General features: G+C 41.2%; 1 long non-coding RNA gene across 1 annotated transcript; it reads right to left on the bottom strand.

Moving 5' to 3' along the window:
* Window positions 1–30,763: 30,763 nt before the first annotated feature.
* Window positions 30,764–40,121, bottom strand: LOC129708023 (uncharacterized). The gene is made up of 2 exons (XR_008725278.1): window positions 40,089–40,121; window positions 30,764–31,277 (listed from the first exon to the last, which is right to left on the bottom strand). It is a non-coding gene; the product is annotated as an uncharacterized LOC129708023 (long non-coding RNA).
* Window positions 40,122–72,089: the final 31,968 nt, after the last annotated feature.

Here is a 72,089-nt window from a genome sequence, read left to right on the forward strand (position 1 = left end):
TTTGTTTGTACATTGTACCTATATTTGCGCAAAAATGGTCCAATAACACCGCCATTTTTGCCCCACCTTACTCACCATTGTCCTGCAATGTAAATGAAACCAGTTTTGTTCACATTGATGGTACATTTTACAAGTTATTGACATTTAATATTTAAAATTATTAAAACAGCGCCTCCACTTGCCACCCGCACGTGCGCAGTGTGCCCGGTATCCATGCCTGCGCAGTTGGGGCCTTTCGCCATTTTCAGATTGCCATCTTTTTTTATCGAATGCACTTGCTTGACCTCACAACCCGGACCCAACCGCTCCACGGGTAAGTTTCCTTCTATTTTAATTTCTGGCCCCCAGATCCTGAGCTGGGGTTGGAGCTGGTGTGGGGTCCAGGGGCCGCGCCGGGGATCCAGGGCCTGGGCGCTGAGGCTTGGACTGGGTCTGGGAGCTGCGGCGCTGCTCCACGGGGAGGGAGAGGAGTGGGGCCCGGGGCAAGGACTAGGCCACAGCCTCGGCCTCTCCCTACCCCTTCCCAGGCTCCAGGCCACTTGGCCTGTCCCCCCCGACAGCCCCATCTCGTACAACTTCATCGCCGACGTGGGGGAGTAAACGAGGTCGGCGGTGGTTTACATTGAGGTGCTAGTGAGCTAAGGAGGGAGAATGGGGGGATTGAGGGAGAGAAGGGGGTAGGGAGGGAGAGGGAGGGGTAAGTGGGGATTGTGAGGAGGGGGGGGGGGGGTAGAGGGAGAGGAGGGGGGAGTGGGAGATGTAGGGAGTGGGGGATGGAGGGAGAGGAGGGCAGTAGTGGAGGTGAAGAGGGCGAGTGGGGGGGATAGGGGGGAGGTGAGCAGTGGGGGAGGAGATGGATAGACAGAGAGGAGGGGTAGGGAGGGGAGAGGGGTAATGCAGGGAGGGAGGGAGTGACTGGGTATGGAAAAGGAGAGGGAGGGAGTTGGGGAGGGGAGGAGGAGAGGGGAAAGAAGAGGGATGGCGAAGAGGAGGGGGAGAGAGTGCTGGGGGATGAGGGAGAATGGGGAGGATAGGGGTAGGAAGAGGATTGGCGAGGTAATGGAAATATTACACGCAAAGTTATTAACTTTAACTTAATTTCTGCCATTAGTGCAGGCAGGGCAGTCTTAACAGCATTATAGGCCCCCGGGCAAAGCAGTGCACTGGGGCCCCTACACTTCCAGTTTCTTTATGCCGAATCAAATATGCCGTCATGCACTTGTGATGTTCTTCTCCGTTTTCATGTTCTACAATAACATTCTACAATTCATAGATTAGCATGGGGCCCCTTTTCTCGTGTGGCCCCGGGCAACTGACCAGCAGGCCCATGTGTTAAGATGGCCCTGCCCATCAGCCGCACATGCGCAGTTTGGTGGAATATTGCCTTGGGGGAACGGGACCCAAAGGGTCCAGACTTGGTCTAGTAAACTTATAAAATCTATTTGGATTCTCCTTCATGTTACCTGTGTGAATTGAATGGGCATTTTCCATAATATAATCTTAGTCTATGTCTCGGATATCTTTGTGCCTATTCATAAAAATCCATTTAATGTTTTGAAAACTCAGAGAAGACCACATTGATGCGAAGACTTCCAGCAACTTGTCCTTACCCTGTTACAATGATGAGTTTTTAGCATAATGAAAGTGGTTTGGGATCTGTAAATTACTAAACTTTGGGTTAATGGAAAGAATCGTATGTTTACTTAAACTAACAAACGGATACACCTTCACTTTACAACAACATGAGAAGTCTATTTTAAACTTTCAGGCACAGGAACAATTAGCAGTGCTTTCATTTCCACACTCACTTAACGGGGAAATCTTCCGCTACAGATTGCGAGTTCAGGAAAACAAAGTTTTGCATCCACTGCTAGTAATTCAACACAAGCCAAAAACAACACAGAGGAGTTATATTTTTGATGTGTGAATGAATTGTATTTAATTCATACTCCTGGGGTGATGAAAAAAAAGTGTAATATACACAGCCTGAAAATAGTACGTTGCTTGGATTGTTTTAAAACGATCTCCTCCAGTTTACCAGTCCATATCCTTCCATCCTTTAATGTGTTGTTAACCCAGGGGAATTACATTCACAGCAGGATGTCTGCACAAAGGGCATACAGATAATTTCCAGCGGTGAAAATTATTTTTAGAAACAACAAAAACATTACGTTTTAAGGAAATAAAATGCTTTTCTTTAAACGGTTGTGTCAGTTTTATTTCTGTTGAATAAATAGCAACACATTTTTAATTGTGATAACCCATACCAATTTGGGAATAAAGCAAGTCTTCAGAAGGTATATTCTTTAGTATTTTTAACTCTTTGTTATGTTTAACATAGTCATCTCTAGAAGGGTCTCGACCTGAAACGTCATCCATTCCTTCTCTCCAGAGATGCTGCCTGTCCAGCTGAGTAACTCCAGCATTTTGTGCCTGTCTTTGGTTTAAACCAGCAACTGCAGTTTCTTCCTACATTTTGGGTAACTTTGTGGGGTGGGAGATTGCAACCTTCTCGTGGTCCGCCCTGTTTCAACAAATACAATCAACCTGACGTGTACAATCAAATAAGATCAAATAGAACAAGTTGTCCTACAACTTTAAGCTGTGCCCGCCATATGCAAGAGAGAGGTAACTTTGTTCTATGTTTACAAATAATCAGTTGAAAATTCACACTTCATCATTTATGAATTAGATATTCTTCATCCTATAAGTCGCACTTTCTTTACTTTGTAAATATCACTTTTTTTTCCTTGTATAAATTTGCCTTGTAATATTCCATCTGTCTTGAATTACTATGTTGAAGCTTTGCAAATTATGAATTATCCTCATCTTCATTTGTCATGGGATCACCTGCCTTTGTTTTCCTCAATGTCTGAGAGCATCTGTTAGAAGGCAGTAACAGCATAAATGGCCTTTTCTGCAATATTAAATGTACACATAGTATTGTCAGGGCAGAGTTCTTTACCATATGTAAGGATTAGGTTCCAGATAATGCTGCTAAATGATGGAATGATCGTTTCCATGCCTCGGTGTCGCTGACATTCCGCACACTCTTCACTCACTTTCAACAACCTTGGACAATGTCTGATATTTCTATTTGATCTTTCATGCACCAAATTACACCGCCCCTGCTTGCTTCATTATAATTCAATCTTAAGCAAATACTTTTTTTTGTTTTAGACATGTTTCTGATGACACATGGAATTTCTGAAATATTTTCAAAAGGTAAATTAAAAAATAATACTTTCCTATTTCAGTGATGCAGTGGAGGAAATCTATGTTTACAATTTGCTGACAATATGTAAGAACAAACACTAGTGCAAACCCTTGTTCTGACCCTAGTCTCAAGTAATCCACTAAGGTCAAAGGAAATGTTCTCCCATGTTAAACTATAGGCAGCAATATCATGACAGCTATTAATGCACAGTTATTTAAAATATGCAATCATCATTTTGATATTCTGGTTTCGATTATCACTCAAAAGCCAGCAGGTCCAGGCAATCAAGATAAAGACTTGGGACAAGCAGTGCAATAAGCAGTGGCGGACTGGGTCTAAAAATATTGGTTGCCAGGAGACAAAGGGGGCCCACTTCTTCAGGGGCCCACTTGATATAGGGGGCCCACTTCATCAGGGGCCCAATTGCCATTGGGCAAGCTGACACCCTGGCCAGTCCGCCACTGGCAATAAGTAATAATTGCTCATATGTCCTAATTAAGTCTTCTCCGTTCTGACTATTACTTTATATTAGATCAGCATTGTAATGAGTCACTTTGGTGGAGCACTAACTCCTCCTTTATTTAAATGCCGTAGATTTATTCAGTCATACAGCACAAAAACTGGCCTTTCAGCCCACAGAACTTACAACAACCATCAAGTAGCCATTACTTTAAATGTATTTTGTTCTCCCTCATTTCTCCCAAGATGCAAGTGTTCATCCATACACTACAATTTACTGTGCTCAATTAACCACTCACTTGCACTCTTTTGGTGTATGAGGGGTGACTGAGTCCCCATGCATTCACCGGGAGAATGTACAAACTACACACAGGCAGGTCAGGATTCATACAACATAAAACATAGAGCAGTACAGCACAGAACGGGTGCTGCAGCCCACAACGTCTGTGCCAAACATGAAGCCAAGACAGCCACAAGATGCTGGAGTAACTCAGCGAGTCAGGCCGCAACTCTGGAGAAAAACAAGGATGGGTGATGTTTCAAGTCAAGACCCTTCCATCTCTTGTCAACCTTTAGACTTGAGAGATGCACCACAGAACCAGGCCCTTTGGCCCACCGAGTCCACACCAGCCAATGATCAACTCCTTGCACCAACACAATGCTAGACACTAGGGACAATTTACAATCTTACCAAAGCCAAGTAACCTACAAACCTGTGCATCTTTGGTGTGTGGGAGGAAACCAGAGCACCCAGAGAAAAACCCACACAGTCACGGGGAGAACTTACGATATGATAGAATTTTTTGTACGACAAACCATGTACAGATAGCACCCGTAGTCAGGATCAAACCTGGGTCTCTGGCACTGTAAGGCAGCAGCTCTGCCGCTGTGCCACTGTGCCACCCTGGCATAATCCACATTACTCTAGTCCCTGCAGATCCAAGTGCCTATCCAAAAGCCTGTTAAATACCATTACCACATCTGCCTCAACCACTTCATTGTACCAATGAGACAGCAGGTCTACTCACTGCACCACTGTAAATTGTAAATCTGTAAATTGCCCCAAGTGTGTAGGGGGTGAATGCCAAATTGGAATAACTTTGAACCAGTGTGAATGAGTGATCGATGTTTGACATGGACTCGGTGGGCCGAAGGGCCAATTTATCACCATTCCTTGGCAAATCCATCAGTCTTTTCCAGTTACCATCCCATTTCCATTTTTTACTTGAAATTATCATAACCTCATGACTCCGACACATTTCTTCAAAATGCCTGCTGCTTTTCCACCCTGCTCCTTATAGCAAGGCTGCCTGGGTTAAAATCACAACTTCCAAGCTGAGTTTCAGTCTGGTCAGCTGTGCTGCTTTCTTCTCTCCAGTTCAGCTCTGTGGGACAATTCTCACACTCACCCCAATCATATACATTGAAACTCAGATAAAGCCTTCAGGTTTAGGTTTACATTTAAGTTTATTGTTGTCACATGTACCAAGGTACAGTGAAAAGTTTTGTTTTGCATTCTATCCAAACAGATCAGGTACACCACAAATAGATACAATCGGTTCAAACTCAAGCATAATAGATAGAGCCAAGGGGAAGATACAGAATGCAGAATATAGTTCTCAACGCTGTAGCACATCAGTACCACAGACAAATTCCAATGTCCACAAAAGGGTAGAGGTGAATCGGACAGTACCCTAGCTTATGGAATGATCGTTCAGAAGCCTGATAACAGAGGGAAAGTTGCTGTTCCTAAGTCTGGTGGTGCATAGTTAAGAAATTCTGCATCTTCTTCTGGATGAGAGCCAAGAGAAGAAGGAATGATTGGGTGGAACTAGTCTCTATCTTTGATTATGGCAGCATGAAATGTAGATACAGTCAATGGTGGGTAGTCTGGTCTGGGTGATGGACTATGTTACAGTTACAATTCTCAGCAATTTCTTGCAGTCTTGGGCAGAGCTGTTCAAAAACCAAGCTGTGATGCAACTCAACAGTACTCTTTCTGTAGAAGTTTGTAAGAGTCACTGGAGACATGCCGAATTTCCTCAGTCTCCTCAGGAAGTGGAGGCATTGGAGTGCCTTTATGGCTGTTACATCAATGTTGTTGGTCCATGACAGATTATTGCTAATATTGCGAACATTAATTCCAAGGAACTTGAAGCTCTCAACCATTTCCACTTCTGCAACCTTGATGCTTCCTGACGTTGATAACTAGCTCCTTCACCTTGCTGTGATTGAGGGAAAGCTTATTTTCCTGACATTATGTCACTAAGTTTCCTATCTCCTTCCTGTATTCCGTCTAATTATTTTCTCAATAATTCAGCCCACCTGGTGTCTGCAAACTTGTAGTTGGAGTTAGAGCCAAATTTGGCCGTACAGTCATACTTCTTCCCAGCCTTGTATTCCCATCCAAATTTCTGAGTTCAAAATTAGAAACTTTTTAGAAATACAACTGTCCCAGGAAACTTGGAGTTTGCTAAGGGGGCATATATTCATGCAATATTATATCACAATGCATTGATAGATTATCATTGATTTGGAATTTTACAAAATATCGTTAATTTTACTTCTTCTTCACACACCATTTTGTTTATTACATCCACTTAATTTATTAACATACTGTAAATAACAAGTCAGCAGCTGGTCTCAACGTGTAAATTGTTGGTATGCAGACTTGCAATGAAAGCTCTCTCTCTCTTTGGATGTAAATTTATAGTGTCTCATTACATACTGAGGAGAGTGCGCATATCAAATAAGAAATACTGATGATTTAGAATTCATAATCTGATAATATTCTGACCTGAGACAGAAGACAAAAATCACCAACCACCCCATCACCACCTGTGTAACTAAATTGTTATTGCACATCAAGTTTAATATCCTTGCTCTGCATTTTGGTTAGCTGTTTGGTCATCTTACACCTCATTAAACTGCAAATGCACAATTGCTGAAAAGCCACAGCCATTTCATGGTGAGACGTTTGTATAAATTGTGCAGATTGATTTATTGTGATCTCAGTTCAGGATAAATGCTCCCAGCTCCGGGGACCAAATTTGAACAAATGCTTATTGTGACTCTCCTGCTGGTTTCCACAGCAAAGTAAAATGTACCAAGCTAGTCATGTAAGAAGGCAGGGACAGCCAATTAGTTCCCACACAGCTATTTGCACAGCACTTGGCACAGTTGAGCAAAAAGCAATGAATTGTTTATAAAGTGCTGAAAACTGGAGGTCATTGGTATATTTCATGAGGAAGATTAGATTATTTCCATACAGAATAATGGAAATCAATGCTAACTGCATTTTGTTTTTGTAAAATATAATGCTCTTGCAACTCATAAACTGTAATATAAATCAGCATTATTATTTGAATAGTTTACATTACAAATGAATATAAAGAAGAAAATAATTGATCTGGGTTGAAAATGTTTTGGGTGAAGATCATTCAACTTATTATTCTTGTTCTTTTGTAAATATTTTATATCATTATTTTCTTTTATGATCCTTCTTTAGAACTCTGTAAATCATGCACATATTTGAAGTTACAGGCAGTGAATTCTATCTGCTCCCAGTTTCCACATATAGTGAACAAGCCACTAGTGCTGTAAAAGGATACGAGGCCCTTATGTGATGCTGATAAAATATCGAACACATTATTCTGCACACAGGCTTACGAACCTGTAGTACAAATCGGTAGTAAAGAAAGCAAACTCAATACTGCCATTTATTTCAAGAGGGCTTGTATACAAAAACAGGGATGTAATGCTGATGCTCTAGAAAGGAGCTGGTAAGGATGCATTTGGAATATTGTGAGCAATTTTTTACACCATATCCGAGGAAGGATGTGCTGACTCTGGAGAGGAGCCAGAGGAAGTTTACAAGAATGATCCCAGGAATGAGTAGGTTAACCTATGATGAGTGTTTGTCTGCACTGGGCCTGTACTCGCTGAAGTTCAGAAGAATGAGGGGGACCTCATTGAAACATAGAGAATAGTCAAAGGCTTGGATAGAGTGGATGTGGAGAGGATGGTTCCACTAGTGGGAGAGTCTAGGACCACAGGTCATAACCTTAGAATTAAAGGATGTTTTATTAGGAAGGAGGTGAGGAGAAATGTATTTAGTCAGAGGGTAGTGAATCTGTGGAAGTCTTTGCCACAGATGGCTGCGGAGACCAAGTCAGTGGATATTTTCAAGGCAGAGATAGATAGATTCTTGATAAATACGGGTGTCAGAGGTTATGGGGAGAAGGCAGGAGAGTTAGGAGGGAGAGATAGATCAGCCATAATTGAATGGTGGAGTAAACTTAATGGGCCAAATGGCCTAATTGTACTCATATTCCTTATGATTCCAAATCCAGAACAAGGGGTCACAGTTTAAGGATAAGGGGGAAATCTTTTAGTACCGAGATGAGGAAAACATTTTTCACACAGAGAGTGGTGAATCTCTGGAATTCTCTGCCACAGAAGGTAGTTGAGGCCAGTTCATTGGCTATATTTAAGAGGGAGTTAGTTGTGGCCCTTGCGGCTAAAGGGATCAAGGGGTATGGAGAGAAGGCAGGTAAGGGATACTGAGTTGGATGATCAGCCATGATCATATTGAATGGCGGTGCAGGCTCGAAGGGCCGAATGGCCTGCTCCTGCACCTATTTTCTATGTTTCTATGTTTCTATGATCTTATGACCTCATGAACCAAATAGGCTAAATTTAGCAATGCTGAAGGTAATATTAATGGCTTTGGATTATGGATAAGTAGGTGGACGGAATTCCTGGTCCTAGTTCGTGTTTAGCCACTTTTATTAGAAAAGGGATTGAATATCAGATAAAAACAATATTGACAATATTAACAATAATGAACTGCAGATGCTGGTATCTTGAGCAAAAACACAAAGTGCTGGAGTAACTCAACAGGTCAGGCAGCAATTCTGGAGGACATGGACAGGCGATGTTTCAGTTGAATTCAGCTAAGTAAGATAGAGCTCTCTAAGATAGCGGAGTCAAGGGATATGGGGAGAAGGCAGGAACAGGGTACTGATTGTGGATGATCAGCCATGATCACATTGAAAGGCAGTGCGGGCCCGAAGGGTCGAATTGCCTATTCCTGCACCTATTGTCTATTGTCTATTGTCTAAAATGATCTCACATTCAAATAGCTTGCTCACCCAGGCTGGAGACCCAGTTCGATCCTGACCTCAGGTGCTGTCAGAGTGGAGTTCTCCCTGTGATCACGTTGGTTTCCACCCATATCCCAAAGGCGTGCAGGTTTGTAGGATATTTGGCCTCTGTAAATTGCCCCAAGTGTGTTGGGGGTGAATGCCAAATTGGGATAACTTCGAACCAGTGTGAATGGGTGATCGATGTTTTGGCGTACACTCGGTGGACCGAAGGGCCTGCTTCCATGCTGTATCTTTCGAACAGCAAATAGCCGAAGCGACACATTTAAAGAGAAAAATAGAAAACTTATTGCTAACTAATATTGTGAGAATTGTAATTGATAGGAACATTGTATGAAAATAAATTAGTTTACCAGCAAGGGACTGACGTACAGAACAAACAAAAAAAATATGGTTTGCAAAGTTTCATGAAATTCTGATCAAATTTTGCAGCTCAGGGTCGTTCCAAGGAGACTGTATTTGATAATATTTGTAGATGTTGGTAGTATCAGTTTAAGGAGTTTGTATAACAAAATGGGATCCAACCTTGTTTTATATCCCCCTTATCTTCCGGCCTCAGAAGGAGAAGCTAAAAGATCAGGGTAAACAGTAACTTAGCGGGTGAGGCAGCATCTCTGGAGAGAAGGAATGGGCGACATTTTGGGCCGAGACCCTTCTTCAGACTGATGTCAGGGGAGGGGATGGGACAAAGATAGAATGTAGTTGGAGACAATAAGACTAGTGGGAGAACTGGGAAGGATAAGGGGATGGAGAGAGAAAACAAGGGCTATTTATAAATTAGAGAAGTCAATGTTCATACAGCTGGGGTGTAAACTACCCAAGCAAAATATGAGGTGCTGTTCCTCCAATTTGCGCTAGGCCTCACTCTGACAATGGAGAAGGCCCAGGACATCAGCGAGACCAATCCCAGGCTCGGCGATTGTTTCACTGAACACCTCCGCTCAGTCTGTCTTAACCTACCTGATCTCCCAGTGGCTCAGCACTTCAACTTACTCCAGCATTTTGTGTCTACCATTGATTTAAACCAGCATCTGCAGTTCTTTCTTACACAGCTAAAAGATCAGCATGTACATTAAAAAGCATCCGGAGTAGCAGGCCACACAACATTTGTTTGCTGTAAAGTCAATTAGTTCACAGATCAGCATCTCGTTAACAGACCAATGAATCCACGACAGTATACACTGGTGCAAGGTGTTGAGTCTGCACCAGCTGAATCTGGAAGGGAAGGTGGAAGAAACCCAGTTGAAATTTAAAAGAAAATCATGTCACATGCTTTTGTGGAAAGAGGTACATGTTACTTGGGAACGAGTAAATATTCAATGTGAATGAGCACCAGGCAGGTTGGACATGACATGAACACATGACTAGAGAGACTGCGGAGTTATAAAATCCCAAGAATTATATTGAACGTTTGGTGAGGGATTCAAAAATATGGTGTTCAAGGAATCAACAAGAACATTGCTGAAGGTTCAAATCTACTCCTGAAGTGAGTCCAAAAGTATTTGAACAATTGACATAGAACATGACTGAAGTGACCTTCAATGAGATTATATTTGACGTTATCTGTGATGCTCCACGGTCACCACAAAAATTATGAAGTAGGAAAGGAATATGAAACCAAGTTAATCCATCTACCAACATCTGCAGTTCCTTCCTACACATCATCCACTAAATTTATATCTTTATTCATTTTTGATGGAAAAGCAGTATGATAAAGATGGTGTCACTACCTGATGAATTTGTACGAGTATACGCATGTGTGCGCGTGTGTGTGTGATGTTGAGCATTGGTCATTTTTTATGCAGGGTTTCAACTCAAAACATCTACCATCTCTTTACCTCCACAGCAGCTGCTTAATCTGTAAGGTTGTGAGGCAGTTTAGTTTTTGCTCCAGATACTTGCATTTGCCCTCTCATGTCTCCACGAGAAGAATCTTGAAGAAACAAGGTAAGCTTGTTATGCACTTATAGTCATCTATTCTCACAGCATGGAAATTGGCCCTTCAGCCCAATTTGTTCATGCTAACTAAGTTGCCCCATCTAAGCTGGTCCCATTTACCTGTACTTCATCCATATTCTGCTAAACCTTTCCTATCCATGTACATGTCCAAATGTATTTTAAATGTTGTTATTGTTCCTGCTTCAACCACTTCTTATGGCAGCTCGTTCCAATTACCCACCACACTTAATGTGAAAAGATTGCCCCTCAGGTTCCTATTAAAAAATCCCCCTTTCACCTTATACGGAGTGGCGGCGCGGCTCTGGCTGCAGCGGCTCACCGGCAGTCCCGTTTGTTTGTGTTTTTGTGTTGTTTATTTTGTTTTGGTTAGTCTAGTTTTTGGTTTTTAGTTTGTGTTTTGGGGGGGGGGGGTTGAAACGGGGTTTGCAGTCTCTCCCTGCGGGGGAATGCGACTTTTTTGTCGTATTCCCCTTCTCTGCCTCCGTCTGCGCTGAGGCCTAATGGAGCTGATGACCTCGAGGCTCCGGAGGCAGAGTCCGTCAGGACTCGCCCTGAGCTTGCTCCCGTGAGGGTGGTCCGGCTCAGGGCTGGAACAGTGCTCCTGTGAGAGGTTGGGACGCTCCCGTGAGGGCGGCCAGCCCGAGGGTGGAACGAGGCTCCCGTCGGAGCGGCCGAGCTCGGGGAGGTGCGTCGCTCGCAGCCCGAGGGAGGTTCGGGGCCCATGTCGGGGCGGCCCGGCCTGAGGCTGAAGACTGTACGGTACTCACGTGAGGGTGGCTGGGACGGTGTTCTGGCGGTGGTGGCCCGAGTCCGGGGTTTGGCCGCGGGCCAACGGCTGCGTCTACAGGACTGGTGGGCGGCAGCTTCGACCACCCCGGGCCGCGGTGTTTGAGCCGCGGGACTGATTTATAACATCGCCCGGGGGGTATCGCCTCAGCGCAGAGGGAGAAGAGGAGGGAAGAGACTGCAGACCTAAGACTTTTGCCTCCATCACAGTGATGAGATGCTGGATGGACTCACTGTGGTGGATGTTAATATGTTTATTGGTGTTTTTATTGTATTATATGTATGACTGCTGCAATTTTGTTCAGACTTCGGTCTGAATGACAATAAAGGCTATCTATCTAATACCTCAGCCCTCTAGTTCTTGATTTCATTATTCTGTGGGAAAACAAATACTTTGTGCATTCACCTTTTCTAGTCCCCTCATCATTTTATATGCTTATAGAAGATCATCCCTCAGGTTCCTGCACTCCTAGCCTGTCCAATCTCTCCTTTTAGGCTCAGGCTCTTGAGTCCTGGGAAGATCCTCATAAATCTTCTCAATTTCACCTATTCCAGCTTAATGGTATGTTTCCTAGAGCAGGGTGACCAAAACTGAGCTCAATATTGGCCTCACCCACTAAACTGCATAGCATGAGTTATTCAACTTTCTACCATGCCGTTATTCTAGTGATGTGCTATGTCAATAATAACTGCTAAAATGTTAAACCTTTCAAAATGAACAAATGAGTATCAAATGGTTGTCTCACTTGTTTATGCAAGAGGTAACATATCGGAATGTACACAGAGTCAGCCAATTTATCAGGTGTAATCCTTGGGGCATGTGAATATTTATAGAGGTTGCAATTTTAATATTCTTGAAATACGTTTGTATCAGTTTTATGTATATATCTTGACATTTTTGTAGAATGTGTGATTAAGTAGATTTATTGATAATGTTATCATTTTGTGGTAGAAAATACAAACATAGGGAGACTTGCCCAAAGGAATCAGATTTCTATATGCAGACGGCTTCATTTCCATTTTTCTATTTGAAAGTTCTGGGCATTAGATGTAATGAGTGAAGGTTGGGTGAATTGTGATCCAGATACATTGATGTCTGCATCTGATACTCTGAGAAATGCTCCCATTGCTTGAGGTCCCATGCTGGGAATCAAGTCATTTGATACTTTGCCTGATATAAGTAAGTATAATTAATTCATGAACTCCAAGCTATAGGCTCTAGATTTTACTTACTCCAGGCACATATTTTCACAGTGGAATTCAGTTGATTTATTTCAGCTGCATGGATTTACTTAAAGGTATCGGACTGAAAGGTGTCGGAATGTTTCACTACTCATTGACAGCACTTTCTAATTAGGCAAGGAAATCTGAGAATAAACATACAACTGCTCTGTTTTCTATTAAGTTCACTAATCATCTTCAACTTATTTTGCCGGGCTCCCTGTAGAGCTTTCAGATATCTGATTGTGACCGCCTCCATTTAATCTTACGCTGCACTGCATGTTTTTTGCATTGGTCCCAATTCTACACTAGGGCTTACAGTCATAAATACCACTCCCTGACATGAATACCACCAAGTGCTGAATGTAGTGCCTCACTTAACTGTTCAATTAGAGTTTTGCTTCAATAAACTTTGTGCCAGGGTTTTCTGTGACTTCAGATTTCTCTTCATATAACTTCAAGGGTGTAATGCAACAATCATAACTTGTAATTACACAGCACGTTTGAGGTAGTGAATCATACCAAGGCGCTTCATAGGATTATTAACAAATCTTGACACCAACTTACCTGGGTTTTAGTTTTAGAGACACAGTGTAGAATTCTCGACACTGGATCCATTGGCCCATTGAGTCTGCACCGACCACAATCACCCGTACACAATGGGGGAAAATGCACAGAGACCAATCGGCCTACAAACTGCATGTCTTTAGAATGTGGGAGGAAAGCTGAACACCCAGAGAAAGCTCACAATCTCACAGGGAGAACGTGCAAACTTCGTACAGACAGCACCCATAGTTCCGATCGAATCATTGTAAGGCAGCAACTCCACAGCTGCACCACTGCTACCCCCCCCCCCCCCCCCCCCCCCCCCCCCCCCCCACTGGACCCCAAGGTACATGGGAATGTGTTTGGATAGATGACCAAATATTTGGTTAGATTCGAGATGTAAAGGGCATCTTAAAGTAGGAAAAAACTACAGAATCAATGAGGGTTAGAGTGGAGATTCAGAAATTTATGGTCAAGACAGTAAAAGGAAGTTTCCTCTGGGAGAAAGGTTAATTTGAGGATTTGTATTATCTGATGCAGGAGAAGCACCAGCTTCTTGGATCCAAGTCTAGGATCCTTCATTGAATCAGACCAAATCTGACCACTTACTAGTTTAGGACACCACATCGTTTTTGGCTTGCTCTTCTCCAGCAAGTCTGTAGCAGAGCCACATCTATAAAAGTGCAGATTGTCCACAGAATTTACCATATTATTTTAAAAGTATACATTACTTTGCTTTTCAAATGAGATTCAAAACACTTATTTTTTATCATTGCCACACAACGTCAAAGATATCTTATATGTCCTGAAAATATTCTCAAGGTTATTCACTATTAATAACAAAGCTCTGCTGATATGGCATTGTTATGGTTTCCAGGGTAGTATCTATAGTACTGTTAAAGAATATTGTGCTGAATGTTAGAAAGCAGCAGCATAATATTATCAGCACTTTTGAAACCTCCTGGGTATGGAAGACCAACACTATTTGATTATATAGTTTTCCATTGGAATGCATAATTGTGATTTAGTTCAGTTTAACTATATAACCATATAATCATATAACCATATAACAATTACAGCACGGAAACAGGCCATCTCGGCCCTACAAGTCCGTGCCAAACAATTATTTTTCCTTAGTCCCACCTGCCTGCACTCATACCATAACCCTCCATTCCCTTCTCATCCATATGCCTATCCAATTTATTTTTATATGACACCAACGAACCTGCCTCCACCACTTCCACTGGAAGCTCATTCCACACCGCTACCACTCTCTGAGTAAAGAAGTTCCCCCTCATGTTATCCCTAAACTTCTGTCCCTTAATTCTGAAGTCATGTCCTCTTGTTTGAATCTTCCCTATTCTCAAAGGGAAAAGCTTGTCCACATCAACTCTGTCTATCCCTCTCATCATTTTAAAGACCTCTATCAAGTCCCCCCTTAACCTTCTGTGCTCCAGAGAATAAAGACCTAACTTATTCAACCTTTCTCTGTAACTTAACTGTTGAAACCCAGGCAACATTCTAGTAAATCTCCTCTGTACTCTCTCTATTTTGTTGACATCCTTCCTATAATTGGGCGACCAAAATTGTACACCATACTCCAGATTTGGTCTCACCAATGCCTTGTACAATCTTAACATTACATCCCAGCTTCTATGCTTAATGCTCTGATTTATAAAGGCTAGCATACCAAAGTTTAGTTTAGGGATACAGTGTGGAAACGGGTCCTTCGGCCTACCGAGTCCGCACTGACCAGCGATCACTGCACACTAGCACTATCATACAAGCACCAGGGACAATTTACAATTATACCAAGCCAATTAACCTACAGACCTGTACGTCTTTGGAGTGTGAGAAGAAACTGAAGATCCCAGAGAAAACCCACGCAGGTCACGGGGAGAACGTACAGTCAGGATCGAACCCGAGTCCCTGGCGTTGTAAGGCAGCAAATCTACCTCTACGCCGCCATGCCGTGTAATCTATGCTTACTTTTTTAAATTCAATCTTTGCATCCCATGGATGAAATACAATCAGTTAATCCTTTCTTGAGAGCAACATTTGTTTATCAGTGAAATCAATATCAATCAACATCAATTGTGATTACTATTGTGAAATGACTTTATCTTTTGAGTGGACTATAAATTCTGGAATGTGAACTCTACCACGTCCTATTGTTTGAGAAGGCTGTTGATTTTTGTACTTTCTAGGAATCGTGCTATGTTTAGAAAGTGATGTTTGTTTTAAATGCAGGTGATAAATTACACTTCTGTTTGAAGCACTATTGAAAGAAGCACTGCTTTTGTAACATTCCTGGATCTTTGCATTTGAACAAAACAAGCAGAAGTCAGAGCAGCTTGATCTTTGTGCACTTACCTGCAAGCAGGAAATTGTAGCTTTAGGTTTCCACCATCAAATTGCCTGGTTAATTAATAATCATACATTATAAATGGAAAGAATAACCTTTTCGGCAAGTCTTCCATTTACAAATCTCTGTTGTAAGCTTGCAAATGTTTAAATACTTAGATTAACACAGTGTGATTCAGCTACTTATGTCTTCAGTTATGCATCATTATTTAGTTCATTAAAGGATGGGTGGGATATGCTGCTGATGTGCCTTTGGCAGGGTTTACTGCCAATGTCACCACACCGTGAGCAAACTATGCCTGTTTACTCCAACTCAATTTATTTTCACATGACATGATTTGTCAAATTTTATTTGATTGCGAAGATATGAATCAAAAAATGACCAGCGTGCTATTTCCGTTCTGTTGCACTACAAACAGTTATGGAAAATCGGGCAATCGTTACAGCTTGTAATGATGCAAGCACATGCTCACGGATCCAGATCAATGATTGAAGAAAGGACATTTCAAGTTTACAAACGCTGATGTTTATTATAGTAAAGACACAAATCTCACACCCTGAGTAGGAAGGAACTACAGATGCTGATTTACATCGAAGATAGACACAAAAAGCTGGAGTAACTCAGAGGGTGAGGCAGCATCTCTGGAGAAATGGAATAAGTGACCTGCGGTGGGGTTTGGGTCCATTTCTTCTGAGTCGAGTGGCGGCTGGTAGCCACGAGTCTCTTGGCCTTTTATCCATCAAGGACTTCTGCTTGTGATGGTTCTGGAGAACTCTGGCCTGCACGATGGCACAGTGGTAGAGATAATGCCTTACGGCGCCAGAGACCCGGGTTTGACCCTGACTATGGGTGCTGTCTATACGGAGTTTGTTCGTGCCAGTGACCTGCATGGGGTTTCTCCGAGATCTTCAGTTTCCTCCCACACTCCAACGACGTATGGGTTTGTAGGTTAATTTGCTTGGTATAAATGCAGAATTGCCTCTAGTGTGTGTAGGGTAGTGCAGAGATTGTTGGTCAACGCAGATCTGTTTCCACGCTGCATCTCTAAAACGTAAAGTAAAACTTAACTCGAGGATCCTATCACCTTTCGGATTCTGGTCCAAGATATAGTTCTGTGAGCTCACTTGTAGAATGCACATGTTCTCAATAAGCCCACACACTCCTTGATGAATAGGTGATGTTTCGGGTCGGGAGCCTTCTTCAGACATCGTGTTTGTGTTGCAGGTGGGGGGGGGGGGGGGGGGGGGGGGGGGGGGGGATGGGGGGGGGGGGGGGGGGGGGGGGGGGGGGGGGGTGGGGGGGGGGGGGGGGGGGGGGACTGGGGGGAAGAAACATGAAAGAAACGAGGGGCAGGATAAAGTCTGGCAGATACAGGTGAGGGGGATTTTGATAGGCAAATGATTGGACATAGTCTGTCCCATGTGACGGAGACAGAGAGAGATCAAGAAAGGGGAGAGAGGTGTCAGAGATAGTCCAGTTGAATTTGAGGGCACGGTGGAAGTTAATGGTAAAGTTAATGAAATCAATGAGTTCTGCACGAGGCAGCCCCGATGAATTGATCAATGTAGCGGAGAAAGAGTTGGAGGGTGGTTCTGGTATACTTTTGGAAGAAGGACTGTTTAACATAATCAACAAAATGGCAGCATTACTGGGGCCCATGCAGGTGCCCATGGCTATACCTTTAAGTTGAAGAAAATGGGAAGAGCCAAAAGCGAAGTTGTTGTGGGTGAGAACAATTTATGCCATGTGGAGGAGAGTGTTAGTCGAGGGAAATTGATTGGAACCACAATCCCAATGCTCATCAATAATTCCACACAGCTTGTTCCTTACCAGACCCACGTGGAACGATTGAAGTCCTTGTCAACAAGTCCCCAACGCATTTCCCAGTACATCTGATCCTTCACTGTATTCCCCGATTACCGCCCCAAAACTTTGCAGTCGTTTCCAGCAAAGATTCCACCACCTCCTGAATGCTATTAACAAGCTAGAGAATTTATGGGGTGAACTTGAAGAAGTTGCACTGGACAATTACTGCTCATCAGCAAGAGGTAGACAAGCTCCTGCTTCAATATTTGTACAATCTGGAACAGCTGGGAGTTAATTGAAGGCCATGCTCTCCCAAAGTTAAGTAGCAACACACAAGTGATTTCCTCAAATCAGTGTGCCATGTGGCAAAAACCTCAGTCATAATTTATCATGACGATTTTCACTGGACCATTGAGGTCATTAACCATTATTTATAGGAGTCAATCACCTCAGAATCTAACACATTGAGCAATTTATTAGAAAGACCAGTGATGGCAGACTTACGCTACTCTGAAGAAACCAGGTGGTGTTCTTCAGTCACAGTTAATACAACTTCCCTTCATAAATTCTGCATTTCCTTTCACTCAAGCCTTGGTTCTGAAAGAATTGTGGAAAGCAGGCAGTTGCTGACAATGCCTCAGTCATTGTCTAAGTTTTGTCAATGACCATGACCCAGGAGGTTCAAGATCATACCTACTTAATATCTTTCTGGGATTTTGTACATCATTATTTTGCTTTGGATCATTAAGGGGTCAGAGCAGCATGCAAAGGGAACATATGTTTATAAAAATAATATTGTGCTATTGAAATAAAAGTCCCATATTTAATGTCATGATTTGGGTTTGGTATCATTTAGATTGCTGCCCTCCTGAAATGGGCCTGCACTACCTTGGTTGATTTCTTAAGCAAGGCTATTTTTACATCCCAGGCTAGAGTAATAAGACAAAAGCAATCACCAATCATTGACCACTACAGTTGTCAGTTCCATTTTGGGGAAACAAACACAACTTATACTGAATAGAAAAAAAGTGGACTAAGATTTATTTAATTAAAGTAAAATAATTGCAAAGTACATATTCATCTGTTAATAATATGTTTAATAAGCTTGTCCTTCAAATCTGTGGGGTGTAAAATCAACAAAAATGGCTAATAATGGGAATATATAGCGGAAGGTTTTAATACAAAGGTATGTCTTGTGCGTCTATATATTCAGGATAAACAAAAATAAAAACTCGCTTCTGAAATTAAACTGTATTTCAACAGAGTGTTCAACACACACAGACACCTTGTTTAAAAAATCACCCAGTGTAAAATAGGCCCATTTGATGAAGCCAAGGTCAAAATCAAAGTAATCCCCAATTGAAATATGGTGCAAAATATGGGATAAATGTATATTGATCTTCCATATTGCATTGCCTTTCTGATCCAAAAGCAAAAGAATGATATGTAAAATCCAACATTATCAAACAGGTATACAAACCCAATTGTACAATAGTTGATCTGTCATCAGCCAGGGTCATAACTTCTGTTTGCATAAGCACATGCTACAAAGTAAGAGTAAACAATTATCCTTTTGAATTGGGTTTGAATATTGGGAATTCACTATTAATACCTCACAAATGCCTGTCCCTCTATTATACTCATGCTTCCGATTAAGCAATCCTGAGATGTTTTATGTTATGAATTGTAGATGGTCAGTGGTATTTGCAAGAATTATTCCTTTTCTAATAGACATTTGTGTCATGGAAAATGTTTCAGATCTATTCTATTGGATAGAAACTCTACAGTTCAGTCACTACACCTCCATCCCCCCACCAGGAAGGCCTTAAAGCCTTCTGTTTCTTCCTCAACTGCAGAACCATCCAACTTCTCTCTACTAACACATTACTCTGCCTAGCGGAGCTGGTCATCACCCTCAACAACTTCTCCTTTGACTCCTCCCACTTCTGCTAAGTTCAAGGCATAGCTATGGGCCCCAGCTATGCCTGCCTCTTTGTAGGGTACATTGAACAATCCCTGTTCCAGGCGTACACTGGTCCTATCCCCAAATTCCATCTCCATTACATTGATGACTGCATCAGTACTACCTCCTGCACCCATGAAGAACTCATGGACTTCATCAACTTCACCAAATTTTCTTGGACCATCTCCAACACCTCCCTCTCTTGATCTCGCAGTCTCCATCACAAGAAATAGACTATTGACTGATTTCTATTACAAACCCACTGACTCCTACAACTATCTCAACTACACTTCTTCCCACCCTGCTTCCTGCAAAGACTCTATCCCAAGATGCGGTGTTCCATACTAGAACACCCGAGATGTTCTCATTCTTTAGCGAGTGGGCATTCCCCTCTCCAATAATAGATGAGGCCCTCAAGTCTCCTCGGTACCCCGTAGCTCTGCCCTTGCAACACCTGTCGCTATACCTCCTCCCTCGACTCCGTCCAGGGACCCCGACAGTCCTTTCAGGTTAGGCAGAGGTTCAGTTGCACCTCCTCCAACCTCATCTTCTGTTTTACTTTTTTGCATGCCAATAATGTTTTCAAAGATTTCATTTGATTTACATTTAATGCCCTAATTTTGTGATTAATAAGCTGTTAAGCCAAAGTAAAAGGTTTTGAAAGATCAAATCATTTTGATTGAATTATCAATTCATTTATCATGCTTTTTTAAGATATGAGCCACAAGTCAGAATATTTGATCAATTTTCAGCTAGTTATAAAAAATTTGGGAACCTAAACAGAATTCATTTTTGTGCTTTTTTTTGGGCGTGCAGATTGAACACACATACAAGAATTGCCAATAGTTTACAGAATGTATAAAGATTAAAATATTATTGGCAATTAACGACTTTTGAGCCAGCCTGCCACGTCCTACTAGTTTGGAGTGATTGGCCAATCTTTAAATCGTTCATCATTGCTGAGACAATATGGAGAGTTGTCTATAGTTCTGGTCGTAAACTCTTTTGAAAGAACCTTGGAAAAGAATTTGGAAACTTTCGGCAGCCAGAACCTGGAATCAAGTCCCTCCAAAGCATTTTGGACAGAAATGCATATCAAACTAATAAATGTTACAGCAGAGAAAATATTTGCTGATGATTGAATTTTATTACATACCTCAAAATATTATTAACCAAATTCAGTCTGTCCTCAAATGCACCTGTAGTTTTGGCCAAAATATCCAATCTTTACCTAATGTGAGAGAAAGCAAAGAAAATTAAAGATGACTGGCACAGCTGTAATGTATTTTACAGTTGCTAACAGATGCAACCAGTCAGTTTATTCTCCAGCTCAAAGGTTGTTTATATTTGGGGTTGCAGTGTCGCCTGATTGTTTGAGAGCACTCAACAATGTATCATTTGGCCCATTTGACTCTCATTTGGTTTGCATCCAAATGATATCTTGAAAAATATATCAAATGCATGATTCTGGACTGTGACCAGGCCAGTTGGACTGGCCTTGGGCTGGAAGCTATTACCAGGGCCTGGCATTCTGTCTAATTTCTAAACCCAAGGTTCATCCGAGGGCAGACCCGAGAGAATTATATTTGTTGCCGCAGGGTACTTTATCCATCCAAGCAGTTCCAATGGTTAGCATTAATGCTGCAATATTAATCCCTATGATTAAAAATGCAACCGACTGGACAAATTATTTGCTCTCCATTCATCTGCCAGAATGTAAAACAAAACATTGTCACAAGTTTTATGTAGATATAAATACAAGGTCAGTTAAAACCTGCATGAGTTTAAGTCAGAGTCCAAGATCCAGTGTCCAAGATCTTCAAATGTATTTGCAATCTAAAACGGGAGGACATAGTTTCATGGTAAGTTTAGAGGAGAATGTTATCACTAGAGCCAGGATTTTGCCATGAATGCCATTAATGCCTTTTCGTGCCTTTTTTGATGATTTCACCAAGATAATGCCTTTTTCATGATTGAGTGCCTTAATCGGCTTTTTTTTGCCATTTTGCTAAAAGGTCGTGCTATTTTCTCTAGTTGTACCGTTTTCTATGTTAACACGTTAATATTAATATTAATGTTATTACAAGAAAACTTCCACCACTGGGGCGAAATCAGGGGCGCCACCATCGGTCATTCATTCGTTTGTGCCGCTGCCATCTGGTTCAGTCTTTTCCAAGAACTATTTAAGAAAGAACTGCAGATGCTGGAAAAATCGAAGGTAGACAAAAAATGCTGGAGAAACTCAGCGGGTGAGGCAGCATCTATGGAGAGAAGGAATAGGCGAAGATTCGGATCAAGACCCTTATTCAGACTGATGTGGGGGGGGCGGAAAAAAAAGGAAGAGGTGGAGACAGTAGGACTAGAAGGAGAGCTGGGAAGGGGAGGGGGAGGAGGGAGAAGACAAGGTCTATCTAAAATTAGAGAAGTCAATGTTGATACCACTGAGGTGTAGACTACCCAAGCAAAATACCCAAGCTTGTCTCCTCACTACATTTACTGCTGGTTCCAGTTGCAAATCTGAGTTTCCGAGTGATTTGCGCAAGGCATTCATTGATGCTGGAATTCCACTGTGGAAATTGGAAAACAAATCTCTCAGAGGTTTTTTAGAAAAATATACATAGACCAAGCGAGTCATCATTACTGAAAAATTATGTTGACAGCAACTTCAACATTGTTGTGCAGAATATTAGAGATGAAGTTGCATGCAACAAAATATGGATTTCAATGGACAAGACGACGATGCTGTGGTGAGTTATGTTGCCAATGTGGCCATTGGTACACAGGAGGCAGGTCAACCATCAAAGGAGTATTTGTTGACATCAGAAGTATTGGAGAAATCAAAGAGCTGAACTATTGCTCAGTTGTTTATATCTTCACTTGCCGTACTTTGGCCATAAGGTATAAAACATGAGAATGCTCTTCTGTTTGTGATTTAGCTTTATTCCTCAAAATGTTGCTTAACACAAGGACTTCATAGAATTGCCAAGCACATACGTAGCTTGTTTCCAAATGTCGATCGCCTAGTTTCCAATGTCAAGAAAATCTTCCTCAAAGCCTGGTCACATGTGCAGTTGTTCAAGGAAATGGCATCCGAGATTCTGCTACCTCCTCCGCCTGTTTCGACTAGGTGGGGTACATGGCTCTCTGCTGTACTCTACAATGCTGCAAATTTTGAAAAGATAAAATAAATTGTCAACTGTTTTGTAGAAGAAGAATCTGCTGCAGTCAGGATCGTCAGTGAAATCATGCAGAAAAAGTCGCTCCACCAAGATCTTGTATTTATTGCTTCCAATTTTGCAAACTTCTCACAAGCTATCACTTCCCTTGAGAAATGTGGCGAAACATTAGTGAATAACTTGCTGGCTTTCAACAAAGTAACTGACGATATTCGTAAAGTTCCTGGTGATGTAGGTCGTTGTTTGCTAAAATAATTCTCTCACATTTTCCTTGTATGACACGGGAGGGCTGGTCCCCCGTCGTAATATTCCACCTCTCCACCATTCCAATATCGGTGGCCAGTGGGGGAGGGGGGGGCTTTCTGGAGTGCTGGTATGGGTGTTGTGGGCTGAAGGGACTGGTCTCCAGAGGGATAGTATGGACATTATGGGCCAAATGGATTCTTGGGTTGGCAGCTCAGTCCCTCAAGCCTGATGTGCTGGCAGCTCACTCAAGGCTGGAGGGCTAGCAGTTGACTCATGGCTATTCCTTGAAATTCCATTTCAAGCAGGGTGCAAGGCTACCAAATTCAAATCCATTTTCCTACCACTTCAAGCAGGGTGCAATACCACCGAATTCAAGTGTAGTTTCCCACCACTTCAAGCAGGGTGCAAGGCCACCAAATTCAAGTGCAGTTTCATACCACTTCAAGCAGGGTGCAAGGCCATCAAATTCAAAGTTTCATACCACTTTAAGCAGGGTTCAAGGTCACCAAATTCAAGTGCTGTTTCATACCATTTCAAGCAGGGTGCAAGGCCACCAAATTCAAATGCAGTTTCATACCATTTTATGCAGGGTGCAACGCCACTGCATTCAAATGCAGTTTCATACCATTTCAAGCAGGGTGAAACCACCATAAAACAACACAGAAAGTTCAGTAGACATTCAGTGTGTTCAGTTGATTCTCAGCGCAGACAGAGTTATGACCTCTCCCTCCCCAATCATGCAGAGACTGAGCCACACCCACATTTCCGGGTTTTATAATCTTTCCACCTCCCAGCGGAAATGGTGTGGCCTTCATGGCGTGATTGACAGGAGAGACACTCTCAACATTTTTTAAACACTAATAACACTTTTATTTTTCATTGATGGGAAGAATCCTCTGCACCCGATGAGCGGAGGGGGACTGAGTACGGTGGCCAAAATTCACAGCCGTAAGTGGTAGCGTTTTTTCTAAAATCAATATACAGTGCAAACAGGAGGAAGTTGTCAAGTTTAGACCAAACACCCATTTGCAGGGCTTTTTACTTCAACCCAAAACCCCCCCAAAACCCTTTTGCAGTGCATTGAAAATTGGCCCCTTCGACCCATTCCATCCATATCTATATTAGGCTTATTTGTATGCATTAAGCCTATTTTCCTCCGTCTTTTCAATCAAAATACCAATCCAAATGCCTTTTAAACATTATAATTGTATCTGCCTCCACCACCTTCTTTGGCATGTTGTTCCAAATAAGCAAAACTCACTCTCAAGATCTCCATTAAATTTCTCCTTTCTCAACTTTAACCTGTGCCCTCTAGTTCTAGACACTCTTGACCTTCGGAAAATAAAATGTGACTATCTATCCTATTTATGCCACATATTATTTTATAAAGCTCAATAAGGTCACCTTCATTCTTGTTCTCAAGTGGCATATCTCTCTTCAATCAGAGTAACATTAACATTTTCAGCTTGAAGTTCCAAACAATAATTTTTTGGAAGCAACACTTTTAACATTTTGGGTTAATTTTCCAATATTTGTTCTCACGGCCATGGCCAAATCACCATTTCCACAAACAGACTGAATCCTTTAGGAATCAAAACTGTTGCCTTGGTCTCCAGCACAGAGAAGTTACCACTAATGAAGGCATGAATAACATGTTGTTAATGAATCTAAGCTACAAATGTAAGTAGACATGGAAGCAGAGTGTAAATCTAAATCGTTGTCATAATCTGATAAAACTTTCAAAGGTAGACACAAAATGCTGGGGTAGCTCAGTGGGACAGGCAGCATCTCTGGAGAGAAGGAATGGGCGACGTTTCGGGTCGAGACCCTTCTTCAGACCCAAACCCGACCCGAATCAGTCTCGACCCGATATGTCCCCCATTCCTTCTCTACAAAGATGCTGCCTGACCCGCTGAGTTACTCCAGCATATTGTGTCTCCCTTCAGTTTAAACCAGCACCTGCAGTTCCTTCCCAACTTCCCAAGGACCAATATAACATTATAATATTAACAATACAATACAATGAATAATGGTAGATCAGAAATCAGAAGTGGGCTAAAGATTCCTTTCCCTGTTGGATTTATGCAGCTTCATGGACAGTATTCCAGATTTTTGTTTTTAATTATTTGCATTTATATCCCTCAATTGCCATTGTTAGGATTCCAACACACCTCTGCATTAATGATCCAGTGCTCAGGATAAAAAAACAGTTGGTTAATCACAAGCGTACCAGTTAAGGAACAGCAGCACAGATGCTGAAGAATGTATCATTCAAAATAGAATGAAAGGGCACGATGGCGCAGCAGTAGAGTTGCTGCCATACAGCGTTAGAGACCCGGGTTCGATCCTGACTACGGGTGCTCTCTGTACAGAGTTTGTACTCCCTGTAACATTATGGTTTTTCTCCAGGAGCTCCGGTTTCCTGCCACACTCCAAAGATATACAGGTTTGTAGGCTGATTGGCTTGGAAGCAATTGTAAATTGTCGCTAGTGTGTAGGACTGTGTTAGTGTATGGAGATTGCGAGTCAGCACGGACTCGGAGGGCCAAAGCACCTGTTTGCAAGCTGTATCTCTAAACTAATCGAGACAACATACAAAAGATGCTATGAAGTATGAATGCTATACTGAGTGATCTAAGGTAACAGGAGATGGTACACGAATACTTGTTCCACATTAAGTAGCAATAAGTGACCTATTATTTATATGTGAACAGCAAAGCGTTATTGATGACAGTTTGCTGACACACTTTCCCCCTTTAATTATGCATCTAGGATCATTTGATATGGCATTTAACAGAGCTAAACTTAGTCCTCTGAGGAAAAATATCTAACTATGATAACAGCTAGATTAACCTTCTCCAGTGTATTTTATTTATTCACAGAGCACCCTACACCTTTATGTTTGAAGCAGATGATAAATAATATTTGTTGACTTTGGGATAATATTGGAACCACAACCGTAACAGGCAACATATTCAGGATCATGGCTCTTCCAAATTCATTCAACAGGGTAATTCCAGAGGCACTGATATTTTCTCCCCCATCGGTGTGCATGTCACTGGATGCCTCTGATGTTTGGAAGAACAAACTGAATAACAAAATCCATCAAAAAAAATCTGACAGTTTAGTTTAGTTTGGTTTGGTTTAGAGATACAGCGCGGAAACAGGCCCTTTGGCTCACTGGTTCCTCGCCGACCAGCGATCCGCACACATTAACACTATCTTACACACACTGGGGTCAATTTTTACATTTACCAAGCCAATTTACCTACATTCCTGCACGTCTTTCGAGTGTGGGAGGAAACCGAAGATCTCGGAGAAAACCCACGCTGATCATGGGGAGAACGTGCAAACTCCGTACAGACAGCACCCCTAGTCAGGATTAAACCCGGGTCTCCGGCGCTGCAAGAGCAGTAAGGAAGCAACTCTCCCTCTGCACCACTGTGCCGCCAACATTTAAACATTATTAAGCCTTATTTAAAACATTATTTTCCAAGTGACTTATCTGAGCAATAGCAAAATGAAAGGGGAGGAGTTAAAAAGGTGTCTAATTGCTGTGAGTAGTATACAATGGCAGGAAAGTAAAGTTTAACATTTATGGCACAACTCTTTTACTTTAATGATTCTGCAGCTTTGAGGAGAAAAATTACGCCAACGTTTTTACTGCACGCTCTCTCTCAAAATATATCATCCAACCCATTTCCTCTTACAATAACATTCTGTATTTGTTTCAGATTCCTACATCAAAGGAAATTATAAAAGCACCGTGATATCCAATACAGCACAAAGATAAATGTGGCTTTGTTTAGTTTAGTTTAAAGATACAGTGTGGGAACCGACCCTATGACCCATGCCGACCATGATCACGCATACACTAGTTCTATGTTATCTCAGTTTCGCATCCTACACACTGCGCACAATTTACAGAATCCATTTAACCTACAAACCCGCATATCTTTGGGATGTGGGAAGAAACTGAAGAGCATCTGGAGAAAAAAGTAGAATGTGCAAACTCCACACAGACAGCACCCAAGGCAAGGATCAAGATACCCCCATAGAGTAAGCACACATAAAACCCAGGATTTGCACTGAGAAGAGGTATGCCAATTGCTGGCCAGACATCTATGTACCTGTTAAAAAATAGATACAAGGTGCTGGAGTGACCCGACGGGTCAGGCATCATCTCTGGAGAACCAGGATAGGTGATGTTTCGGTTTGGGGCCCCTTCTTCAGACTGATGCACCTATATTGGACAAACTTACTAAAGGCAAGCGGGGCTACAGGGTATTGCAAGGACCTATAATCTCCTCCATATCCATTGCATGGCTCTTTTCTTGGTGCTTGTGAATTGCATTAGTTAAAGACGTGCATCTGTGATAATCAGAAATCAAGAGAAGAACAAGAAGGATCATTCATTAGATTTTACAGCTGAAAGCAATTGCAAACACTTGAGCCTTGTTCTGTGCTCACACATTGGGCTCTCCGAACACTGTGGATGCTCTGCCACCATCCTTCTTATGTCAGACATTTAATTGTTCACAATCATTCATGGCCAGATGTTGCAGGACAGCAGAGAATTGAGCGGATCCATTTATTGTGGGATTGCTTAGCTCAATCAATAACATGTTGCTTCTCCTTTTTCGAAAGCATGTAATCCTGTTGCAGCTTTACTGGTTGGTATCATGCTTTTATAGAGGTCTTGGTCAACACATGGAATACTACCATGATAGTGGCAGAGTTAGGTGTTATGCAGGGTTAGAGACATTGAGTTATAGTCATACAGCATGGAAACAGGCCCTTCGGCCCAACTTGCCAGCACCGGCCACCATTTCCCAGCTACAGTAGTCCTACCTGCCTGTGTTTGGGCTATATCCCTCCAAACCTGTACTATCCATGTACCTGCCTAACTGTTTCTTAAACATTGGGATAGTCCCAGCCTCATCCACCTCCTCTGGTGGCTTGTTCCATACACCCACCACCCTTTGTGTGAAAACATTACCCCTCAGATTAGAAACATAGAAACATACAAAAATAGGGAGGAGTAGGCCATTTGGCCCTTTGAGTCAGCACTGCCATTCAATATGACCATGGCTGATCATCCATAATCAGTACCCCATTCCTGCTTTATCCCCATATCCCTTGATTCCTATAGCCCTCAGAGCTAAATCTAACTCTCTCTTGAACACATCTGGTGAATTGGTCTGCACTGGCTTCTGTGGCAGAGAATTCCACAGATTCACAACTCTCTGGGTGAAAAGGCTTTTCCTCATCTCAGTCCTAAATGGCCTACCCCTTATTCTTAATCTGTGACCCCCTGGTTCTGGACTCCCCCAACATCGGGAACATTTTTCCTGCATCCAGCCTGTCCAATCCTTTATTAGTTTTATATGTTTCTATAAGATCCCCACTCATCGTTCTAAATTCCAGTGAATAGATTCCAGAATTAATTCCTCATGCCGATATGTGCAGGAGTAGGCCATTCGGACCCTCGAGCCTGCACCGCCATTCAATATGATCATGGCTGATCATCCAACTCAGTATCACGTACCTGCCTTCTCTCCATACCCCCTGATCCCTTTAGCCACAAGGGCCACATCTAACTCCCTCTTAAATATAGCCAATGAACTGGCCTCAACTCTCTGTGGCAGAGAGTTCCAGAGATTCACCACTCTCTGTGTGAAAAATGTTTTTCTCATCTCGGTCTTAAAGGATTTCCCCCTTATCCTTAAGCTGTGACCCCTTGTCCTGGACTTCCCCAACATTGGGAACAATCTTCCTGCATCTAGCCTGTCCAACCCCTTAAGAATTTTGTAAGTTTCTATAAGATCCCCCCTCAATCTCCTAAATTCTAGCGAGTATAAGCCGAGTCTATCCAGTCTTTCTCCATATGAAAGTCCTGACATCCCAGGAATCAGTCTGGTGAACCTTCTCTGCACTCCCTCTATGGCAATAATATCCTTCCTCAGATTTGGAGACCAAAACTGTACGCAATACTCCAGGTGTGGTCTCACCAAGACCCTATACAGCTGCAGTAGAACCTCCCTGCTCCTATACTCAAATCCTTTTGCTATGAATACTAACATACCATTCGCTTTCTTCACTGCCTGCTGCACCTGCATGCCTACTTTCAATGACTGCTGTACCATGACACCCAGGTCTCGTTGCATCTCCCCTTTTCCTAATCGGCTAAAATTTAGATAATAGTCTGCTTTCTTGTTTTTGCCACCAAAGTGGATAACCTCACATTTATCCACATTATACTGCATCTGCCATACATTTGCCCACTCACCCAGCCTATCCAAGTCACCTGCAGCCTCCTAGCATCCTCCTCACAGCTAACACCGCCCCCCAAATTGTCCTTCAAACCTCCATCAGTAATTATGTTATGTAGCTATTCTTTGAAATCCTCCACCCTAAATAAAGACTGTGCTCATGCTACTTCCTGTGTAGGTCAACATTGGAGGAGACTGATACGGATGAGAGCTATAATGGAAGTGGGCCAGCAGCAAACTTCCTGGTCTACCCTTGATCTGAAGCCTGATCTCAATTTTCCAAAGAGAATTTTCCTATTCCATCTCAACCAAGCGTCAAAAATGTATTGTTTCCCTGACAGATGAAACAAAGGCCTCACCCTGTCAGGTAGTTTAGTTTGGAGATACAGCGTGGAAACAGGTCCTTTGGCCCACCGCGTCTGCGCTGACCAGTGATCACCCATATACTAGTTCTATCCTGCACACAAGGGCCAATTTACAAAAGCCAATTAACCTGGGTGGAAACCGGAGCATCCAGAGAAAACCCATGCGGTCTCAGCGAGAATGTACGAACACCTTACAGACAGTCAGGATTGAGCCAGGGTCTCTGGTGCTATAAGGCAGCAACTCTACCACTTGCATCATTGTGAGTGACGTGATTAAAAGAGTTGAAGTATGACATGATTTATATCATATTTCCACTTAGTTTCCAAATCTTCATGTGGCTTATAAGAACAAAATTAAAAGAAAAATGCATCCTCCACAGACAAGCACACTCGGTTGGATTACAGGCCTATTTCTATCCTTTAATTAATTACCTGATAACAAGCTCTGCACAAATCAAAACTCTACGTGCAGAGATCATAAGCAGCCTATGTTCAAGTAACAGTTCACGGTGTAAGTTGGCTTCACAAGCCCTTTATTTTCACTGTATATCTATTGCCCCAAGCAGTTTTCTCAAATCAACTAAACATAACGTTGCGTGAAAGAAGTGCAGATGCTGGTTTAAACCAAAGATAGACACAAAAAGCTGGAGTAACTCAGCGGGACTGGCAGCATCTCTGGAGAGAAGGAATGGGTGACGTTACAGGTCGAGACCCTTCTACAGATTGATCAAACATTATACAAACGTTTTGTGTTGATACAAATACAACGTTATGTATTATGCAATGAATCTGCAGCTTTAAAAACTTTGAAAGTTTTGATCCAGCAAACGTGGTAGAAAAGTCTTAGATCAATTTCTGAACAATTCTTTATGGTTCATGAGGGAAGTATCGACCCTATGAACAGTGATTCTAGCTCAAGAAATCTTGTGAGTGATGACAGCCATTAGTGTACACTGCCCATTTCTTTGCTTCAGCATCAAATCTAAAAATCATTCCGGTTGTAATGGTTGTATTTTCAAAATAGTTGGCTCCAAATGTTATCTTCAACAAAAAATAGTCTAAACATTAGAAAAATTGAATTGATAGACTTGATAAGAACAATGAATACCATTATCATTCCATAAATGGTACATGCAATGGTGGAGCTCAGAGAAGCAACGAGGTTGAGGAAAGGGAGTAGAGAGAGAGTAGAGAGCAAATGAACCAAAAACAAAACATTTACATTGTACATAAATATTTTTAATAGCAAATTCCGTACAGGTGATTATCAAACCTCCCTACTTTTCCGATATTGTTGTTTCAGGAGGTGACCTTGACAATGGGAGGACTCCATGTTTTTGTGAAACAAAATATTGATATGTCGCATCTCGGTTTAAAACTTCACTTGAAAGATGACATCCACCTCTCACTCGGTGAAAACGATACGATAAAATACGAGAGAACTTCATTTATGCCAGGAGGGAAATTGGTCTTTCAACAGTTATAAAACACAACAAAATACATGAAACATGGCATTAAAGTGATGAGTGGAAAGTCCAGGATCCTGAGGCATTCTGTGTTGCATCTTAGTGGAACCAGTCTGTTGCTGAAGGTACTCCTCAGATTGACCAGTGTGTCATGGAGAGGGTGAGCTGCATTGTCCAAGATTGGAACAAAACTGTTTTGTTACAGTGTGGGCTTGAACCTGGACTCTCCCAACCAACAGCTGAGAATTTTAATGACTGGGCAATGCTGAAAATTAATAAGAAATCATGATACCAATGGGAAATAATGCTAATATGTAAACTGAAAACATTTTGTCATGGACCCTTAATTTATACTATACAATGGTGTATATTATATTCCAGTCAATATAATGCTAAAATGTTTTGTTTTCTTATTTTCAGAACATTTATAAATAATGAGAGACTTCAGTAAAGTTGATGAGAGAAATATTAACATGCATACCATTTTTGTTTGCATGGACCAGTGCTTTTACGCACTGCAGTATTTTTTGAACTGAAAACTGTTTATCAAATGCAGTCGCCAATTTCATGCAATGCCTGATTGATGTGAGCATTAAAATATTCTAAAGATGAATTGATTGCTAATGCATGGACCTTGAACACTGTAGAAGGTTTCAACATCCTGTTGAAGACTATTTTATTGTCCTATCTGGGACACATGACAATAAAACTCTCTTGACTCTTGAATTGTTCCAGTGCAAGTTAAAAAGATCATTCATATCTCGGCCACTATTGAGCAGTCCAGCAGTGATACAACACGGAGTCTACAAAGATGATGCCTTATGTCGCCCATCTCCAAGGTTGCACTTCTTTCTTTGTTAATGGAGAGGGGTGGGGAGCATGAGTTCTCAATTTATTCCATAAGTGACCCATGCAAGATATTTGTACAAGTATCAGTGTTTCACAATCACTTTATTTTGTTACCCTTCCCCGGCGTAGGCAGGTGCATCACCAAAGGTTAGAAACATAGAAACATAGAAATTAGGTGCAGGAGTAGGCCATTCGGCCCTTCGAGCCTGCACCACCATTCAATATGATCATGGCTGATCATCCAACTCAGTATCCCGTACCTGCCTTCTCTCCATACCCCCTGATCCCCTTAGCCACAAGGGCCACATCTAACTCCCTCTTAAATATAGCTTTTACTAGTGCATCCACTATTCCTGGAGCTACTTCCTTAAGTAAGGTTCAGAATGATGCATGGTTCACAACCCCATTACACAAACAACTCAAGGAAAGTTTGGTTCAAAGTTATCCTAATGCCTAGGTCATATGAAACTTTAAGAGATTATTCAGCAAATATCACATTCCTTGCAATTAAAATATAATTTCTGCACAATTACACAATGAAGACACAGGATTTGCGATTCCAGCAGGCATGGAGAATTGCTCACTATGCACATCAAATTGCTTGCCGGTGACCTGATACAATGCTGATATGGATTCCCTGCACAGTGTTCCTTGAACATTTAATATTATGCACAGCACCATTTCTTGACTAAATAACATTGATATAAGCCAGTAGAATATAACCAATATTTACTTTGTCTACCTTTACTCATCTGAATGTAATTCGTAAATTGCTTAGCTATCCCCCCCACCATTTTTTCTTTAACCAAATTAGGAAATTTCAACCAACCATATTTGGCAAACGTTGTCTTTCCCAAGGAGATGAGGTTGGGAATGCCAATAAAGTTTTCTGAAGAAGGGTCTCGACCCGAAACATCACATATTCCTTTGTTTCATAGATGCTGCCTCACCCGCTGAGTTTCTCAAGCATTTTTGCCTACCTTCGATTTTTTTTCAGCATCTGCAGTTCTTTCTTAAACATAAAGTTTTCTTAAATCAATATTAAGATACGATCATCATTTGCTTCTCAATGGAAATTAAAGAACTTGATGAAGAAAAAAAATCACTGAAATTGAGAAATATGGGCAAAAATAAAGTGAAGCAAATATTTCACTTCCTGAGCATTAATGAACATAGGGGGGGAAAAGAGAAAATGTTCAATAATAATGCACACACAGAACTTTGGGAAGGAAATCCACATTCTTTGGAATTCGACCTTGATTGAAAAGGGCTTGAGGAATATTTTATGCTATTTAGTAAGTAAGGAGGCTGTCCCACTGCGGCGAGCTAATTGGCGAGTAGAAGAGTTTAGGAGAGTTTGAAAAAATGTCATGTGGAAGACCTCCTTCGATCTCCTTCGACTATGTTGAAAATTAGTTTCAACTAGCTTCGACTAACTTCGGGAAAATTGGACACCGAACAGTGGAGTGTGAGGATGACCTCTTTCGATCTCCTTCGACCTCCCTTCGACTATATCGAAGACTATCTATGACTACCTTCGACTACCTTCGATTACCTTCGACTACCCTCGATTACCTATGAATAACATGCTGACCTACTACGGCCTACTTCGACTAAACCTACGAGGCAAAAAAGTGTAGATTTTTTTCATGGTGACCTTTTTTTACTCACGGGCATTTTTCAACATGTTGAAAAATACACCGCGACCTAGCTGAGGCCTCGAGTACACGGGGCTACTCTCGAGCATGAAGGAGAGTTTCAAAGACCTCTTTGGACCTCGTGTCGACCATGCTGTGAGTATGAGTTGAGGGCAAACTCTTTTAAACTCGCGGATTAGATCACCGCAGTGGGACAGCCCATCAATGGAGAGGAATCCAAACACTTACTTTTTACTTTTGAGTCACGTTTGACCAAGGATTGTACAGAAGACAACCTTTAGATGAAGCATAACATACACTGCAGAAATATGGTACAACGTTGAAAATGAAAACCAACATCCAAATCACATTTATTTATAATGAACCAATTGGACATAGACTCATTAAAATTAATGACACTGAAGCTGGGCCTGGAAACTAAAATGTGGGATGAACACGATGAGTTTTGATTTTTTTAATTGTACTCTCACACAATCAATGCCATTTGCAGGCAGAGCTCAGGATGGGAAGCTGCTCACACACCCCAAATATACTCATTCTCAATGCGGAGATGGCGCCGTGGCGCAGCGGTAGAGTTTTTGCCTTACTTGGCTTGGTATAAATGTAAATAGTCCCTAGTTTTAAGTGCGGCGATCACTGGTCGGTGTGGACTTAGTGGTATCTCTAAACTAAAGTAAACTAAACTCAATGAGTCTAACTTTGAACACACAATTAGTGTTCAAAACTAGCACCTCAGGTCATCAACCCTGGGAATTTGGAATACTACATGATTTCGTTAGCCAGAGGGTGGTGAATCTGTGGATTTCATTGCCACAGATAGCTGTGGGGGCTGCGCTGCATCATTGGATATTTTTAAAGCAGAGATTGACAAGTTCATGATTCGTTAGGATGTCAAAGGTTACGAGGAGAAGACAGGAGAACGGGGTCGAGAGGAAAACATAGATCAGCCACGATTGAATGGTGGAGTAGACTCGATGTGCCTAATTCTGCTCTTATGATACATGAAGTTATAAACGTTGTATAATAGCTATCTGAGTATTAATTTACAGTTTAATCTCATATTGAAGTACCGCTCTCATTCCTTTCTATGAACTGTAACTCCTGACCAAATCTGCGCCCTGCATCTTCCCCTTTGCTCTATCTATTGTACTTGAGATGGAACTGTGTATGGTATATCTGATTGGTTTGGATAACATGTAAAACAAAGTTTTTCACTGTACCTCAGTAGATGTAACAAAAATAAACCTAAACCACCGACATTATGTCTAGAGTACACTGTGTTCTCAGCTAAGTACCAATTTCATTGTCAAAATTACCCATCATAAATGCTCTAAATTTGTGATTTTTTTTAATCGATTAACAAAGCTGTCATATATATTAATACAATTTGGAATCATTATGATGTTCTGAGGAAAGAATAATGTGTTAAGCAATGTACACAATTACTTTAAATCATTTTTAAAATCTTTATCAGCTGCTAGGTACATAAATGACCTTCTCTTGTGATTGTAAATTGGGTTTTCTAAAAGGAAGGATTAGCTTTGAAATAGAGCCGAATTTAGTTAATTTAGAGCTTGAAATGGTTCTCATTAACAAGAAACAGCTGCATCATTGGTGGAAGTGTCAACTTGCCAACAAAGGGCTTTATGTGGTACTTGTGAATTGTTCAGGATTCTTCAACAATTGAACAATCAAATGGATTCAGGAACAGGATCCCACCACACCTCTCATTCATCATTCAGCGTGGATTGGTCAGGAGTGGCAAATGACACATTCACTTAGATTTTCAGGAGCTCTACACCATTTCAAGTGCATTGAATCTAAATCCTAACTTTGAAAATACCATTTAAGTGATAAACTAAGTATATTGATATTATATTACTTAACTTTTTGTTATAAATTTATTACAATGCAATAGTTTCAATTTATTCCAGAATAGTTGATTATTATGGTGTTTATTCTATTTTAGATGGCGCATAGATGATATTTGTACAATTATCATCTTGTATTACTTTTGCTTTGTAAACACATGCATAAAACTATTTGATATGTTGCATCAGCTGCACCTCACCAAATGAAGGTTTAGTTGTCTGACGACATAAGGACAGATCCCTCCGTTCACAATAGTGAAGTGAAAGTCACACCGGAGAGTTGAATGAAATATTTCTGTTCAGGGTTATATGATAGTGGGTCCCCTTTTAATCACCATAATTCCACATGGACCCTTTCATTAGTCAATTCTTCTTCAAATTATTTTTTTATATATATAGAACTCCCTACTAACTATGTGAAAATATAGTTTCCCCCAAATAAGTACATGCATTTTATCCCAAACGTTTACACACCAGTTCAGTATTAAAAACATTTATTTTATATTTTTTATTGTATCATATTTTATTTAAATAATCTCTCCTATTCCTCATGAATTATAACTGATTTATATTCAAGTCAAAATGGGTATTTTAATCTTAAAGTTAGCATCATAACAGTGAACACCTACCCCCTGTCAATGTTTCATCAGTATAGTTGACCCAAGGGGACAATAATCATAGAATATGCAGCACAGAAGGTGGTCATTTACGTTTCTGGCTGCCGATAAAAAAAAACTAATCAGACTTCTGGTTAGTACTTAACTATAGAAGTAGTTGTTTAGTATTCAAACACATCTGTCACAATGCACATTATCTTGTAGCTTTTCTATTTCATTTCTGTCAAAACTGACCCGCTAAAATTAGTTCCTTATTGCGTGAGATCTTTGTGAAGAGAATGGTCAAATAAAATTCAACACAATTACACGCTCCACTAAATAAACTAAGTGTCAGATTATGACTAATTGTATACTTAGAGGTTAAAATTATGATCTCATTTTCGTCCCTATATGCTATTTCCTTGTGCAAGGAACACGAGTCACAGAAGTGTTTACACAGCCATTGCTGAACTGCAGCTGAATAACACCGATGCAACTGATGTGCAGCTGATTATCAGGGAAGGAAATCTGCCCGAGTGTAAATAACAGGAAAGGATAATTTTGAGTTTGGCACAAGGGCCGCTGCCGTGACAAGGCGAAAACAAACACCTGATTTAATTCAAATTGTTCTTTCCAGGTGACCTCTTCGGGAAAAACAGGAAGCAGAGGACTTCTGTATTTGCTTAGGCAAATGTTGTTTGCAAAAACTGTCTGTTTGGGGACCCTGGGATTTGCACTGGTAACTAACAGGAAGCTCAGGAAGAGCTAACATCAATTGTCTACATTTATTTGTTTCCTCAGGTTCAATAACTGTAGTATTGTGTTATTGTGAATACCGTTCACACTTATTAAAGAAGGAATTGCTGTATAGTTAATTCATTGGGATTGCTGCTAAAGGGCGATCCTGTGTGATGTTAGTCTAGATTTAGTGAATCTGTGGGTGTAATAAATGGATTCTCAAACACTCCAGTGACAATTTTAGCAAGTGCAGAGATGCAACCTAAACTGCCACTGTGTTTATATGGCATGTGATAATTAAACAGCCTTGAACCAAAGTGATGATGAAAATCATTTTAATTACAGGTCTTTTGCTTGCTGATTTATGGCAAGGTTTTTTGAATTGAGAACATGTTTTAATCACAAGCTGTAATTTCAGTGTGAATATATTATCATTCTCATGCCTAAGCTGTTTCAACTGTTCACTGAAAATAACTAGGAAATAAAAGGTAATCTGGCAGAGAACAAGCAGTTTGTCACAATGATCCACAACGAATAAATAGTTGGTAAAAATACATTCAATGTTATCTCCCCATGCAAAATAAAAACTGGGAAAATCCTGGCAGAGGTATTGATTCAAATATGCAAAGTCTCCATCCAAATCCACATTGCATGAACTGTGACAATTTAAACCCTGGTAGATATCAAGTCTGTGGATCTCGTTCCCCATAATTGTAATATTTAAAGGAATCTTCTTTCATGAGATTTAGGCAACAATTTAAAATTAACATCTCCTGCACAGGTTTCGCTGAGTTCTGTAAACTTGTCAGTGGAACAGACAAGATTAAATGGGAGTTCACGGGAAAGGTTCCAGAGATTAAGTTCGGAGCAGGCAGTCAATCTCTTTGTTTCCCCAGGGAAATGGTTAGTTGGGAGTTCTTGCTGTTGGAGCGTATGGTGAGAAAGCATTAAGTCAGGGATCATCAGAATGATGAGCATTGTAGCTGGTATTGATTGGATTTTGATTACACATTTGCAGCAACCTAAGTATCATGAAAACATCCAGGGGCATTTGTCAGGCAAGGGAGTCTATTCCATAAATGTCCAGCTGGCGTGCAACCTGAAGGAAGGGTTCATGCAAGTCTGTACGGGACTGCATCATGCAGTCTCCCATGAGGATTGAAGTCCGCAACACCTCCCGGGAAAATAAAAGCAGCTCTTGTGTGGGGTTCGGTGACCTTTAAGCACCTTACTAAATAATTCATCATCCCAAAGTAATTTTGGGCAAGTGATGAATTCATATTTTTTTTTGTCCGTTCTCTTAATCTGCTGATGCTTTAATACTGTATGACCTGAATCACGAGAAATTAACACCCCGTGGGCTGATTGGAGACGTGTTGATAACATTTTACTGAGTTTAAACTCTTTGGAATATTATTATATGCTGAGCACGTGGAAATCACAGATTCCTGCCAGAGTCACATCATTTGCCCAACCATCAGCTTTCAAGATAAATAAACACATTGGGGGCCAGCTCCCTGACAGAAAGCTGCTGGAAGAGCAGCTGAAATAAACTTACTCTCCGAAATCCACCACGGCCCCTTATTCTAAGTGAACTTTTCCAGGACTACTTTCTGAAGCCGTTGATATCTTTCTATGAGAATGTAAGTAAAGTTTCAAATGAGAACATTAGATGGACTACACTTTCGTTGTGTGGGAAAACTGTTATAGCCTTCTGCTCAAAGGAAGATGGCGGGCAATTCATCTTGGGTCAAAGAAGTCCAAATTCCCCTACCAGAGACTACCTTCCTTGTTGGGACAGGAGGAGCAGAAATGATTCTCTGAGACCACAAGGAAAGCTTAACCTTCTGCCTCAAGAATCCACTTTCCTGAGCACAACTGTAGGGATTTTGTTCCCTTTACTCCACTTCGGGCCCAACTGTCCGAGTGATCCTCTCCCTTGTCGGTTGGTCAAACGGCCACCACTCCACTCGAGCGGTTCCCAAGAGAGAATACAAAAAAAAGGGTTCCCCTGGGTTCTAGACCTTGGAATTATGGTGGGATATGATAAAAGGTTGACTTGACCAGAGCATGCTGACGAGAGAAAACAGAAACCAAGACGGACTCAAAGCAAGTCTAAAATTGACAGGCTTTATTAAACAATGAGAAATTGAATCTCACCAACACCAAAGATCTTATAGCGGAGCAAGATAGGCTACTCCTGCTAAATGCAATGGACTGACGTGTAGTACGCTATGGAGGGGATCATGGGCATTTTCCACGCCCATTTTAGCAACCTGAGCCTACCTAACCCGACCCGACTCGCACTGTAATCAATGTTGCGGGGCAACAGTTTGTGTGGGTCAGATTCATAAATCTGTCAGTTCAAACTTCTTGTCAAGAATAAAATTTGATTCTGGTAATTGTCTTTTTTAATGTTTTTTAAATCATTTCTTTTTAAATGGCTCACAAACAGTGTTTGAGTTGATTTTGTAGCAACCGGAACCGACCCGACTCGCAGGGTGATTGACAGGGGGGGACTTTTTGTGCGTGATATAGGGTTAGATTCATAATTCTGTTAGTTCATAATTCCGTTGATTCTTGTTAAGGAATAAAATGTTTATAAACACACATACATGAAAATTATATAAATGTATATAACACACACAATTATATTTCTTCTAATCCAATAATGAACTTTATTTCAGACTAGACAAGGGACATTAAATAAGAAACATTGTCTTGGGGCACACTCTCTCCCCGCTGCCCCGGGCCCCGCACTCTCTCTCCCCGCTGCCCCGGGCCCCGCACTCTCCTCTCCTCGCTGCCCCGGGCCCCGTACTCCCTCTCCTCGCTGCCCCGGACCCCGCACTCCCTCTCCCCGCTGCCCTGGACCCCGCACTCTCTCTCCTCGCTGCCCCGGACACTCTCTCTCCCCGCTGCCCCGGACCCCGCACTCCCTCTCCCCGCTGCCCCGGACTCTCTCTCCCCGCTGCCACGGGCCCCGCACTCCTTCTCCTCGCTGCGGATCCAATCTTTGGCCGGAAGCAAGAAGGCGGGAGCAAGAAAGCGGAGCAAGATGGCGGAACAAGATGGCGGAGTCAGGTTGCTAAAATGTGTCCTATAATCACCCATGAATCCGCTCATGAGCGCACCTCACTTTTACGTGAGAGTAACCCATCTTGCTCTGCTATAAGATCTTTGACCAACACTACATAATATGTGACTAAACTTATGCTTTAAACTAAGACTATGGAAAGAAAATTATTGGGCACGTCGTAAAATTTACTTTACACAATTTTACTTACAAGTACACCCCCTTTCCCCTTCTTCTCTCAACCTCTATCCTATTTCGGGAACTTCACCAGGTCACTGGGGTACTTACAGCTAGATTGATGCAGGGTCAGGAGTCGTCCAACAGAGCAGAAAAGAGAGCAAGTTCTAGCTTGACTCCTGCTTTTTATACCCAAGTTTCTCCCTTGAAACCTCCCAGGTGGTCCTCAGGACAAAAGGGTCTTTCAATGATTCCCAGTTTCGATCTGGCATGAACAATAGGCTTCCGATGATAATAGGTCTGCTGATGTCACGATGCCTCAGCATGATCGTTATCCCATCACCTGGATGGGCCCCCATTGTCCCGATGGATGATTGTCTTGCTGCTGGGCTGTTTACCCCCGTCTGCTCAGGCTCGGTTCCTTCCTTTGTCTTTCCAAGATAATCTCGTTATCTCCGTCCCAGCCTTTCCTGTTCACACCATTCGCAAAGTCATGTAATGCCCAGGCCCACAGACAGGTTTTAAACTGGTTCTTCCTTTGTGGATTGGGGGGTTTTCCTTTGCAGCCAGCAAGTCCGTTTTAAAAATGTCCAGGTTCTTATCCCAGAGTTCTTCCATAATTTGAGGATTTGCCCCAATTACTTACACAACCATCCCAGGAGCCTCTAACCCAAGGGTTCCCAACTACCCAAGGGCGTAAATGTGTTGATTCTGGATTTGTACATATTTTTTCTCATTGACTGACTTTGTTTGGTTCTGGTATACCGGTATCTGTACATCATTAGTTGTTCATATATAAGTAAAATGACATTGTTATGTACTATTAAAGTTGCCAGGGGTAAATGGGACAAAAAAGGTTGGGAACCCCTGCTCTCATTCAACTTACCATGTTGCTCCCAACTGTTTTCCTCTGACTCACCAACAGCCTCCAAGTGGCCATCAATATGCTCCCACTTATGGGGGGAGCTCCCATTTCCTGCCCACTTCGCATGGACATCTTTCTGGCACAGCACAGTTTAGACCAGCGAGTTAAAGTCGGAAATAGAAACAAGGAACTGCGGATGCTGGTTTACAAAAAAAAACAGACAAAGTACTGGAGTAACTCAGTGGGTCGGGCAACATCTCTAGAGACCATGAATAGGTGACATTTTGGGTTGGGACCCTTCATTGGACTGATTGTAAGGGTGGGTGGGAAAGAAATTTGGAAGAGTGAAAACATGGTAAGTAATAGGTGGATACAGGTGAGGGGACAGGGTGTTTGATAGGCAGGTGGTTGTATAAAGGCCAGAGATGAAAAGGCAGAAGGTGTGAGACAAAAGGATTGAAGAATTAGCAATTGTGAAGCTGGAGGAAGGAAAGTAAGTGGAAGGGGAGGGAGAGGGGAGAAATATTGTAGGTGTGAGTGTAGAAAGAAGGGACTGCAAATGCTGGTTTACAAAAAAGACACAAAGTACTGGAGTAACTCAACGGGTCAGGGCAGCATCTCTGGAGAACATGGGTAGGTGACATTTCGGGTCAGGACCTTCTTCAGACTGATTGTAAGGGGAGGTGGTTAGAAACAAGCAACAAGCAGATGCTGGTTTACAAAAACTATATCCTGTGTTCCCAAAGTGGCTTCCTGTATATCAGCGAGACCAAGCATACACTCGGCGACACATACACCATACATTTGCCCTCCAACTACCAAAGCCTGCTGGATCTCTTAGTTGCTAACCATTTGAACTGCTTTTACCATTCCCATACAGACCTTTCTGTCCTGGTCCTCCAACTTTGCCAGAGTGAGACTCCACGCAAACTAGAGGAAGATCTCCTTCAAAGGGTTTTATATGATTTCAAAGTGTTTCAATGTATGTTGGGAAGCTTAGAACCCAATGGTATAAACATTGAATTCTCCAATTTTTGGTAACTACAATACTCTTTTGTTCTTCCCCTTCCCTTTCTTTTAACCCTCCCTCCCCCCTGTGCCCCACTTGGACGCACCTTTTTCTCTCCTCCCCCTCCATTGCCACCTACATTCTTTCCTCTAGCTTCACAATTCATAACTCTTTAATCCTTTTGTCTCACACCTTCTGTCGTTGCGTCTCTGGCCTTGTCCAAACATCTGCCTATCAAAAACCACCCCTCACTTGTATCCACCTATTACCAGCAATGCTTTGTCCTGCCCCTCCTCTCTTCCAGCTTTCCTCCCCTCCCTCCCTCCAACAATCAGCCTGAAGAAGGGACTCGGCCTGAAACATCACCTATGTATGTTCTCCAGAGATGCTGCCAGATCAGTTGAGTTACTCCAGGACTTTGTGTCACTTTTTAAGTTAAAGTCAGTCTGGCCTTGCGATGAAAGAGACTAAATAATGTTGTGGTTGCCCTATTCCACCAATACCCAGTCAACTTAATTGAGATCCAATATGTAAAACATTACTAACATTTGAGCATTTCAGTTCTAGCGGAACATAAAATATTGAAGTGGTAGGAAAATGGATTTGAATTTGGTGGCCTTGCACCCTACTTGAAATGGAATTTCAAGGAATAGCCATGAGTCAACTGCCAGCCCACCAGTCGTGAGTGAGCTGCCTGCACATCTGGCCTGAGGGACTGAGCTGCCTCCCCAAGAATCTATTTGGCCCACAATGTCCATACTAGCCTTCTGGAGTCCAGTCCCTACAGTCCACAACACCCATACCAACACTCCAGAAGAACCCCACCCCACTGGCCACCAATATTGGAATTGGTGGAGAGGTGGAATATTGCTTTGGGGGACCGGCCCTCCCATGTGAATATGGGACCCAACTAAATACTAAATATTATTTAGAGGTAGGATATTACAATGTTTGCTTCTCCAAGCAAATCAAAATAAAGATCAACATCTTCAATTCTACACGGAAACTGTTCTGCGATCAGACTGTGAAGAAAGCATGTCCCCAGCTGCATGAAGGAAGTGGTTATTCAACTTTGTTGAGAAGGCACTTTGTCAGGGATGTGTGCAGGAATTTATCTGTGACCACTTTTGGTGGTGAAGGTTAAATACAGGCATGTTATACACATGGAACCATATCAACTAATGCTTATATATCATATGCACAGAAATAAACAATGTTTCCACAGCCTCTTCTCCATTCACTGCAACCAGGGTGGGATGAGTAAGTGTAGCTGTGGGTGGGCAGAGTAGGGCAGGGGGAGGGTAGGGGGAAGGGGGTGGGGGGGAGGGGGGTGATTGGAAAAAAATTCGTACTGAAGCTGGCCAAGGCAGAGTGGAAACAAACAGTGTCGGCCTTCCTCAGCGATGGAAACTAACTAGTGCTGCCCCAGGCTCCATAACCAGGCATCAGCTGCTCACACTACCAGCAGGCAACTGGCTGTCTGGCTATTTTAGTGCCACCAACTAATGTCCGAAGTGGAGGTGAAGTGGGGAAGACAACACATTGTCTGTTGAATGTTTGCTGTTTAACGTATTAATGGAGATGTCTATCGTTGTGGCCTGATCACTCCCCCCCCCCCCCCCCCCCCCCCCCCCCCCCCCCCCCCCCCCCCCCCCCCCCCCCCCCCCCCCCACCACCCCCCCCCCCCCCCCCTCTCTGCTTCCCTCTCTCTGCTTTGTCTATGCTTATTAATCATATTAATTTTCTTCCATATTAAATACAGCTAGAATCTGGTACTTGGGAACATGAAAAAAAATGCTGCATTCTTTGCAACTTTTTTTTTATTGAATGTCATTCAGAGATTCCTATTCAGTTCTGATGAAGCTGAATGAATGTCTGTATTAATCAAAATCCTACAGCAACTCCTGCACACTGACATCAGCTGGAAGCTTGTTACAGTGCCAACCCACACAGCATAGTCAGAGGCAACACATCGCCGTTTATTATCATGTTCAAGACCCATAACAGGCTGCAAGTAGCAAGCATTGAGGTAGGATCTGTCTTGGGACAAGTACGAAATTTAGAGTTTGTGTCCACATTTTCGAATGTGTAAACACATCAATAACCTAAAAATAGCGCTGTATAAGTTGTCAAGGTACTTTGCTTGGCTTTGTGAAAAATAAACATTAGCCACCTGAATTAGATATAAAATTAGGAGTTTCCTCTTCAGTGGGCAGTTTATGTGTAATACCTACATCAGTATATTGAATAGTCAAACAGGAAAGTTTATTCTGCATAGATACACTCAGTAATAAAGTCAACAAGTACAGAATGCATATTTTTACAAACTACCTTTCCTAAAAATCCTCAAAAAATAGTTTCTTAAAATAAATACCATAGACTCCTTGACGCTGGTGTTAACCTTGTGATTCAGCACTGCCTTCGGTAGCTGAATGTCTCTCTTGTTTATTGGTGACTCTGCTGGATGTAATGTTCAAGGTGCTGATTTGACCGCAGCAAGATAGATTTTGATAATTCCCCCCTTCAACTGTGTCAACGTCGCCTTCATTCTGAAAGCTACCATCGTGTGTGGCTGCGTCAGGCTGTGCATAGAGCCAAAGCACGTGGGCACTAAGGGTCATTACCTGCTGAGGTTCTACCTGTCCCCGGTGTTACGAAGGATGGGCCTGGCTCTGATGCCATGCAATGTGCCAGTCAGCTGGGTAATGCCACACCATCTGTCCTTCGTGGAAACATTCTTCCAGATCAACACCTTTGACCACAATTCCATCAGGCAATGGGCAGCACGGAACATCCTGCATGCACTGCAGGACAGGGGCTAGATGGATTATGCGGTGTGGTTCCTTAAGCAGGTTGTCCTGCTTGTCCACCTCGGGACTTGTTCTACCATGACGTTTAGTTGGATTTATTCCTGCAACTAGTAACGTAACAGGCACTTTTACTAAACAAAACATTTGGGAACTTGGCGAAGAAGGAACCATGTCAACTGATGAAATCCAAGAAATTGGAAAAGGACTGAGAAAGAAAACAGAATGAGAGATAGAATTTAGAAAGAATTAAAAAAGTAAGATATTTTTACTGTTTCATTTGATATACTGGTATTAAAAATCTCCAATAAAGAATTATCAGTGAGGGTCCACGGTTCTAATGGGACACTGCCCAGGTCAGGAATGGCCGATTAGCTGCAGTTTAGTTTAGTTTAGTTTTGAGATACAGTGCAGAAACAGGCCCTTCGGCCCACAGTGTCTGCGCCGACCAGCGATCCCCGCCCAATTAACGCTATCCTACACATACTAAGGACAATTTACACTTATACCAAGCCAATTAATCAACAAACCTGCACGTCTTTGGAGTGTGGGAGGAAACGGAAGAGCTTGGAGAAAACCCACGCAGGTCACGGTGAGAATATATAAACTCCGTACAGACAGCACCTGTACTTGGGTTCGATCCCAGGTCTCCGGTGTTGCATGCTCTGTAATGTAGCCACTCTACCGCTGCGCCACTGTGCCACCGTTTATAATTATCATGCCACCAATATAATACTCACATTATGAATTGTTATCATTGTAGCTTTAAAGAGAAATTATTTAAAAATGCAGCAACGTTTTGAAACTCAAAAAGAGGTTAAGGGTGGTATGCCTGCAATTCATAATTCACACATTGATTCTTTCTTGCCACAACATTATAGGTGATTTGCACATTAAAAGAAACTTGTGTAATCCACGTTATTTTTTAACAATTTTCTGCATCTGTACTTCTTTGACTTTTTATGACCATTCTTGTCACTGTAAGTTCAAATCGGCACTCAAATACTGAAATCATTGTAATCAGGAGGGTCCTGCTTTCCTCTCTGTTAATTATAGCGTAATAATGCATGTGTAACAGTAATTTAAAAGTAGATCTGGCACTGCACCTCAAAGCTGGTGTAGAGGCTCAGAGGTAGTGTAGTGGGAATTCACCAAACAAACCTATTTCCTCTTGTGTGAAAATCCAGAATGAGGCGTTACAACGATAAAATTGGGGGCAACCAAATCAGTAACAATGTTACACCAGATTCTCCACTGCCCATGAATTGTTCATTCTTATTCAATTAAAAGCTACAAAAGTAAGATTGATGAGTTTTTGTTAGCTGATGGCATTACAGGTTACAAGTATCAAGGCAGGTAGGAGTGCAGGCGCAGTGCAACTGTGTTCTACTTGAATGGTGGCCAAAGTTTAAGTGGCAGAAATATAAGTTATTGATCCATGCTTATTGTTGAAATAAAGATTTATGTGTCTCAAAACTGGAGAATAGACCTTAGCAAAATCTGATAAAATATGGGGATAGTAAAATAGGTTAAGGTAGGATTAGTGTAAAATAGGTGCCTAATACTTTGGTACAAAATCAATGATGACAGGGCCTGTTTCCATAGTATTCATGATTCTATGACTCTCCATGATTCTACAACTTAAATGTTCTTCCTTGATATTGTCAAAATGGAGTTTCTGAATTATATTTTCAACATGGTCTCAACCCGAAACGTCAGTTGTTCCTTTTCTCCAGAGATGCTGTCTGACCTGTTGAGTTACGCCAGCTTTTTGTGTCTAACCAATATTTAACACTGCACACCTAAGATGTAGCTTTAAGTTGGAAATGGCAATGAGAGCGTTTCCATGGCAATGAAAGGCATCTATACTGGTTACATTATTATCTGTGTCAAAACTTCTGCTTAGAAACTAATTAAATCCAAAATTGCTTGATCTTTAAGTCTAACTTTTATTTATATGCACAAATGCAGGTTAACAGAGAAGGGAATAGTTACATTTACTTACTCTGATAGCTGAAGCTTTATAGAACAATGTTAACAGTGTGGCAGAAACATACCATTAGATTTTTTTCCCCCTGAGATAAGAATTCCATGTTATGCTCAAGTTGATGAGGACTTTAAAGGCAAAGTTAGAATCCAGAATAATAACGACAACCAATGTTTAAAGGGAACCTTTAAACTAGTTGTACATCAAGAATTTTAAATAGGTGAAGGGGAAAAAATATACAACTTGTTCATAAACAAAATTTAAGGGAGTAGTAAGACAAAGAATGATGAGAATTGCAGGTCTTTATAGATCATTATAAAGAAACAATGAGCGGCAGGGAATTTAAGGGAAAGGATGACGGAACTCAATGCTTTAACAAGGATGCAGCTACCAAAAAATACATTGTGAAGTTAGGGTATTACCCAGAGGCTTGAATTGGGAGAATAAAACAATGTCAATTGGTATGGGGTCTGAAGGTGATTGTAGAGTTCTAGAGGTGTGGGACCAAGGAAAGATTCAAAACTATAGATACAAATTGTAATATTAAAATGTAGCCTAACCATTAGCCATAGTTGGTCCATGGCCATAAGAGTGATGGATGAAAGGAGGGGGTATTAGGGTATACTGTAGGCAGTAGAATCCTGGATAATCACGGACTGATTAAGACCATAGGAAGGTTCTTGTAACATAGACAGAGATGAGGGTTTTTCAGTAGTAGATGGGCTGAGATATTGATGAAGTCAGCCAATGTTAGTGTTAGGGAAATAGACTACCTTAGTGAAGTATTAGAGGTTTCCCATGACATAAGATTCATCATCATCATCGTTGAAAACATTAGCGATGCAGTGGTGATGGTTTCCAATGTGAACGGCGACGGACGCACCGCACGTCTCTGCCCTCCAGTTCCTGTGGACTTCCGCCCCGGGAAGTATAGGATATTGGTGTGTGTGCTTTATCATCATTCCTTACAATGCTATGTACGACAGTGATCGCAATTTCTACTGAAGTGTGGATGGCCGTTAGCTCGCTAAAAGCTCATCCACCCTTTGACAGGTCTAGTTCTTGGTCCTGCTGCGGGTCCACAGCCCCCTCCTCACCTGGCAAGCAGGTGGGGGAGACGGTATAGTTGCCGACTAGTTGCTGACATAAGAAAACACCTCTTATCAGTTGGCATTAGTTCTGCCTAGATATCTAAAATCCACAACATTTAATCTGCTTTATCTGCATGCAGTGTCATATTATGAAACCTTTTGTGATTTACTCTGCAAAATAAAGCAAAAGATAAACTCTAGTTTAGTCTTGGTTTGATTTTATTATTGTAGCTTTAGGTATTTCACTTTCAGTAGCCAGGGTTACATTCTGCCATTGTGAATTATTCTAATCATAAATACATTGCCTCACCTTAACACAAATCAGTTGGTAATGGGTATTTATCACCTTTGAAGAATGCCAGAGAATATATATGGTATCTGTGTGATTAGCATCAGCCAATGTCAAAACAAAAAGTCGACTATTAATCCAGAGAATGCAATCTTAAGTGTGGCATATATAATGGTTTAAAATAAGAATGAAACTATTTCTGAAAAATGTGTTAATTAAAAACTCAAAATGAGATATAATATTAGAAATTATTTAGAAAACTGGAAAGCAGGTCTATATAGGTCTATATGTCCACAATGTGGACAAAGGTAGCTCAACGTTGTATCTGTCTCTTGTAAAATGTCAGCCAAGGGGACAGGTTAGTACTACTGGTTTCCGTTTCCATACCAGCATCTGTGTATATCATCTCTCCTGAGATGTTAGGACAGGACTGAAGGATGCTACATAGTTAAAGGTGCCATCATTAGATGCGACATCGAGGTGAGACCCTGCCTCAGGCATCAGGAGAATGCATGAAGTCCATGGAACCATTAAAAAAATGGAACGTTTTTTCACATGGATTTATTACTTCATTAAAAACAGTTTTTACTGAATGTAATGTCTTTATTTGTGCATTAGGACATAGCATAGTTAAAAAGTTAGTGGTTTATATACAAGGCACTGTTCTCTTAGCTGAGAAGGTCAAGTTAATAGTCAACTGTTGCAAGGTTGGAACACCATTTAACTTGGATCAAAATATGAACACACGTATGTATCCAAAAGTTATTTTCTTAAAAATAGGTCAATCACCATACTGCAATCTGTAGTTCATGGCAAAATGTATTAAAAGCAAAGACTAATTGGCAAATTAATGACAAAACTAATTTGCTGAGCGATATACACTGAAGTGTAATGAAGATGGATGGTCTAGGTGATATATAAATGATTTTTTTTCCTCACCCCCGACACTCCCTCTTTTCCCCTCTCCCATCAGGCAAGAGGTACAAAAGTTTGAAAATGCATTCCTCCAGATTCAGAGACAGATTCTTTACTGCTGTTATGAGGCAACTGAATTAGCTTATCTTAAACAAAGTACTGGATGAACTCAGCAAGTCAGGCAGCATCTATGCAGGGAAATGGACAAACAACATTTTGGGTTGGGACCAGTCATCAGATCCAAAACATTGTGTTGCTAATTCTCTTCGCAGTTGCTGCCTGACCAATGAGTTTATTCAGACTGGTTTCTGCTCATTATAAGTCAATAGATAGGCCGGTATGGGGCATGTGGAGAATTGATATTGGTTTATTATTGTCCCGTGTAATGAGATACAGAGAAATACTTTGTTTCGTGTGCTATCCAGTCAAATCATACTAGACATGAATGCAATCAAAACGTACACAAGTAAATCAGACCATATGTCAGTAACAACTGGAGAAATAAGAGTGATTGGAAGAGCTGATGTATAAAATGGAGCTGGGATGATAAAAATGAAAGAGTTTGTTTGCTCGTGTGTCAGGCGACGTATAGCTCGCTGCTGGCTTCTGTCATCATACAACATGTTGACAGAATTGGTCGGCCGACACGTCACAGAGTGCATCGTGTCGTCGATTCCGGGGATCGCCACGAGGAGACTTCTGTCATGATCCCCAATGAAAGAGTTAACAGGAGTGATTCCTGTTTCTGTTCAGGTCAAGCAAAGCTGGCTCTGTCCCACCAGCTGCAAATCCTTCAGGTGATCCACCAGTCCGCCTTTAATTATACACTTGAGAAATACTTTAACACCAGATAGTTGGCTAACCGTCTGTAATTTCCTGATTTCCCTCTCTCACTTTCTTTAATAACAGCGTGAGGTTCCCAATTTTTTTCATCGAAAGGAATGTTTATTGAACCTTAAATAAGTTTGAGTGGCTACAGTTGAGACATTGCCAATCTTCTCACCGATCTCCTACCCCTGAGTCCATTTAATTTAATCTTTGCTGTTATTTTGCTTACAGTAACTCTGGCACCCCTACCTTGATTCAATATTAGTTTCCTCAGCTCGCACAGGATGCTGTCCCCTTCCTCCAAGATAAATACTGACAAAAAGTTATCATTCAACATGTTCCCTGTTTCCATTCCTCATTTTCAAAATCCACTTTATCCATGCTAAAGGGACTACTTTCCTCCTGCCCACCTCTTCAGAATATAATTGTAAAAATATTGTTGTTCGTTTTCAAATCTCTTGCATTTCTCCCAGTAACGTTCATTATATAATTAGAACGTAGAACAGTACTGCACAAGAACAGGAATTTCTTTCCATGTTTTTGCCATCAGTTTTGACATCTTTGACTATTATTTTCTTTCTTATCCTGCAACTGGACAATGTTATTTCTCGCCATAATGTTTGCTTTTTATTTTAGTTTTATGCGTTTCTTTATCAATATGCTATCCAAGGGTTTTATTCTAGCAAGTACAGCTCTTCTCGTTTTGTTCAGCATCATAATCAAGAAGGGTTTCGGCCCGAAACGTTGCCTATTTCCTTCGCTCCATAGATGCTGCTGCACCCGCTGAGTTTCTCCAGCTTTTTTGTGTAACCCTCTTTTGAACACCTTCTGGCCTTCTTCTACCACCTTGCATGGATATCAACCTAAACCACATAGAAACATAGAAATTAGGTGCAGGAGTAGGCCATTCGGCCCTTCGAGCCTGCACCGCCATTCAATATGATCATGGCTGATCATCCAACTCAGTATCCCGTACCTGCCTTCTCTCCATACCCCCCGATCCCCTTAGCCACAAGGGCCACATCTAACTCCCTCTTAAATATAGCCAATGAACTGGCCTCAACTACCCTCTGTGGCAGAGAGTTCCAGAGATTCACCACTCTCTGTGTGAAAAAAGTTCTTCTCATCTCGGTTTTAAAGGATTTCCCCTTTATCCTTAAGCTGTGACCCCTTGTCCTGGACTTCCCTAACATCGGGAACAATCTTCCTGCATCTAGCCTGTCCAACCCCTTAAGAATTTTGTAAGTTTATATAAGATCCCCTCTCAATCTTCTAAATTCTAGAGAGTATAAACCAAGTCTATCCAGTCTTTCTTCATAAGACAGTCCTGACATCCCAGGAATCAGTCTGGTGATCCGTCTCTGCACTCCCTCTATGGCAATAATGTCCTTCCGCAGATTTGGAGACCAAAACTGTACGCAATACTCCAGGTGTGGTCTCACCAAGACCCTGTACAACTGCAGTAGAACCTCTCTGCTCCTATACTCAAATGCTTTTGCAATGAAAGCTAACATACCATTTGCTTTCTTTACTGCCTGCTGCACCTGCATGCCTACCTTCAATGACTGGTGTACCATGACACCCAGGTCTCGCTGCATCTCCCCCTTTCCCAATCGGCCACCATTTAGATATCTAAAGTATCCACCATCTAAAGTAAAAGACCTGAAATGTTACCTAGCTATTTTCTCCAGAGATGCTGCCTGACCCGCTGCGTTACTCCAGCACTTTGTGTTCTTTTGTGTAAACCAGCACCTGCAGTTCCTTGTTTCCACATCTAAAAGCCTGATAGCTGTGTCTGTGTTTCATGCTTTTGAAGAATGCAATATCAACATTGCAGAGGAATGTAGAAAATATGAATGTAGTAATATGCTAACACCAATATTAAAGAAAATCATTGGGTTTTTATTGGAACAAATTAGCATTGACATTCCAAGATGGTTTATTCCAGTACAGAGAGTTTATTTTTTTTTAAATTTAAGATTCTAATTGTTGTCAATCAGTGAGGCAATTTGTGAAATCGAATTGATGCACCTTGTTCCCACCATGAAATCTTTCCCTCCCTCCCACTGCCCTCTTCTGATTCCATGTCTGACTCCAGCTCCAATCTCTGCTATGTCTTCACCTTTCCCTTTGACCTCTCTGGGCTGTCCTCGGAGAGTTCCAAGCCTGCAGTGTTGTTGAGCTCTTCTTCCGTCATCTCCATCTCCATGCCTATTTCTGTGGCAAGGGGTCTTTGCCCCCACCCCCCATTGATGGCACTATCTCCAACCTCCATCACTGCTCTTCCTCTTGGACATCCTCTTCCCCCCTTCAATTCTCCTCCGACCATTTCAATTCCAACTGCCTATGCGTCATCAACATCTTGACTTTGCCACTGCACTCACCTACTGCAACTTCACTGTCTTCAAACTTGCAACCCCCCCACTTACTCCATACCAAGGCCAACCATGTCATCAAACTTGCAGATAGAGATGGTGCTCCTGTAGTCTGGCAGAGAGACCCTTACCTTGCTGAGGATTGGCGACAGCACTCGGACACCTCCTCATTCATATCCTTTGACTGTGACTCCACCAACGAATACAAGGCCAATGTCTCTCAAACCATCACAGATCTCATCACTTCCAGCAATCTCCTCTCCACAGCTTTTAACTTGATTGTTCTCTTACTCTCGCACTATTCATTCCTATCTCCAATCCAAGATCCACTAAGCAGCCTGCCCTGGTTGACACATTGTTTCCATCTGCGCTTGCCCTACTAAACTCATCTCCTCACACCTCAAACTTGCCCCTTCTTGTCTGGTCCTTTCCCATTTACATCGGCAGGAAAGCACATGCCCGCCATCACTTTAACGCCAACCAATTCTTGGACCCCACCAACTCATCTATACCATGAATGGCCAGCTCCTTTGCATTTCCATTTCTGACCACGAAGGCTTCAAAGATTCCTCCAAATCTTCCTGGAACAAGGAACGAACCCAGTTTACATTCAAGTTCAGGTTTATTGCTATATGCACAATGTATGGTGAGGTGCAGATGCAATGAAAATCCGTGCTTGCAGCAGCATCACAGACACACAGACAAGTATACACAAACAAATTATACATTAACGACACATGAAATTCTAAATGAAAGACGACTGCACAAAACAAGACATTTGTGCAAAACATAATTAGATTAAAAAGCAAATCCAGAATAGTGCAAGAGGAGGGCCATAGTATTCCATTGATAAAGTAGGACTAGGGTTGTGTTGTTGGTTTGAGAACCTGATAGTTGCCAGAAAGTAGCTGTTCACAACCTGGTGGTGTGGGACTATAACCTTCTGTAGCTCCTTGCTAATGGTAGCAGCAAGCAGAGGGCATGGCCTGGTATTGGAGATACTTGATCAGCCATGATCATATTGAATGGTCATGCTGGCCTACTCCCACACCTATTGTCTATTGTCTATTGTCTTTAAGATAGATGTCACTTTCTTGAACCAGCTCCTCATTTAGATGCTTTTGATGGAGGGCAGCGCTGTGTCTGTGATGAACCAGGTTGGGTCCACTACTCTCTGTATCCTCTTGAGTTCCTGTTCGATGGAATTGCTGCACCAGGCCTTGATGTAACCAGTCAGGTTACTTCTTGCAGTACACCAGTAAAGGAGGAGGCCCAGGACAGAGAGGTTGGATTCGGAATGGGAGGGGGACTTGAAGTGCTGAGCCACCGGGAGATCAGGTTGGTTAATGCGGACCGAGCGGAGGTGTTCGGCGAAACGATCGCCAAGTCACTGGATCATTTGAAGGCAGAGATAGGTAGCCTCTTGATTAGTACAGACGTCAGAGGTTATGGGGAGTAGGCAGCAGAATGCCTTTAGTATTTCCTTAGTCAGAAGGTGGTGAAACTGTGGAATTCATTGCCACAGTCAGTGGTGGAGGCCGTCAATGGATAATTTTAAGGCAGAGATTGACAGATTTTTGATTAGTACGGGTGCCAGGGGTTATGGAGAGAAGGCAGAAGAATGGGGTTGAGAGGGAAAGATAGATCAGCCATGGTTGAATGTGGTAGTAGTCTTGATGAACCGAATGGCCTAATTCTCCACCTAGAACTTTTGAATTTATGCATTTTTTTTTTCAACTTTTGCATTTTTCTTGACCAACTTTAAAGCAAAATACAGCAATTCAATGAATCTGGGGTAAAAATACAAAAGTGATGTAGGCAGCAGAAGGAACCCGAACTAACACTCTAATTGAAGATAGATACAAAATGCTGGAGTAACCCAGCGGAACAGGCAGCTTCTCTGGTGAGAAGGAATTCATTTTTCCACCACAGCATTTTGTGACTATATTCGATTTAAACCAGCATCTGCAGTTCCTTCCTACACCAGCATTCTGGTTGCCTCTCACGCTGAGTAAGTTCAAGCATTTTTGGCACTTAATCGTCTTGTTGGGCAATGATGCTGTACGACTAAAACACTCACTTGTAGTTACAACCAAACTTACCTTACTAGACTACAAAGCTAAGATTGTAATTTTAGTATGAGGCCATAAGCAAACATGTAGTGTTGTGTTTGGTCCATTGCCCAGATCACTGCAGGCCCCCGCATTCTACGGTGTATTATATTTTGGATTTTATGTTTCATATTCACGAGCATCACATTCAGACAAGCATCTTCTCTGCCAGACTTGCTCTGACAGTCTCCAACTGTGGAAACTTCCAGAAGCATGTCTTGTAGAACACCTAGAAATAAAAAGCATAATTAATGGAAATACCTGTAATGCTTGGAAAAAGTAATTCTGAGAACTCACCAATAATCCCCTTGTAAGAACATAAAAATATACTCAAGAGTTGGCCCTTTGGTCACCGTAATTGCTCCTCCACCCAATTAGATCATGGCTGATATTTTTCTTTAAGCGTCAGGTTCCTGCACTAACCCTTGGTCTATGATTCCTTTAATATCCAAAAATCTATTGTTCTCCAACTTAAATATTCTGCATGATTGTGTCAAAGCGCTTACAATAAGAATTTTAGAGATTCACTACCCATTCGAGGAATACATTTCTTCTCCCCTCAGTCCAATAAGTGCCTGAGAAAGGGCTCACATAGTTTCTGAGAACCATAAGAATTTTGTATGTTTCTCATTTTTCTATTCCTTTGGTAAAAGTTTATGGCCAATTATCATACACACACTTGGATGTTTATAATGAACAGGTCCAAAGAGGGGTTACCTTGTACTGACTAGTTATTATAATCTTTATCATCTTTCTTTATTGCTTGCATTGTTTTTCACTTCTGCAAATACCTAAACATCCAATGAAACAACTTAATGCATTAATAACTAAACAAAATGTAAAATTTACTGCCATTCAGGGACAAGAACTTGAACTTGGTATCAATTAGCATGCTGTGTGTTATGGTAATTATGATAGCTGCAGGAAAGATCAAGAGTTATTTTGAGACCATCTAACAAAACTGCAATTTCTCTACTCCTTTCCTAACGCCTCCCTGTATATTTTATTAATTTATTTCATTGTGTAATAAATTTCCAACATTTTACTTTAAGTACTCATACAATATTGTGGTGTTTTACTGCGAACCTGTCAACATTAAATATTTGAAGAAGATATCTGAGCCACTTGGTCTGTTAGTTACGATTAAACCCACTTACCATCTTAAAGAAAACCCCGTCAAAAATAAGCTTTTCTGGATGAAAATATTCAGCCAAAGTCATGTTATTACAGGGACATGATTATGTGCAAAATTGTACATTATTTCTTCCTTTCATTTTCAGTTCTTTATTCATTTGCAGGTTTGAAGAAAGTAATGAGTTTACACAAGAGAGCTCCAAACTGAGTAAATCTGTGTTAGCTATATTTTTCCTTGAGACTCGTTTGATCGTTGATAATCCTACTAAAACCTGACACAATTAGAAGCTCTAAATAACATCAGTGCCCTGTGCAATAAATAAAAAATGCCATTTATGCAGCTGGTCCAATGACTGTGGAAACTACATTGCCTGTCAGGGAAATGATTAAAACCTGCTCCTTAGTTAAGTGAAAACTAAGTGATTTAAGAGTTTACAATGATTATTCTTTCACTCCATCAGTTTTTTTTTGGTTCAATGGACTTGAAACTGCAATAATAATGGCAAAATAAATAAACTAAAATAGGAAGTGTCTGTGAAGAGAGGAGGCAGATCACCCTGCAACTTACTAGAGCTGCATTAATTACATAACTGAGTCTGCGACTTTATATTTCCTAATTAAGAATTGGCTTATGTTGTTTTACTGCTCAAATCATTGCTGTTTGCTGAATTTCATGGAAATTTAAAATCAATAAAAAAACATTCTACTTGTGCACAATTTAAATTGGAGCCATTTTCACTTCATACCAAATGGGAACCAACTCTGCTGATGTTTTGAAACTCCATTTGTTGCTTTTATATTTAAGGCCGGTTACAGGACAAGCTGTTTTGGAGGGGCCTGGAGGTGCTGTTGATTACACCTAACATGATTTGCAAAAATGGTTGGCAACTTAACGTGTAAGGTTGTGAAATTTTAAGTGCAAATTAGAACCATGCAAATCAGGTTCCTCCAATGCTTTGCAGCAGTTTCAAAATAATTGAGTCAGCCAGTAGTCAGGCCCAGAAAAATTGGCCAAATCCCCAGATCAAAGAAATGATCATTGCAGGTTCACAAAAAATCCAGCTGTTTTTGACTTTAGAATTACCCATACATTATGAATGTTTTTGGTCACTCATTAGCTATTTTTAGAAGGTTTGGATCTAAAAAAAAAGAGTTGACTATTGTGCAACCACATGACGAGCAAATGGCCATGTACAAATATCTTGAAGTCATTTTCAATTACATAAAGTTGAATTACTTATGGCTGGAGCTAATGCGTAGAGACTGAAAATGCTGAAAATGTGTAAACGGCCTAGTTTAAGCACTATCAATCATCACTCATATGCATAATATTTAAGAAGGAACTGCAGATGCTGGAAAATTGAAGGAGGACAAAAATGCATGTGAGTGAGGCAGCATCTATGGAGCAAAGGAAATAGGCAACGTTTCAGGTTTCTGAATGTTTCTGAAGAAGTGTCTCGACCCGAAACGTTGCCTATTTCCTTCGATCCATAGATGCTGCCTCACTCATATGCATAATATATGTCAAAAGAAATATCTTATAAAGACTTTAAAAATTACAATCTAAATCACGATACAGTTACAATGGTTCCCGATAGATCCTTCGGGACATAACTCAATTGATGTCAAAATATATTCATTGGTAGGATGAGAACCTTGAATGAAGGGACATTGTTATAAGATTAAAGACAGTCAATTAAAATTGTGCTGCATATGAATCTCACAGAAGATGGTGAACCTCTGGAATTCTTTCACCCAGTGGGTTGTGGAGGCTACAATAACTAGAAATACATACGGAGAAGATGTTTTAATACATTTTTGACCTTTCAGGGAATTGTGGGCTATGGGAAATGAGTACAGAAGAGGTGAGGCCTGGGGTAGATCAGCCATAGTCACATTGACTGGCAGGCAGGCTTGGGAGACCAAGAGGCCCCTATTATGTAGGAATGAATTGCCGATGCCAGTTTACACTGAAGGTAGACACAAAATGCTGGAGCAATTCAATAAACAATAGACTATAGAAAATAGGCGCAGATGTAGGCCATTCGGCCCTTCGAGCCAGCACTGCCATTCAATGTGATCATGGCTGATTATCCACAATCAGTACCCCGTTCCTACCTTCTCTCCATATCCCTTAAGAGCTATCCCTAAGAGCTCTAACTCTTTCTTGAAAGCATCCAGAGAACCAGCCTCCACCGCCCTCTGAGGCAGAGAATTCCACACATTCACAACTCTCTGGGAGAAAAAGTGTTCACTCATCTCCGTTCTAAATGGCTTACCACTTATTCTTAAACTATGGCCCCTGGTTCTGGACTCCCCCAACATTGGGAACATGTTTCCTGCCTCTAGCATGAGAGAACATGAATATTTTGAGAAAATGAATAGATGAGGTTTTGGATCAGGACTCTTCTCTGACTCAACCTGAAATATCACTTTCCATATTCTCCAGAAATGCTACCTGACCTCCTGACGTATTCCAGTACTTTGTGTGCTTTGTGTATTAACCAGCATCTGCAGTTCTTTGCTGTCTGTCCTGCTGAGTTACTTCAGCATTTTGTGTCTATCTGCCCCTATTATCTTTGGTTCTTTCTGTTGAACAACACATGGATAAATCTGAGCAGAAATTTGAGAGAAGTAGTTCTCTCCACCAAACAGGCTAAATTTGACAGACAAAGAAATGCAGATGCTGGTTCATACACAAAGGACACAAGCTGCTGGAATAACTCAGCAAGTCAGCAAGTCAATTTTCTATCCATGTCAGCACTCTACCCCCAATACCATGTGCCCTAATTTTGCCCACTAATCTCCTATGTGGGACCTTATCAAATGTTTTCTGAAAGTCCAGGTACACTACATCCTCTGGCTCTCCCTAGTTACATCCTCAAAGAATTCCAGAAGATTAGTCAAGCATGATTTCCCCTTCTTAAATCCACGCTGACTCGGACTGATCCTGTTACTGCTATCCAAATGTGGATTACCAAATGCAGCACCAACCTTTCCTAGAAGTGAAATGTTAATCTGATGAAGCAGCAGTATAAGGTTAAGGTCACAAATTTATGTGATTGTCATGTGTCAGGGGTTATGGGGAAACAAATGGGGTTGAGAGGGAAAGATAGATCAGCCACGATTGAATGGCCAAGTAGACTTGTTGGACCAAATGGCCTAATTCTGCTCCTTTAACATGAACACTTTAACTACAAATATTCAGCTTCATTGAGTTAAAATACAAAAAGCTTCAGAGAATATTAAAAGAGATACAAGAGACTGCAGATGCTGGAACATAACGCACAAAATATATTGCCAGAGGAACTCAGCGGGCCAAGTAGTGTCTTCAGAAGTAAAGGGGTGGTCAATGTTTAAGTATTCATTCCGTTTATTAGGAATGCCGATGATTTGGAACAAGTCTGCTTTCCGCGCTGCTGCTGCTGCTGCTGCTGCTGCATATGTATCAGTGTCGCTGAACACTGTGATGGACTGGGTAGTACACACACTGTCAAGGTTGAAACATTTGTTTTGTCACATAGATACCGTAAGAAAGATAAAGTAGAAGCAGCAGGAAAAGTGAGGAGGATATGAGAGTGAGGATGGACACAAATGACAGGTTCTGTCTGAGAGGAGGTGAGTCTAGATGCAGAGACGGCAAATCAGCACAGTCCTTGAAAAATGCAGCAAATGTACTGGTACTTTAGAATGCAATATAGGATGATCTCTGAACTAAAATGTTCATAATGAAAACAGTGAGTTCAGTCATGTTGTTGGGGAATGAAGAAATGTGTAGTTTGTAGGGTGGAATTTCCTTTGTGTGCGCTTTGAAGTGTGATTTCAAAATTCCCTGGCTATTTTAATGCAGGTCCAACAATCATTGTGAGTGAATGCATCTTTGCCCACCACAAGCCAACAGTTCCAATTAGGTTCCTTTAAACTGGTTTAAAACAGTTGTAAAAACCTACTCAGAATTTTAGTCCCAGCAGTGACAAAATCAGTCGATTTTATTTTTATTGGGATTTTTTAAGTGCTTTGATGGGCTCTTTTATTTGCATTAAGACAAGAAACATAATTTCATTTTTTAATGCATTGGTGTAGGTTACTTTAGAACTAAATAGCACTCACAGTTGCACAATTGCAATGTACACCAGCATCTGCAGTTTCCTTCCTATGCATTCTTAACATGCTGTGGTGTTAAGATTAGTTTTACAGATTCCAGTAATCTGTCATGTCTGTCCAACTGAGAGTGTAAAGTGGGCTACAATGAATTTGCAGCCCATCTTCCATCAGTCCTGATTTTCATTTTATTTCGGAACAGGAGAAAGTAAAACAGGCAGTCCACCTGCAATGGTCTACCATGCAAGATTGGTAGTTTTGATTCTTTAATTTACATACTTAAATAAAATGATCTTGTGTGAGTTTTGCACTATCCTCAGGCACAAATTGTTCATTTGCTGATACTAATTTAAACCTTTCTGCCGTATGTTGATGCGATTGGTTTAGGTGTAAATAAATGTCAGTATATATGCAGTATTAACTTTGATGATTATGCTTTCATCAGGTACAACATCCCTTCTAGTTTTTTGCAGTGCTGTGTGTCATTTTACAACTTTGACTGTCGCAATGATTCAATTTTTAATCAGTTTAAATAAAAGCAACCACGAGTGCCGTCTGTTTCACACCAACCTTTGATTAGCAGGCATTCAAAAGAGCATTTCCCTACGGAATAGGCAACTTTCCCGTAAAGTAAAATCGGAAATGCCTGCAAGGAGTGTATTACAAATGAGAGATTGGCACTGAAGAAAATAGGATTTAAATGCAATAGCTAAATTCTCATCAAGCTCCCATTTGATTTATATAAAAGGTCTTCCAAAGCTGGTTTTCAATAAATATCCAAACCACAGCAAACCTCAGAGCAACACAAATACTCTTGCATGCAGCATAGCACTGGATGTGAATATGTTCGGATTTTAGTGCCATTTTCCTGCTCCAATGATATTTTACTTTTTCACAGTCCTAGATTTATACATTAATTTGGGATTGGTTTCAAAAAGATAGAGTAACTATTTCTAGGAATTGTTCTGTGTGGAAATTGTCTTCGGTTGCCAATAAAATAGTGGCCTTAGTTTGGTTAGAACAAAACATTTTGGAAAGATCTTGGCAAACAACTGAAAATGTTTCATTAGCTATACAGCAGTGAAAATAAAGGGCAATTTTTCTCTGAACTACTCCTCTTTCTATGATTGTTTCACAGTCAGAACCTTTATTCTTTCTGATGTTTGACTTGGTTAGGTCCAGTTTTCTTTAACCAATTGACAACCATTTGTCAACTAGTTGTCCTCTTACCTGGTTACTAAAATGATTGAAAACTTTAAGAGGTCAAAAAATTTGTGCAAGAGTTTACGGTCAGCAGGAGAGTTGTTGCCTTATAGCGCTTACAGCGCCAGAGACTCGAGTTTGATCCTGACTATGGATGCTGTCTGTATGGAGTTTGTACGTTTTCTCCATGACCGCGTGGGTTTTCTCCGAGATCTTCGGTTTCCTCCCACACGCCAAAGATGTATGGGATTGTAGGTTAATTGGCTTGATATAAATGTAAAGGCAGCATGTTAGGCAAAGGTTGGTTTTCAGCTGAGCCAGACATTACTCCAGAAAAACTCATTACTCAGTTACTCCACTGATATCATTCAGCCCTTCAATAGTTGAGATGGGGTATGTGAGCTTTTTAAAAGCTTTTTAAGGGACACATTTTAAAAGGTATTGTCCACAGGAGTTGTACCAATGTTTCTTTACTTCCTTAGTTGATTGAATATATTGTTCCAATTGTGCACAGGCTTTAAAGAACATTGAAGGAGAAGGCTGAGTGGCTTTGGCCCACCCAAACTTTATGCTTTAAAAGTTTCAATGTGTTGAACGCATAATTTACTCTGATCGACATAAATATGAGAAATGACTATATAATACATTTGTCCATGTCTGCCTTTCAGATGGTAAACTTAGGTTTTGCAAAAAACACATCACCACCTTACACTTTTGCTCTTCTCCACTCTCCCACCGGACAGAAGATGCAATAGCTTGAAATCATGTACCACCAGGTTGAGGAACAGCTTTCTCTTGACTGTATCAGACTATTGAATGCTCTTCTCATGAGCTAAGTGTGTAGTCCCCAATTTTCTAATCTATCTTATTGCGGCCCTTGCAATTTTTTTCAATCAGACTTTTCTCCGCACTGTAACTTTTAACGCTGTAACACTAAAATCCTGCACTCTGGTATTTTTCTCTTTGCTCTATCTTGCAATTGAAGAACATTGAAGGAGAGGGCTGAATGGCTTTGGCTCACTTCGAGCTTTATGTTTTAAAAATGTCAATGTGATGTGCTGTGGTAGAGTGGTCTTTACGAAGTTAGTACATTCCCCCTGTGACCAGGTGAGTTTTCTCTGGGTGCACTGGTTTCCTCCCATACTCTAAAGACCTTTAGAGGTTTGTAGGTTAATTGGTTTCTGTAAATTGTCCCTGGTGGGTAAGATAGAACTAGTGTACTGGTGGTCACAGGTTGGCATGGACTTGGTGGGCCGAAGGGGCTGTTTCCATGCTGTAACTCTAAACTAACCTAAACTATACTAAACCTGTTATACTTCTGTATGGCTTTATTGTTCTTATGTATGGTAAGATTTGACTGGCTAGCAGGCAAGCAAGTTGTATAGCAGGTTTTCACTGTATGTCAGTACATATAGCAATAATAAACCAGAACCAATAACAACACTGGGTGAAAATGTTGTTTTTTTTCTGATCATTTTTATGAGGGGGGCTTCAGTCATGTGTGGTGAACATTTCCTACAATTTCATGCAGACCAGATAGTAGATGATGTCTTTTTGTATTAATTGCTGTATGGAAGACAGATTTGTCATTCCTGGAGCACAATGTTCTGGCCAAGGCCCATGTGTAACCTTGCATTGCTGAATATGCACCGAGGGCAGTAGAGGTGCCTCACATCCAAACCTGTTAGAATTATTCAAAGATTCTACCGCGTTAATCACTGATAGATTTATTCTGGCTGTGAGTTTAGTGCCACAAATGTTCAATATGTTCTGTAGTAATAATTTCCAGTGAGGCACCTACACTGGGAGTGCCTGGCAGATGCTGGAGGATATATATCTGTTCTAGTTTCAAGGCTTCCGAGCAAACCAGTTGCCCTGAGGCTGAGCGGCGTTGACAGACTATACCCCTAGTGCAGTACAACATGGATATAAGAGGGGAGGGGGGTGATGGTGGGATGAGATGTAGATCTGGATTATCGATGTGCAGTGACCACTTGCATGTGGCATCATGAAGGGCTGTCCCAATAGCATCACAAGGGGATATCCCTTCCACCAGTTACATGGTGTGTAGACAAAGATTAGGAGCATGAGAAGAAGGATGAAAAAGACGAGGTAAAGGAAGGGAGGAGACAACCAGTGTGTCTCTGAGGAATTCGGGCATATGGGATATATTCAATCTCCTGTCCCCATACAAATCACACAATTTCCTTTTCTTGCTGAAAAGCACAGCCGTGATTCAGCTTGACTTCCTTTTTTGTCACATACTGACCTTTATCTTGAGACAGTAGCTGAGTCCTGCTTTTCCTGTAATGCAATTTGCAGTTTTGCCAACCGCACGGTTGAGTCTACAGGTGGACCAATGAATCAGCTACCATTCCCACACGGGAATGACAGTTACCAAAATGTAACATTATTTTACTCATTTGATGTTGTTGGTTTCCATTGCTTTCTAACCATGTGTCGAGAGGGCCATGTCTTCAACTCTGCGCCTCATCCATCAAGTTCTCCATTCTCATCCTTGACTTGTCATTTCTTCAATACTTATAGGATTAGTATAACTATATGCAACTACTTTGAACCTCTCCTTCATAAAGTGAGACGAGTTTAAATGGCCCATCCTTGCTTTAGATTGAAGTTATTTACGAATATTGGCCAATCAATGGTACATCTGGCAATGTGTATCTCCCACTCCCCTGACTGATGTGTGAAGAAGGGTCTCGACCCAAAACATCAATAATTCCTTCTCTCCAGAGATGCTGCCTGTCCCTCTGAGTTACTCCAGCATTTTGTGTCTATCTCTGGCAGTAAAGATAGTGCTAGCTTGACACAAAAATGAACAAATAACCTCACATTAGAATGCTGCCGGAACTGCTTTTAAAACCAGAAGTGGCGGCGCTGCCTTGCAGCTGCGGCTCGCCTGCAGTCCGTTTGTCTTTTCTTTTTTTGTTTTCTTTTGTCCCGTTGTTACAGTTTATTTAGGTTTATTTAGTTGTGTATGTGTGGGGGGGGTGGGTGTAACATGTTTTTTGACTCTTCCTTCGGGGGGGGGGGGGGGGGATGCAATCTTTCCTGCTGTATCCCCCATCTTCGTGTCCGTCTGCGCTGAGGCCTATCGCGGAGCTGGCGGCCTCCAACTGCGACCGACCTCGAGGCTCCGGAGGCTGAGCCACGACTTACCAACGCGAGGCTGGCTGACTTTGGGGCTGTGGTTGTGGGGCAACTCAACTTCCAACCTGACTTTGGAGCCTCGGAGGCTCGGCCGCGGACCAGTAGACGACTTCGTCGGAAGCTCGCAGGTTACAGGTTGGTGACCTGTTTTTCCGGAGCTCCCGCAACTACAGCTGCGTCCGCTGGATGGAGGGTGGCAGCTTCGACCGCCCAGGGCGGCCGTGTTTGAACCGGCCCGATTGCAGAGCTTGGATTCAGCCGCGGGACTTGCTCACCATCACCCGGCGGGGTCACAACATCGGAGGCCTGGATTGCCTCAGCGCAGAGGGAGAGCAAGGAGGGAAGAGACAATGACTTTGGGACTTTAAACTGTGTTGAGTGTGTGTTTTGTTATTCATTCTATGTTATGACTGCAGGCTAAACCATTTTGTTGCACTGAAATGTGCAATGACAATAAAATTGAATCCAATCCAATCCAAAAGAGGATGGTTATTGCAAACTGTGAGCCTGTTTCTTTTCAGTGTGGGTTGGGGGAGAGTGATCGAATTTAGCATTCATGCAACTAGAAAGAGGAAAGAAGGGTCTTGACCCAAAATATCACCCATTTCTTCGATCCAGAGATGCTGCATGTCTCGCTGAGCTACTCCAGCATTTTGTGTCGATCTTCGGTGTAAACTAGCATCTGCAGTTCATTCCTACACAAGACACATTGTCACTCTCTTACAGGAGGTTTATCTCACTAGAGATTGGAAAGTTAACTTTAACTTAATTGTTATTCTGTTGACTGGGCATTTACTCTTGCAAGGTTACATTTAACACAACCTGTGATATATACATTTCACATCATGCTGTTTGTGATTTTACTGTTTGATGAATGAACTGACTTTAAATTATTTTCTAACACTCTCTGAGAGCAACTTTACAGTTGCCTGATTTAGAGAGCTCCTTTGGGAGCCTAGACAAATTAAGATCGCTCAATCAACAGAATCATTGAAATATGTTGAACGGAATATCATGTTTCAGTTTAGTTTAGTTTAGTTTAGAGATACAGCGCAGAAACGGACCCACCGAGTCCGCGCCGACCAGCGATTCCCACACATTAACACTATCCTACACAGACTAGGGACAATTTACATTTATACCAAGCCAATTAACCTACAAACCTGTATGTCTTTGGAGTGTGGGAGGGAACCAAAGATCTCAAAGAAGACCCACACAGTCATGGGGAGAATGTGCAAACTCCTTACAGTCGGGATCGAACCAGGGTCTCCGGTGCTGCAAGCGCTGTAAGGCAGCAACTCTACTGCTGTCACTCAATGGGAAAAACATTGCTTAATATACGTGCAGAACATGAATCAGTAAACAAAGAAACATTTAACTGCTACACTTACTGGAAAATAAAGAAATTATCACTATTGTTATCAACATTATATTAATGGGCGAAATAGCTTTTTTTTTTTGCCTTTTTCATAATGTTAGCCAAGAACATAATGATAATTCTAACAAATTATGCACACAGTATATTATGGGAATAGTGTATATGGGCTAATCATTGACCAATTACAACTAATTGGATTTGACTGTAGTCAAACATTATTAGGTTTCTAGTTTATTTTTTGTTGCAACTACACTAAAAAAAATCATATTTAAATATTTTTAAAGCTTTAGGGAAACGTTCCTTGGGACTAATTATTAGCAAAGCCAATAATGAAAAGTGCGCATATCAGATTTTTTGATGTTCCAAAATCTCATAGCTCAGGGGAAGTGGTAATTAAAAGCTCTTATACACTCCTGTGTTGGACTCTTTTACAATAAATTGAATGAATGAATGAAATTAGCCAGGTTCAAAATCATTATCAGGCTGGGCCAGACACTGACACTTGTGAATTAGTGTGGATTAAGGAGGACCAGGTTGTGAAGAGGAGAGATATGCATGGAGATATTATGGTACAGGTAATAAAATGCCATGCTGATCAGCTTGTGATAGTTTTATGTATCTTTCCAGACATGCAGCAGGAGGGGAGCTATGAGTTCTCAGGTATACACTGTTCTGAGAAACAAAAGCCCAGTTTAGATTTGTGGGAGTTTGTAGGACCACAAGGTGTGGTGGGTATAAAGTTGAGAGGACAAGGAGAGGGAAAAGAGTGGGGATAAAAGAGAACAATGGGATTTGGCGATGCAGGATGAGCATAGGAAGGAGGGGAAAGAAGCAATGTGACTGTGATGGTGAGAGATTCTGTAAGAAATCTATACACACCAGGGTTCAGGGGTACGCACAGTTAAGAGAGGGAGATATGGCTTAAAATTGAAGAATTCTGTGTTCATATCATTGGGTTGGCTGAAGTGTTCTTCCAATTTGTATGTGCATCATTTCGGCAATGGAGGGGGTTAAGAATATCTTTTTCTCTCCTTTTTATCTCTAGCCTTTGTCACTTACTCCACCCATTTACTATTCCTCATGTTGACATTATGTTAACATTCTCATCCAGCACCGATAAACCTCAGCACTCACCTTGTTTCGTCAATCATTTTTATTTTAAAACAGCCACACTTTCTAAATTTACTCATTTTTCCTGAATACCCCATTTATTTTTCCAAGAGCTAAAGCTTTTACCAATATTTTTCTCTTTGGTTGGAACACATTTTTCAGCAGAAATGTTAGCACTGTGGCAGTGCTGATCACTCACGTCCACTTTGCCTTGTTATGCAGTTCAGCTACAGATCTACAGTATGTACATGATTTTCCCAATGCTTTCTCAGAGGCAATGTCATCCCATCCATGCCTTGTACTGTGGTTACCATGGGACTTCAGGTAAATATAAAACCAGCAGGACTAGTACCATTCTGTGCAACTGACCAGCCAAGAGTTTTAATTCACATCTTTACAAAGTCCAGCTAATCCACATTTGATCATGAGCTATTGCAGATTGCACACATAGAGACCAACAGCTCTGTTGCATCAATAAAATCAATGGAATGTATGTCACATTAATCTCAATGTTGAGATAGATTCAAGTCACAATGCCAGTTAAACCATGTCCAAGTAGTTAATACACTTCTTTGTTAATGCACGGCTATTCTTTGTTTCAATCTATAAAACAATGAAAACTCAAACATTTTATTGGGCTTTAACACTGCAAAGTATTTAAATCATCTACCGTTCCTCCAAGCTCAGCAGTAAAGTTTTGAAACTACCAATGTTGTTGATAAAGACCACATACATTCAAACGTTGAACCAGGCAGATCCAACTCTTGCAACACCAAAGACATTCAAACCTTCCTGAGAGCTTTCCCTTCAACATGGAAAGAATCTGACAAATGGGGCAATCCAGTATCTGAGCTGGTGTCATTCAAGGATTTTTTATAGTACCATAATCATTCTCATAGTACCAATGTGAGGTTCAGTTGTTGCCAATTCACCCGCCCTAAATGTTGCACATATCTATTAGTTAATGCAAAGGTTTTTTTCTTTGAAAGTGCTTTATTCAGATAAATGTCTGAAAACTTTTGGGAACTGCTTCAGGCACTTCTGAATATTAATATAAGGAAGCACTGATCTGGGCTTCCATGGCTAATTATCTTGATGCGCACTGCACATTACCATCCGTTTTCCTCCACCAATGAGTTTAAAAAAGAAAAACAAGAACAGATCATTTTGTCCCTCATGCTTCCCCTGTTATCCAGTATGATCATGGATGACTTTCCCCTCTTCCCAATTTTTCCTGCTCTAATCCAATATCGTTTGATTCCACTGACATACAAAAACTTGTGCCTTAACAATATTAATTGATTGAGCCTCAGCAGCATCTTGGTCAGAGAATTCCAAAGGTTCAGTTCTCTTTGAGTCAAGAAACTCCTTCTAATCTCGTCCTGTACAGTCGATCTCTTATTTTGAGACGTGGTCATCTGGGACTACGTTTTCCATCTAGAGGAAATACTATCTCCTACTTATCTTGTCAAGACATCCAATAAATTTGCTCCACTTTTGTTCCTGAGTGCAAATTCTGGGATATCAATAAATTGCATAATGAATGCATAATTTAAAAAATGTTTCATTCTAGGTGTGTGAAGTAACTTTGATCGTAAAAATAACAGGATTATATACTTTCTGGACCACAACCATTTACATAAAGTAGAAGAAAAGAGGGACTTTGGCTGATGATATTATTTAGTAAGCCCAATACAGCCATCCCCCCAAAAAAACACTGAGAATATTTTCTGGGGGGATGGAATCATAAAGAACAACAGTAAATTTGGAGTACCATTCAAATTACCATGTTTTAAAATGGCTATAAAAGCTCAGAAGAAAACATAAAAATATATACTAGCATGAAGAGTTAAAGCCACCAGGAAAGATTGTTGCAATAGGTTGAGATACATTTACTCCGGAACATATATATGTTCGGGTTGACATGATGGAAGTCATCAAGATCACACATTTTAATTCAGTAGACGAGAGAAGATGTTTCGATTTGCAGTCGAGACCTGAAGAAATAAAGATACTAATATCATATAAATTGAGTCAAAGAAAACCTCTTTCCAGAAAAAGATTAGAATGTGAAACATGCTTTCATTATGAATAGTTAGGATAAAAAATATAGATGCATATGAAGGAATTAAAGGAATATGGAATGGAAATGTGCGTGGATGATTTCAAATGAAGAGGTTTGCATGGAGCGTGATCACCAATATGGACCAGGTATGCTGATTAGGCCGCTCTGCTATAAATACTGTTAACACCTTGTAGCAATAGCAATGCATAAACTGTTCTTTGGACAATCTCAGCGCTCTGATATAAATCCTTGTTGCTGCTCAGGCTCCCCTGTAAAAATAGTTAAATGATCGAAAGACTGCAAAATTGGTCAAGGTCAATGGGATGCCTATGCAGTGGATAATAAAAAAACTCACTGTGCTAAAAATGCAAGCAGTGAATATCTTCGCCCTTGTGTCCCGAACAATATTTCTCCTTTACCTCTGTCACAAAATAAGACCCGGTTAAAACACTGCTTCATGAAAAATTCAGGACCCAATGTGAATAAGAGCAATAATTTCTTTGGGCTGCCCTTGTTAAATATCGTTGGATAAATAAATAAAGAGGAAATATTGCATCCGCCATTACATGCATTTCTGGCGTTCTGCCAGCAGTCAGTCCCTATCATATCAACATGCGAGTTCGTCAGCGATGGAACATCAGAATAGCACGCAAGCTGTTACAGCACATTACACGGCCAAAAATAAAACCCCCAAGACCACGACAAAAAGCACCACCTCCTTCAACCTTGACAAGAAATGTGCAGAATTTTCCATTTTGAGCAAACTTGCAATTTTGCTGCAAATAACCATTCAATAAAAGAGCAAGCTGATCACTGATTTTGATAGTATGGTTGCAGAATCATGTGCAATTTAGGACTATGATTAAAAAATAATGGAATATAAGAGACATGAGGGCTTTCATGCATGTCATTGAATATAATTGGCACTTTTGCCGAGCAGGTAGATTCAGTATAACTCCAAGGCTGCAGCAGGTACTTTCTGTGAATGACATTCAAGTCTATGTATAGGTATCACAGCATCCCAAGTGCAATTTGTGAGTTCTATATATAGGTGTGAGGTGCTTCAGAGGTTAATACAATCAGTGCTTCATAACTGGCACAGGCTCTTAAAACATTTTGCTTAATGACAATAATTAGAATAATCAGTTGATGCATTTCAACATAAGTGTAAGTTTTACATTGACTTTTACATGGCATATTATTACATCTGCATTTATTCAATATCTCATACACAATGATGTCTGCGCAAACTGTTTCATATATATAAATGGAAAGGAATGAATAGCTCAGTTTATCTCCCATAGTATGCAAAGATTTGTTATCATAATGTGAATGTCCTCTTGCCACAAAACATATTGTAGATTTAAAGCTGTTCCATCATTTTCACTATCACAATAGCAAAAAGGTCATTTACAAAATAGCTCTTAAGTAATATCAAAGCAGCTGTATCATTATAAAGGTTATGATTTGCCAATAGTTTTACAAGGGATGTCAACCCTGCAATATTAGTACCAAACCAGTCATAGTGTGTGTTTGAATGCTTCCTTGAAAGATGGCAGGATGAAAAATATCTTGAAACAGTTGAGCAGATTCAGCAGAATCCAACAGGCTAAGGAACAGTGGATCACAAGGTGCAGCCGATGTGCCATGTGAGTTTTCTGAATACTTGCAAACCAGGTTCAGTAACACTGCATCACTGGTTTCAGTAGAGAGAACATGGACCGAAATGTTAATGTGTTCAAAACTCTACATTCCTGCTCTGTGTTTCTAACAACAAAAAACATATTTTATTTTTCTTATCCATTCCCTACACATTCAGGGCAAGTTACAGAGGCCAATTAACCCACAAACAAAAGTACCTCGGTACACGTGACAATGAACTAAACTAACTAACTAACTAACTAACTCACTGACTAACTAATAAACCCTCACATCTTTGGAATGTGGGAGGAAACCGGATATCCCAGAGGAAAGCCACGGAATCACAGGGAGAACGTGCAAACTCCGCATGGACAGTACCCATGGTCAGGATTGAACCCAGTCCTCTGGCGCTGTGAGGCAGCAGCCCTACTAACTATGCCACTGTACCTGTTGTTCAAGGATTAAATCACAATATTAATGAATTGGGTACTGGCTCAGAAAATTAAGGCTTAGAATCAGTCTGGGTGATACTCAGGAGCACAAATGGGCTGAAAACATTTGTGGGAGTTGTCCATAGGCCTTCACACAGTAGAAAATGGCTTCAATAGGTGGATAGGGTGGTCTTGGCCTTCATCAGTCATTGAGTATAGAAGTTGGGAGGTCATGTTACAGTTGTATACAAAAGCTTTTCACTGTGCCTCGGTACATGTGACAATAAGACATTGAAACCAATACCAGTTGATTGGAAACTGCAATGGAAGGTGTTATATAATAGTCTTGAAAACCAAGTAAATGTAGCTGCTGAAGATCCGAAATAAAAATAAAAACTGCCGAAAACACTCAGCAGATTAGGCAGCAGTTGAGAGATCCCAATGCTGCCTGATCATCTGCAAGCTTTTAGTATTTTCTATTGTTATTTTAGTTAATCATTTTGTTTTTGTGAGATCCTTCATACTCATTTCAACTCCTGCTGTGGGGAAGAAGGCATAGGATCCTGAAAACGGTAATATCCAGGTTCTGGAGCAACTTCTCCCCAACAACCATCATGTTATTAAACACTACAACCTCCAAATTAGCTCTAACTACATAAACTTGGGGGCATTGTTTTTGTCTTTGCACTGTTATTGTTTGTTTTTTATATGTTGGACTGCATTTTTGTTGTTAATTTTGGCATTTGTGAGTATTATATTTACATATCTGAAGGAAGGAACTGCAGATGACGGTTTTCACATAGTCCCCTTCCATATTTCAAGACTCCCTCTCCCCTGATTCTCAGTCTGAAGAGGGGTCTCAACCTGAAACGTCACCCATTCCGTCTATCCAGTGATGCTGCCTGTCCCGCTGAGTTACTCCATCATTTTGTGTCTATCTTCGGTGAATGTTTATGACAGGTTGGGGACCTTCCCTGAAAACAGATATGACAATAGAGAGGTAATCAAAAAAACTGGAGGAATTAATGCAGGAACTACTGCAGCTATATTTTCACATAATGTAAAAACAGAAATTGAAAAGCAACCCAATGATGCTTAACAAAATAAATTAAAGATTTTTATTAGATACAAAGAGGAGTCATATAAACCCACTAGAGGAAAGGAACATGTCTGTAGATTGGAAACAATTCAAAATTCAGCACAAATGGACTCAAAGATTGATTAAGAGAACAAAAGTGGAGTGTAAGCGTAAACTCACGGGGAACATTAAAGCAGACTGTGAGAACTTCCACAAACATGTAATAAAGAAACGATTAGACAAGACTAATGTAGGTCCCTGACAGTCAGAAACTAGTAAATTTATAATAGGAATAACATAAATAGACGGTGGCACAGCGGTAGATATACTGCCTTATAGGCCAGAGACCCGGGTTCAATCCTGACTATAGGTGCTTGTCATTATGGAGTTTATACGTTCTCCCCGTGACCTGCATTGATTTTCTCCAAGATCTTCGGTTTCCTCCCACAATCCAAAGTTATGTACGGATTTGTATGTCAATTGGCTTGGAATAAAATGGTAAATTGTCCCTAGTGTGAGTTGTGTT

This window comes from Leucoraja erinacea, chromosome 22, assembly GCF_028641065.1.
Source record: "Leucoraja erinacea ecotype New England chromosome 22, Leri_hhj_1, whole genome shotgun sequence".
Taxonomy (NCBI): Eukaryota; Metazoa; Chordata; class Chondrichthyes; order Rajiformes; family Rajidae; genus Leucoraja; species Leucoraja erinaceus.